Source organism: Limanda limanda, chromosome 5 (genome assembly GCF_963576545.1).
Source record: "Limanda limanda chromosome 5, fLimLim1.1, whole genome shotgun sequence".
In the NCBI taxonomy this organism is placed as follows: domain Eukaryota; kingdom Metazoa; phylum Chordata; class Actinopteri; order Pleuronectiformes; family Pleuronectidae; genus Limanda; species Limanda limanda.
This window is the reverse complement of record NC_083640.1, coordinates 25,436,199-25,498,281: the sequence shown is the minus strand read 5'-3', so window position 1 is coordinate 25,498,281 and position 62,083 is coordinate 25,436,199. Positions and strand designations below refer to the sequence as shown.

At 42.9% G+C, this 62,083-nt stretch overlaps 4 protein-coding genes across 4 annotated transcripts; 1 reads left to right on the top strand and 3 right to left on the bottom strand.

Moving 5' to 3' along the window:
* Positions 1 to 15,930: 15,930 nt before the first annotated feature.
* On the bottom strand, positions 15,931 to 16,998 carry LOC133002460 (probable G-protein coupled receptor 21). The gene has a single exon (XM_061072287.1). The coding sequence runs from the start codon at positions 16,996 to 16,998 to the stop codon at positions 15,931 to 15,933; it is 1,068 nt and encodes a 355-aa protein (XP_060928270.1).
* Positions 16,999 to 29,846: 12,848 nt separating this feature from the next.
* p2rx7 (purinergic receptor P2X, ligand-gated ion channel, 7) lies at positions 29,847 to 35,750 on the bottom strand. Its single transcript, XM_061071787.1, has 13 exons — positions 35,562 to 35,750; positions 34,956 to 35,103; positions 34,808 to 34,879; positions 34,603 to 34,675; positions 33,697 to 33,793; positions 33,509 to 33,589; positions 33,080 to 33,215; positions 32,491 to 32,627; positions 32,072 to 32,162; positions 31,539 to 31,604; positions 31,156 to 31,260; positions 30,978 to 31,085; positions 29,847 to 30,753 (listed from the first exon to the last, which is right to left on the bottom strand). Exons 1-13 carry the CDS (start codon positions 35,681 to 35,683, stop codon positions 30,217 to 30,219), a joined length of 1,773 nt encoding a protein of 590 aa, XP_060927770.1. The 5' UTR covers positions 35,684 to 35,750; the 3' UTR covers positions 29,847 to 30,216.
* A 2,131-nt stretch (positions 35,751 to 37,881) lies between these two features.
* LOC133001739 (glutathione S-transferase theta-3-like) lies at positions 37,882 to 41,095 on the bottom strand. The gene is made up of 5 exons (XM_061071413.1): positions 40,822 to 41,095; positions 40,151 to 40,238; positions 39,464 to 39,620; positions 38,739 to 38,915; positions 37,882 to 38,261 (listed from the first exon to the last, which is right to left on the bottom strand). The coding sequence occupies exons 1-5, from the start codon at positions 40,925 to 40,927 to the stop codon at positions 38,061 to 38,063; spliced, it is 729 nt and encodes a 242-aa protein (XP_060927396.1). The 5' UTR covers positions 40,928 to 41,095; the 3' UTR covers positions 37,882 to 38,060.
* Positions 41,096 to 44,477: 3,382 nt separating this feature from the next.
* On the top strand, positions 44,478 to 60,041 carry LOC133002190 (myosin-13-like). The gene is made up of 18 exons (XM_061071957.1): positions 44,478 to 44,981; positions 45,931 to 46,149; positions 46,669 to 46,908; positions 47,077 to 47,433; positions 51,304 to 51,522; positions 52,051 to 52,317; positions 52,936 to 53,298; positions 53,594 to 53,968; positions 55,562 to 55,945; positions 57,031 to 57,244; positions 57,475 to 57,587; positions 57,867 to 58,073; positions 58,225 to 58,415; positions 58,507 to 58,636; positions 58,737 to 58,841; positions 59,313 to 59,395; positions 59,477 to 59,540; positions 59,765 to 60,041. The coding sequence occupies exons 1-18, from the start codon at positions 44,478 to 44,480 to the stop codon at positions 59,822 to 59,824; spliced, it is 4,095 nt and encodes a 1,364-aa protein (XP_060927940.1). The 3' UTR covers positions 59,825 to 60,041.
* Positions 60,042 to 62,083: the final 2,042 nt, after the last annotated feature.

The following is a 62,083-nucleotide window of genomic DNA, read 5'->3' as shown; positions in this document are numbered from 1 at the left end:
TGTAAATACAATATTTATTACTCTGTACATATGGATGTTTGTGAGTTTTCAATATATACATAAACTTGTTAGTATGTTTGAATATGTAAAACCCACTGACTGGTAAAGAAACGTATTTATAACATATCTCTGAATGTAAATACAGTAGTGACTGAAGTAGCTTTGTATTGAAAGCACTGTCAGATATGATATATAATAAATACTCCTAGTTAATTACATTTTACAGATTGTCTATATCACTGTATTGGTATGTTTATGCTATTTAATCTCCTATTAAACATTATTGCATATATTACGCGAAGTACTACTTTGATTATCCAGGGCAACAACACATTAATTCATACAAGTTTACAAAAACTGTTTTAAATCATCTTCAAAAGGAAGTTTGTCATCATCTGTTTTTAAGATTTAATAAGTACCACACAAATAATGTCTAACTAACTATTATGCATTTATAGTCAATTTTATTTGAGACACAAGAACTTATGAGGAAATTTAATTCTAGCTTGTTAGTACAGATTTTTTTTAAACTACAGAATCTTAACTGATTTATTTTTAATTCACCAAATGCCTCATTTCTGTAATAACACTGCTCACAGACCAGTTATATTTTCTTCTCACTTCATAGTTTTGTTGTTTCTTCTCACCATAAAATATGTTCCAGTGATAGTTCAGATCATAAACTGTAAATAAAGAAATGAAGCCAAATATCACAGATTCAAACGTCGGTGCACTCTCAACCAATGAGGAGTCAGTCTCAGCTGTCAATCATTACATCTCAGCCTGTTTTATAACCTCATATAAAATATTTTATTTTCAGTCTGTGCTGCAGCTCCGCAGTTTGTTGATTTGGGACTTTTACTTTTGTTTCTCACCTTCTTCATCCGGCCTGGTGTTGGTCCGGTCACGCTCGGCTGCTGCGGAGTGAAATTAAATCTGAGATTGAAGGAAACTTCTGACTACAAACCGTGAGAATCAAATAACTGCAGCAGACGAACCTTTAAAACATCTGTTACTGAGCAGCTGTGAGGAGGAAGAGGAAGGACGACGGCTGGTGACTCTGCTGGAGCCGTCACATCAACGCCACACTATCACAGCAGCATCTCACAGCCGAGGAATATAAACAGTGTGAATGCTATTACCTGTTGGTTTATGACTGGAATATTTATTATTTGTCCAGTATATAAACCTTCACTTCCCCCGAGGCAGAGATTCGTACAGCTTGACAATCTTCTTTCACCTGTAATCACATCTCCAGCTCTGAGGGGTTTTGTTTTTAGAGATGAAATCATGACAAATTTTCCCCAAAAAATTTTTATAAAAAAAAAAAAAAAAGAAGCTTTTATTCCAGGTTAAATTTCTTTAGGTTTTCATCGTTCAACAGCAACATGACACGAGACTTGTCCACAGTTTCCATCTGTACCACAGAGGTCAGAGGTCAAAGGTCAAAGGTCTTACTGAGTGACACAACGCATGTTGGCATGAAATTAAGCACCAGCTCGACAAATGTTGTGTGTTTGTTGTGTTTGATATAATCAGTTGTGAAGATGTTGTGTGTGATATAAAATCAGTGTTGAGGATGTTTTGTGTTTCTTGTGTTTGATATAAAATCAGTGGTGAGAATGTTGTGTGTTTGTTGTGTGTGATATAAAATCAGTGGGGAGAATGTTGTGCATTTCTGTTTGTGCGTCAGGATTGTGCGGTTGCAGACTAGGGGACGTATCAGATGGAGGTCCAGATCCTGCTGGTATTTTTAGCGCTGAGACAGAAGCCAGAAGGTGTTGGATTACGCAACATGGGCACACGCTGCCTTCACTGTGTGTCATCTTATATCAGCACTCACGGACCATGATTCATTGCAGCGCAGACTTCGGCTGCAGGTTTAAGACCAATGAGCTCAGAGGACAACGATGAGGTCATGAGATAAAACGTTTATGACCATCAGTGGAGGTGGTCGACCATTATACTAACTTTCTTACTGTTTCTACCTGTTTGTGTGGTTACACAATATTCTAAGAAGCATAACGACAACACCTTCACCTCTAGTTTGATCACATCAACGAGTGGATGACGTGTGAAATCTCTTGTTGACCTGTCACAGATATTTAATCAGTGGATGATTAATGATGACTGACTTGGTCGTTATGTCGGTTCCTGTTTGTTTATGGAGCTGACATTTCATAAGGAAAATATCTATATAATTTTTTATTCTCATTTCCAGACACACAAGTCTCTAAATTGAAATACATATGAACGATTTTAGGACAACACACAACTAACTTTCCTGCAGCCTGAGAGTGGTGCTGTGATCAGGAGTTTCTGCAGTGAGGTCACAGCGCCCTCTGCTGGAGTGGAGTTTCCTCTGAGGAGCAGGCACAACCTTCATTTATCTTTCATGACTAGATTACAACTAAACGCCTAAACTGCCCCAGAACCAAACCTGAAACCTGTGGCGACCTCAAGCTTGTCCCACCACTGGTTCCTCTACATTGAGACGTTAAATTAAACCAGGAGATGGCAGCAGACCTCTGTGAGACACTGACCTCAGATCAGCTGCAGCAGCAACAACACTGGCTGCTTTGTCTCCTCTGACACTGAGGGTAAACGTCACTGAATCACAGACCGGCTGTTGTCTCTGCCAAATATTTGACTTCATACGGTTGTTCTCACAGGATATTTTTATTTTGATCACAGCCTCAGTGCTCAGACCTCAGTGTTTCCTAAAAGATGGTGAATGTTGGAAGCAGCAGCAGTAAACAGGCCGTGCGTGTTCATCACGAGGAAGCTCAGAAACCCTCGGCCTGATACAGACTTGTTCTATCACAGTCCCTTTGCCTTTCAGGAGTTTCAGCTGAAATACAGAAGATTTGAACAGAAGAAGAAATGTAAACTTGACTATAGAATTACTATTTTCTCTCCTGACGAATACTGTCTTCACTTCCTCCTGTTGTAGAAAAATCTAGCTCAAAACATCCTAGAACCCGGTGCCACCATCTTGTGCTTTTGTTGTCCAAAGTAATTTGAAAACACTCCCTAACTCCAGCAACTGAAAATAAATAATTAAACCTGGAAGCCTACTGCAGTCTCTTCCTGAAAATAAATAAATAATATATAATATACTGTATTTATATATAAATATGAGATATGACTCGAGCGGTCGAACCGGTGACTTACTTCAAACCAATCGGTCAGAGTAAAATCCTTATGACTTTACAGTGAACTCGTTAGTAAATAATAATTATTTCAGTTCTTTATCAAGCAAACCACCTGATGATCAGAACAGACCTTGTGCTTTGTCTTTATATAATAAACGGTTTTTAAACACGTCTGAATGTGTCCCACAATATCCAATCTTTTCTCAAATGTTCTTAAGTAATGAATAGTGACTGAAGACATGAAAGATAAAATCTGAGGCCCATGTGATGCTGTGAACGCAGCCTGATGGAGGTTGAGCTGCTGCACCTGCAGCTCATGAGACCGGCTGATAACAGAGCGTCTGTCTCTCCGCTCAACACTGGGCTGTATTGTGGAGACGCAGCCGGGGGCCAATCGATCCAGCCGGAGCCCGAGAATCATCCTGACTTCACCCCCGGCAATCCTGAGAGGAAACAAGACAGACACAGACCAAATGGGGGAAAAAAATCATCATTATATTGTTTGGGTCGACTTCATCCACAAACATCCACAAAACACAGTGGAACAAGACTTGTGAGTGATAACACAAGGAAGAAGAGAGCCGTCAAATATTAAGAGCAAATATGAATTGTTTTAATAAGAGTACGAAAGCAGCCGGGACGTCATGAGGACAGAAGACAGATCTCAGACTTGGCGCTCGTCCTCAGGCACGATGGAAAAAATGATCTGAGCTCAACACTGATCTTCTCTGAAACTTAGATGAGATATTTTTATATTAATATCGTATCAAATGACTTTGAATTTTGGAGAAAATAAGATTTTAAACTCTGTGAGCTCAACTCGATCAGTGATCTTTCTGCGGCTGAATCTTTGTGAGATAAAAACTACCTCAACTTACAGAACCCATAGTTCGGTCCGTGTCCCAGATGCTGACATGGAGACGAGTTTATAACCTGTACTGCAGCCAGCCACCAGGGGGCGATCGAGACATTTTGGCTTCGCCTTGGGAGGGACGTTTGTTTTGTTTTTTTAAAATTCTTCTAAATTTCAAAAATACACATCTGGAATAAGAACAGGATTATTGTGTAAACTTTTATTTGTGTGTGTGTGTGTGTGTGTGTCGGTGTGTGTGTGTTTATCGTCTATTTGACTCTAAGTGGGAACATCATTTACTTGATGAAGACCATGCTGTGTTGAAGAAGCCTTGAAACTAGAGATTTAAAAATAGATAGATTTAAAAAAATCTACAGACGGTGGAGAGAAGATGCTGATGTGACTAACTGCATCAGGAAGTGAACGCTTCCCACGCAAACATAATCACTGCCACCGCCGCCCCTCACACACACATACACACACACACACACACACACACACACACACACACACACACACACACACACACACACACACACACACACACACACACACACACACACACATATACACACACACACACACATATACACACACACATCCCTAAAACAAGCAGTTAATCCTGTATGAATCCTCACAACATCATTAACACACACACACACACACACACACACACACACACACACACACACACACACACACACACACACACACACTGCATATTCTCTGTAACCGTCCATAGATTACGCTCCTGCTGTATTAAATGATTAATTAGCTACTGGTTCCATTATTGATGCTCTGTTTATGTGCAGCAGAGCAGCTGAATAATAGATTGAACCCCGACTCTGCTGCTGCTGCTGGGGAGGTGAAGGGAAGGAAGGAAGCAACAGAGGAAGGAGAGTTCATGTGTCTCTAATGAATGGGATTAAACCCATCTTCACACTGGTCCTTCAGTTTAATCTCAACTGCAAGAGTTAAATTCCTCGACTTGCACAGTTGTGATGCTGTTACAAGTCTAAGTCCAAAGTACACAAACCTCCTCTGTGATGGATTAGGTTCATTTCTATTTCTGTCATTTTAAAGGCTGACTAGAAGGAGGACCTCAGTCCAGGTACGGACACAGACGCCATCATATCGGGACGATTTGTTATAACCCGCTAAATCCCTGAGAATCAAGGAGCGCTGATATTTAAGACAACGCAGGTTCTCTAGTGTTTACGCAGTAGATCAGTGGCCAAGGAAACCCACAGAACAATCGCATGGCTTGTCAATCATCTCACGTGATGTCACTCAGCCAATCAAATCCATCCCGATCCCAGTCGGTGAGTAAGATACGGTTCGAAGCGAGACAGAGAAAAGTTAAGACACCAGTTTAATCGTGTGAAACAACACTACAGCTCAGATTCAAAAATCCTAACAGCTCACTAATCTCACTCGCCAGGAAAAGTGATGCAGGGACACAAGAGGAGGAGAAAGGGGATGTTGTGTTGTTGTGTTGTTGAGACGTGTGTTATTAAAATCCATTCAGCTTTGTCGATGTGACAGCTGCTGTGCGATTCTGCCAGAGCAGCACAGAAGTCATTCGTCAAGCTCGGCTGAAGAAATTAGAGTTAAACAGGGATGAAAAGACTCATTATTAACTGTGAAGAAACTATTAAAGTGCAGCTGTCCCGACTATTTTCAGCCTTGTGTTTACCATGGTTGTTAATTTGCAGTGTCATCGCCACATAGATAAATATAGTTAAAGGATTGGATTTGGATGTTTTCTATCTGCTTCTAGTTGTTTTATTTGAGTTGTTTTCCAACTGTTTTCTAGCTTATTTCACATCTCAGTTTTGAAATATCATCATGCCAATAAAAAGTTATTTATAGTGAATTCCTAATGGTGTAGAATGTAGAAAATACATAGAAGTCTTTTGCTTCCTTGCATTTCATCTCTGACATCCCGAGGGGACTTCGCACAGCAACAATACTGTGAAGTATTTTCACTGCTTAGGGTTAGTTTAAATTCTCACATGTCAAAGTGTTTTTCTTTCAGTACCACACTCGTCCATTATTTGAGTTTGCACAACAAGACGGATAAGATGAAAAATGAAAATTGCTTTGCCCTCAAGCTATAGGAAAAAAATTGTTTGTTCCTGGAAGGCTGAAACGTGAGAGATCTGAGTTTTTTGTCTGACTATATTAAATATATTGACAAAACTTTACATGTGGAAACGTTTCTTGTATTTAAATGATATAAGTATATTATAGGTTTATTAAGTGGTTTAAGTATTTTCTTTGAATTTGGACCAGTTGTCCCTTGGAGTCAAAGATGAATTAATTAGATGTCAGTGGTCAAGGGTCAAAGGTCACAGTGACCTCAGAAGAATGTGAAAATAAAATGTATTTAGGCCCGAAACTTAGGAAAACAACCACAGTACAGATGATTGTAGTTTATCTGGATTTTAATTCATCCTGATCCTGTTGACGTCGATCATTATCTCATCTTCTGGGACGTTTTGTTTCTGCATTTTTCTTTTGCATCGTGTTTTGGTTCTATCGTTGTTGTTTTTAACAAAATAAACCTTAACCCTAAATCTGACTTGACTGGAGTTGACTAATATTAGGCGATTAATAGTGAACACAATAGACAAAATGTTACAAAATACAGAGATCTTATCTGTATTCTATCTTATCTTCACATAATTAAAGGAAACAAGCACAGAAACATTACTGGGAAAAACATTGTCAGCTGAAACCCTGATGATTCTACTTGTGGTATATTCATGTTTTTCTTTCATTTTAATAACTGATAAAATTCTTGGAACGCTCAAGTTTGCACAACAAGTCAGTACGATTAGAAAAAGCTTTTCCCTCGGGCTTTAACAAAGACTTGTTTGTTGGTTCCTGGAGAGCTGACATGTTGGAGATATGAAGTTGAACTGAAAAGCTGTTAAAGAAAAGAATGATGGAGAGAAAACACTTTGTCTCTTTGTTCCAAATATTTTCTGGTTTGAGCTTTGATTTGATTTGATTTGATTTCTGTTTTCTGTTGTCATGCGTGACAGTAAAAAATATTTAGTTGTTGGACTGATTGGTCACAGAAAACTGGAGATATCACTTCTGAGAAAATGTGAGTAACATTTTATAAATGATCAATGCTGTACCAATAAGACTTGTTTCTACTGCTGCAGATCCACATGATGATACAAGTACAGTACACAAGTGTGTGTGTGTGTGTGTGTGTGTGTGTGTGTGTGTGTGTGTGTGTGTGTGTGTGTGTGTGTGTGTGTGTGTGTGTGTGTGTGTGTGTGTGTGTGTAAACATGGATTCCTTTCATTCAGAGTAAATTGTTCAGTTATGTTATCTCCCTCAAAAAGTCCCGAAACTGAACAGGGATCAGCTCAGTCACCTTCCTCCTGACTTGCTGTCGGAGGAAGTTTACTTCGACTGGTTTTGTTTGTGACACTTGCATGAAACGCATCAAATGAAGGCGTGAAGAAAAATGTCAGACACGGATTCCAGCTCCTACAAACACCGCAAACCTCAAATTAGACCTGAAATAATTTGTCAACTAACCAATTGGTCAGCCAATAGAAAATAAGCAAGCAAATATAACAGCATCTTCTTGAAGGGGCAGTGTGTATGATTCATAAGGTTATTTTACGGGATATAATCCTCATGTCTAAGTTATACTAACTGTGTCATAAAAAGTATTTATATTGTTATAGAATTAGCCTTTTTAAATTCACAAGTATCTGTGTTGGATCGTGATTTTTGCTGCAGACGCCCTGAGAGGACAAACTGATCGGAGGGGGGGGGCGTCTCGCGTTTTGAAGAAGCAGCAAGAATTCAACAGAAGAAGAAGAACTGTGCCCTTATTTTCCGTAGTCTTCCACAAGCTAATGGAAGAACACTAACAGGATCATGAGAACATCCGGTGTCTTTAATGAAACGACCGATGGAAAGAGAGAAAGTGAGTGAATGAGTGGTGAAGAATGACAGGAAGTCAGGATAATGAACAGAGAGGGAAAGCCGAGTTCATTTTTGATAACAACATCATAGGAATCATTGACTGTCTTTTAGATATAACCCAGTTGATGTATTGGAGTGGAACTATTTTCACTCCCTTATATTGGATTTGACATCAGCCTCTAAACATTCACATCAGTCGGGATCTCGTGAACACAAGTCAAACAAGCCAGCGGTCACGTCCGTTCACTGGGAAGTCGCACAGGAGACGTAAATCATATCAGGACGGACTTTTATCACCTGAGAACGACTGCTTCAACGAGACATCCGGCATAAACTGTATTTAAATAAACTTCTCTAAGCAGCAAAGCATCATTAAAGCACCAGTCAAAGATCAGGGACGTGGCAGGGACATATTTCCAGAGAACAAAGTGTGCTTGCTCTCTGTTCCTCTGAGTTCACAGTGATCGTAACACTGCCTCAGACTCAGAGCGGTAATGATTTATGATTTATTGATGTGAAGGAGCAGCAGATATTTCTTTAGCAGTGCAGAGTTCTATGGCAACGATAGAGATCAGTGTTTACATCATCTAGTTATCAGGGTGTAACACACACACACACACACACACACACACACACACACACACACACACACACACACACAGGGACCCAGATTACATCACGCTGCTATAATGAATTCTGCGACTGTGCCACACAAAGCAGTGAAAGGTATGAAAGAAAGAAGTGGGTGTGGTCTCTGTTCTTCTGTCTTTGTGAGGACCAAGACCTGAAAGTGGGGACATTTCTTTCTGGTCCCCACTGTCTGTAAAGACCTTTGTTTAAATTTAGTCTTTAATGTGTGAGGTTCAGTCTCCACGGTTACAGAAATTAAGCCAAAATATGTCACCCACACACACTCCTGCATTAAGGACATAACTCGGAGACTTGTGCAGAAGAGTGATCGATGGATGGAGCGGCCCAAAATATATTATATTACTGTATATTATTCATATTTGTCCTTTTCTGAAAAGAGAACAGTGCACGAGGGATTTACAGGCAGAGTTTTTCGCTCGACACCGGACACATCTCAAGTGTTTGGTCTCATCAGCCTGAAGAAGTGTTTCACTGGAACCGTCTGAACTCAACTCAACTCGTCATTTCTGTTTCTCAGAACTGTTCACATAACTGCAGCATGTATGTCTGTGGAGAATGCTTATCTGTGTCTAAGCATCTGGCTGGAATATGTGTGTGGGTGAGTGTGTGTGTGTGTGTGTGTGTGTGTGTATGTGTGTGTGTGTGTGTGTGTGTGTGTGTGTGTGTGTGTGTGTGTGTGTGTGTGTGTGTGTGTGTGTGTGTGTGTGTGTGTGTGTGTGTGTGTGTGTGTGTGTGTGTGTGTGTGTGTGTGTGTGTGATAGCAGTCAGGTGAGACGTCCTGGCTCCAGCCTTGTTTCCTCAGCCATTAGAATAACCAGCAGCATGAACAGAGTTTTCACCTCTCTGATTACAGATAGGACCCCCACCTTCTTAACGCTGTAAGCACACAACACACAACCACCCCGTACACACAGACATACACACTACACACACACACATACACACACACACACACACACACACACACACACACACTACACAGCATCAACAATACAGCCACTCAGAGTACCACGCTGCAAAAAATGCCACTTGTCAGCAGAGGTGTAGACATTAAGTTTCAGAGGTGATGCAAACACATGAACATCAGACATGAATAATCAATAAGCTGTGAGCTATGTGCGTGGACGCACTTCTCAGAAGGATGCGGCCCCCTGAATCGGGTCAGAGCAACAGACCAACGCCCTGTGGCTCTGGCTCCGACCCTGATGAGGTGGTTACGTTTTTATCACTTCACATCCCCCCCCAGCCTGGACCCTGACCAGTCTGCATTCTACTCTGACATCAATTCTATCTCCCTCGTGAACTGATGAAAACTCTGACTCTGCCTACTACTCTTTGGAGAGGCCAAAGCAGATACCAATATGAGAGAGTAAAACATTTAGTTTACTGATCAATTGAAAACAATTTGGAGATAATTTTATATCATTAAGACAAAGAAATGTTACAGAGGTTTAAAATGTTATAATTCAATTCTCAGAGACATATATGGATATGTGTGAAGCTTCAAAAGTGAAGCCAAAGCATATTGATTGGCCCCTGGTGGTCATAAACCCCTCCTCCTCCATGTTGGTGGATGGGATGTGTTCTTGTTTTGACAGTGGACAGTGTCTTTCTGAGACAGAGTAGAGTGGAGTAGAGTGGACACAGATGCTTTGACACAGTGCACAAGACTCAAAAGAAAAAACGTTTGCCGATAACAAGGTTACAGAAATCACATTACCAGCCGAGAGCTGTCGGATCCATTGTACAGCCGCTAATAAAAAAACACATCGGACCATCTGCTGTGTTCAACGGCGTCGTCAGATCAGTGAAAACTACAACAGCTGCTGCTGGGACGTTTCAAGGATCAGATTTTGAGAAGCTGTCTTTTTGGAAACAGATGCTTAACTTAAAGTCACTTAAACTGAGAACGTTCAGGGATGTAAAGTCACATCACAAGCGTTTCCCCTCTTTAATAACACGCAGCCCTTTGACGACACCACTTCAAGTTTCAAGTTTCCATAGCAACTCACCGATTTATACATCCACACAAAAAAAACAGGGATGAAAGGTGCCGACCAATAGACAGAGAACAATGTTCAAATGTTCATGTAAACATTCAAATCCTCTGGCTTCACATAACGTTAATGACGCATGATGGCAGTGTTCATGTTGTAGCTTCACTTCTGGATAGTGGGAGGAAGTGGAGACACGTCATTCATCTTTGTTTTTACAGTCTATGATCTTGACATGTTCGTCGCTAAATCCTCTCACAGTGCAAAACGTTCATGAGGAACATTCAGGTTGTTTCGTGCCGAATCCCGTTGAAAATGAACATGTGTGGGCGGAGGAGAGCTACACCGTTCCAAGCTCAACTCGTAAAGTTATACCCACTTCTAGCCCCCCCCCCCCCCCCCCCCCCACTCGCGCTCTGCTCTCAGTCCTGCTCCAAATTTGGCACTCTGTGAAAAAAGGCATTTCCCCCGAGGGGCTTGGGGCTCTGTGTAACTCTTGACTTCGGTCCGACTCTGACAACATCGTGGATTTTCCCACAGGAAAATAACAACATAATCTTTGACATGACATGTTGTTGAAACAGGATCAAAGTTGTGAGAGACAAGGCTTCGTGGGATCCTGAATCTGCTTCTGTAGGAAATTCCGACAGAAATCAGAAACACGAAAACAGGCTCAAGTCAGAAAAATACGAGGCAGTTAATGATCCTATGAGACAAAGTGGAATCTTCACGCTGCTCAAAATGAGATGAACACCATCAATATATTGGTTTGAGTGATTAAGGGACAATTATAAGTTATATATATATTTAATATTTGGGAAAATACTCCTTTAAATCAGAGAGTATATAAAGGCATTGAGGTTTTTCTACATTCTTAAAACTCAGGGTCAGTGACCAGGTTGATCCCCTTCATGTTTGAGTTCTATCTTTGAAAACATAAACATGAATCAGTTTCTGAACTAAACTGAATGTCCTGGAGAGTTTTATTGTTGGTTTAAAGGCGTTTTTTGGGCTGAAATCACATTCGTTTTTTTCCAACGAGGCCTGCGCCCTCACAACATGTGTCTTCATCCACAGAGTGTCTCAGTGCTGTGGAAGACACGTGCCGGTCCACACCTCACTGGTTTGGACCTCACTGGGACAATCAGGCATTGTACATGGGACTTTTAACGTGCTCTCCCCCCTGATCAGTAACGTTCATGTGAGCCCAATCAATTTGCATCAAACACAAACAGTGGTGTCATGTGAGCGCGGTGGGAATGGCCAATTGGTCCAGAAGGGGAACGGTCATGTGAGCCAGATAAAGCAGGACCCTGCTGCAGGACACTCTGAGACAGAGGGGGGGATTCCCTACGCTAACAGGGAATCTGAAATGATTTTATCCAAGAAAATGGCCGGACATCTACTCATCGAACTGCTCAACAAGCTCAGTCTTCTTGAGTCGACAAGTTGGTGTCATCACTCGCTTTCAGAAGTCATTGAGTATTCATCGTTATTGTGGGTTAATTATGATTAATTTAACTCATCAAAGCAAACACAGATTTGGTATATTCCATTCATTACCATTTAGACCAACGTTTACCCAGTGTTTGGGATGTTTTATTGTGAAATGCTATGTTGCAAAGTTATGTGTTTATTTCTTTATGATGCATTTGTGTTCTCACGCACAGATCCTCCAGATAATTTCAGGAAAATGTCTGAAGTTCATTGCAGGTCTGGAAACAGCATCAGTTAACTGAGCTTTCCAGACACAGTGTGATCATTTGGTACCAAATCAATACAGAAGAAAGTTTTCACATCGCATTTTAATCAGACAATTACAGCCACTATTACACAGGAATCTGCAGCAGATCTAAGTAGCTCGATGAATTACTTATCCACAGTTAATTCAGCCCTTTCATTGGGATTTTACCTCTTTTACTGATTTGTTGTGGTTTGAGGGTTAGAAGCAGAGCGACCTCACACTGCTGTTGGGGAAAAACTACACAAAAGTGGAGACAACTATATATTTACTGAGACCTTTGGTGCTTTAGCGCTTGAAACCGTCACAGCGAACACCGGGAACATACAGAAACATATGGTCACATAGAAAAGTGTTAGAACTGAACATACTGAGGGCAGCAGGGAGGGAGGAGGTTCCATCCCAGCAGCTGGTGTGTCTCTGGAAATAACCTAGAGCTGAACCCTGACCTTACCCTTCATCAACATCATCAACATCATCATCATCATCATCATCATCATCATCATCATCATCATCATCATCATCATCATCATCATCATCATCATCATCATCATCATCATCATCATCATCATCACCATCGTCATCATCACCATCACTGCAACAGTTAGTCTTACTGTCACCATGAAATAAAACAAGGCTATTTTCAATGAATATTTAATTCAAATTCATCTCATGTGAGCATTTACAATTTCAGGACTGCTGAGGAAGATCATGTGATACAACTGAAAGTCACTAAATGGACCTTGTGGTGTTTCCAATGTCAAGAGGGAACTGTCAATCACAGCTTTTAGGAGATTTACATACACCTGTGACAATAAATGTGGATTTGTCATTTTCTTTCATATTTTTACATCAAAGTTTTACCTGGAATATATGTTTAAATTATATTAATACATATTCTATACACAATGTAAACATTATTCAATGAATTAATGCACAGTATGATCAAATGGACGCTCTAGAATAGCTGGACCTTTTGATATCTGGACGATAATCTTTGTAATACACCAAACTTCAAACGTTGCCTTTTAACAGTCTTCGGGGATTTTGAGGTAATGAAACAGCTGACGAACCAAAAGTCTTACACTTCTGTAGCTTTCTGTCATTTACTATTTGTTGCTAGTTACAAATTCAAATAACCACAACTACTATTCAATACTTAAAAATATGTGACTTCAAAGCACAGGTGCTGAACCACAACAAATCACTCGCCAACTTTTAACGAGATTGAGCTCGCAGGTTCAGCAGGTTTCAGTTTATCTCTGTCATGGTTGGATTAGCAACTTTCTTATTTATATATCATATTATTGTGAGGTTTCATACGACCATTGAAGATTTAGTGTTTTCTCTGTCGTCAGTTAGCTTGAAGCTGATATACTGTAGCTGTGTAATTCTCAGTTTCTCTGGGAAATGAGTATAAGAATTGCGACAGCAGGTTCTTCTTAGCACATTTACAGTAATAATGAATCTCATCATGTGAACTTTCCCTGTTAAATAAATGAATAAACACTCCAACTTGATCATCAAACACAAGTACACTGTGTTTGAGTGCTGCAAAGCTTTTGGGGGAAATTCTACTTTTTTGCAGCAAAATATTTGTAGATGTTTAAACTGATTTAAACAGTAAAAATTTGACCAAATATAAAGTTATATTTACAATTGAACCACATTTAATTCCAAAGCTTAAGTCTCAAAGTAGCTTTATTTTTTCAAACCCGAAAATATTCTGTTAAAAAAATGTGATAAATTTATGATTTATTGTCAAAACTGATTTTTTTTTCAATGTTTGCCATCTGAGTTCTATGTATTTGATAATATTTGTGTTTTCTTCCGATTGAGAGTTTTTGGTTTAAGTTTATGGTTAAACTGTTAAATATTGAGCCTTGGTTATACTTCTTTGTTTTATGTTATAAGGGCTTGATTAGGAATCACTACCAAATTGTTGTATATAAAAATATCCTGATCTAAATTTCTTTAGTCTCTACTTTCAGTATCAGCCCCTAAAGATCCATGTCAGTCAGACATATTTTTGGCTGTGCAACATCATGACTCTCTGAAAAATCCTCCCATTCAGTTTCAATCTCTTCCCATTTCTACAAATATGTAAAAATCAGGGAGCGAGGCGCCGTCAGAAATATTTCACCTGCACTTCAAAAGCAAACACAATCTTCCTGCAGTGCATAAAGAAACACTTCTCCTTGTGAACACTTAAATAAACAGCTTCAGTGTCAAACCTCTTAGCTGTGACAAATACATCATCTTAAAAAAACATTGCACTATCCACAAAATCATTTCTAATCCTGGAGGTCAAGAAATTCCCCCATTTCGCCGCTGTTTAAATATTTACTCTCTGAAGTGTATTTACATGAAGCCAAAAGCCACAAGCTCTCAGTAAAGTGCTCTGACCCTCTTACACCCTTGCGGTCGGGGTCGTGGAGCACGGCGCCAGCTCCTCCCCCCCCACACTCCTCACCGGTCTGAGCAGCAGCAACGTCAAAGATTACAATGGAGTCAGTCTTTAAATCGGAGCCCGGTGGGTCCCAGGCAGACAGCAGCTTGATTCTCAACCCTGACGACGACTGCGTAACATTCAGGTGGTGATTGTCTTGCGATGTGACTTGTGATTTAAGTCACATCGAGATCCAGCTGAGATAAAAGAGCAACATCCCCGAGGCCGAGCGGAGAACAGCTGATAAACCTGAGGAGGAGATGCAGAGAGATTAAAACTCTCCCAAATAATTACACTTTGTTGTCTCATTGACGCGGATGCACCACCGCGTGCCGACAGGAGGACTTCCCGGGGCAGCAGCCGTCGTAGAAAGTAGAGTTAATTCTTAAGTCAATATTTCCATGCAAAATCCGAGACTGTGTAAATATACTTGAAGCTTCACACCAACACCCAGCTTCAAAGGAGAGGAATCCTTTGAATAAAACACACAAGCTCCAGAATAAACCTCAATCTTCTCTCTGGGAAATGAGCTTACAGTCTATCAGATACACATTTTTATCTCACACACACATTGAATGGCTGATTAACACCTGATATCAGTCACTCGTTCACACGTCAGTATCTTGGGGAAACAGATCAGTAGTCAGTTTCAAGTGTTAAACATTTTCTACCCTGGAAGAACCAAAACAATTTACAGATTTTGTTTTCATTCAGGCGTGAAAGGATCAAGATTCAAACTTTTTTTTGCATTTCAGTAAATTGCACAACACAAGTCGCACTGTGAATTCCTTTCCTTTTTTTTGCTTCTGGGAGTTCTTAAGTCAGTGCAGGAGTGTTCATTAAATCAATTTAATTAAATTACACAAATCCAATTTGCTATCAACAGCAAACGTCTATACTCTGTGTCATCAGTTTGTCATTGCTGCAGCATCACGCTGATGAGAATCCAAGATGAAACTTTACTTTTCCACACAATCAGCTTCTGACACAACCAACAGGCGTCTGCACGGGCACCTCTCCGTGCTCCATGCAGGAGGTCCTCAACACATTTCAATGCCAGGACCACAAACACCTTTGTCATGCTCTGCAATGCCTCCAAAGTGACCAAACCAAAAATTTGTTGTCAGGGATCATACTTTGCATCGAGGGTCTGGTCGCGGGCAGACGGGAGCCGGAGCTTTTTTGGCGGCGCAGCCGAGGCAGGACGGGAACAGAGGGCTGAAGAGGCGGCCGAGACCTTTCCGGAAGACACTGTTCGAGAGGCTGTAGATGAGACAGTTACAGAAGCTGTTGCTAATCGCCAACCACGTGGTTAGAAAGGACGCCACGTTATGGTGATACAGTCCAGCACTCTCCAAAAGGAAGTAGAGGATGTACGGCATCCACAGCACGTAGAAGACGCTGGTGATGCGGAACAGCACCATGGCGTAGCGTTTGTCCGGGCAGCCCTCGACCCGATCCCCTCGCTCGCCCTTGTCCCCCTCCTTCTGCGAGCAGAAGCGTGCGTGGCGCTGGGTGATCTCCTTAGTGTGCTGCCGGCAGATCCTGAATATACTCCCGTAGGTGAAGCACACGACGAGCGCTGCTGGCGCGTAGAGCAGCGCCAGGATGAAGGTGCTGAATCCCGGGTCCGTCTTCCAGGAGTCTGCGCACCATTGAAATATGTCCCCATGGTAGCCAGGCTTCCCCCAGCCGAAGAAGGATGGGAGGAAGATCAGAGCGGAGTAAACCCAGACCAGCACGATGCACACCCTCAGTCGGCAGGGTGTCACCAGCCTGGCGTACGACAATGGGCGGGTGATAGCGATGTAGCGGTCTACGCTAATGCACGCCAGGGATGCCATGGAAACACTCTTCAGCACCGAAACCATGTAGCCGAACGCCTTGCAGGTGAACTCCTCATTGAGGCCTCGGAGGTAGTGGAGGAGGGACAGCGAGGGCACCAGGCAGCTCACGCCCACCAGCAGGTCGGCGTACGCCATGGTCTGGATGAAGTGGCTGGTGGTGTGGTGGTGCAGCAGAGGGGCGCAGTGGAAGACGAAGATCACCACCAGGTTGCCGGCGATGATCAGCACAGTGAGGAACAGGATAACAACCACCTCCAGTACGCATGTATCCAGGCCATGGGAGTAACCCACAGCGCCCAGCAGGCAGAACACGGGAGAGCTGCTTTGGTTTGCATTAGAGGAAGCGTTCATGTTTGAACTAGAGGAGGGAAGGAGGAAGAGGAGGGGGGAGCAATTTCAGCTCAACTCAACCCTCATCCTGTTTTCTTAAGTCTCTTTTAATTCTGAAGTTGCTTGTCCCGTCCTCTGCTCCAGAAACAAAGCGTGCCTCCTGTTCTTAGATCAGCAGCTTGTCCTCCTCAGCGGGGAGAGAGCCCGTCCCTGAAGAAGCAGGAAGTCCATCCATGTGTGCAGAACACAGTCAGGCTCTGCTGCTGCTGGGGGGGGAATCTGTGCATGTGTGCAACCTGGAGAGACCAAAGAAATCCCCAATGTAGAACAAGAGATGCCAGTGTGATGCTGCAGTGCCGGTCCTCCTCACTTTGTAGCTGTTTATCATAACCCCCCCTGCACTGTAAAGCCTGAGGTAAGCACTCTGCTCCGGCACCAGAAGGAAACACAAGCATCCACCTCCACGCGTTGACTTCTGGTTGCAGCAAGGAGAAAGGGAGGGAAACACAAAGCTGGAATTTTCTGGCAGCCGCGATGTTAAAACTCCTTCATGCCGTCAGTGACGGCTGTCCGAGCAAACAAATGAAGGCAGTCCAAACAAACAGCGTCACATCTGGAGGGAGCAGCCGCAGCCACAGTCCATTGACAAGAATGACCACACACACTTACACTTTCACACATATATATAAACACAGCGTCTCCAGCAGCAAAAGTCCAAGAAACAGACGAGGCAAACATCCAGAGGTGATGGGTAACGTTCCTGAGGTCTCTGCTCTGTGGAGCTCCTTCAAGGCAGAGAGGCAACCGGCAGACTTTCAGTGAGAGAGAGAGGGAGAGAGGGAGAAAGAGTCAGATAGTCGAGGAGTTAACTGCCTGTCCTCTCTGCTGTAGTGGCATAGTGATGATGCAGCACTGCTGCTTCCCTCTCCTCCCCCTGCTCGCTCTCACTCCCTCGCTCACACACACACACACACACACACACACACACACACACACACACACACACACACACACACACACACACACACACACACACACACACACATGTTTCTGCCTTTCCCTGTTCTCCTTTCCCCCTCTTCTCTCTTTCTCTCTCACACACCCACTAAGTCTGACCACCCACCTCTTCCTCCCTCTATCTGACACTTGCTGTACTACCACTGAACAGAATGGGCCGCTATCTGATGTTCGAAAAACAAGATGAGAAGATTTCAGATCTCAGATTCTGTGAAATTGTGTTGGAGATGTTTATCATTGTTTTTCTAATTTAATCAGGCAACATACGACTACTACAGCTCTGGTAAATTATACATGTTGGGTATTTTTAATGCCTTTTCTCCCTTTTTCTGAATTATTCCCTCTCTCCTGTTGCCTTAACGCAACAACAACAATGTCATCCCACTTCCCGATAAAACCCAATAACACCCACTGGCTTTTCTGCTCTTCCCGAGATATTTGACCTTCATTTCTGGATACTGGGAAGTTGTTGAGATTGGAGGATGAAGTCTTGTTTTTTTGAGAAAAAAATCTGTCAAAGAATCAGTTTGATGTAATTCTGCATTTTCTGGCTTCAGAGGTGAGTTTTTCATTGTCAGAGGAAACTAATATCTACAGGACAAGACTTTAAAAATGATAAATTAATGTTGAATGTAACTGAAAGTGTCATCCTACATTAACCAGTACGTTTGTGTACCAGAAACAGTGATGGAGGTAAATTCATTTATCAAAGTTCAATGAGACTAATTGCTGCTGTGACTTTCTTGGTCTGTCTTCGTAAGATTCATCTTGACTGTTACTGTAACTCCCCCCCCCCTCCCCCCATGTCCTTGCGTCCCTCTATTCTTCATCTCCACTGACCCTCGCTCCGCTCATCGCAGGGAAGCCCCTCCCCTTCCACGTCTCTTGGCCAGTGAGCACCGAGCAGGTTTCCCTCTCGACGGAGGCCGATCACACCCACTCACGTGCAAATATACACCCTCTCCTGCAGGCTTCCCTCATGTATGGACTCTACCCATACAAGTGCAGTGACATCGCAACACACACACACTAACATGTTCAGAGGCACATGTGAAGGGATTCTGTTGATTTCAAGGAGAATTCCCACAGTGACCGGCGTGTAATGGACGGAGTGACGGGTGAAAAGATGGAAGGAAGATAAAGGGCAGAAGAGAGAGATTGAGCCAGTGTAGGCGAGAAAGAAAAAGGGAAGACTGTCACCTTGTTCTGCAACACACACACACACACACACACACACACACACACACACACACACACACACACACACACACACACACACACACACACACACACACACACACACACACACACACACACACACACACACACACATGCATGCACACACGCACACAAGCCACCTGCAGAGAGACTCTCAAGTTGCAAAGATTCCTCCACAGCAAAGCAGTGGTAGATAAAAGATTTAAAGAGTCACTTCACACACATTGAAGAAAAACATATTCTTCCTCTCGGTCCTGGTGGCGTCTCAACGCGCAGATAACTTTGGTTCTTTGGCCTCCATCTTAAAAAGCGAGACGCTCTTGACTTTGCTAGTTTCAGGCTAAACCAGTTGTCATTTAACTGTAAAAATAAAATAGTATAATGCTCTTATGGGGTGATACACAACATGCACATGCTCCCCTTGTTCCCCACAGATATTATCTGCTTACTTTGCATTATGAGCAGATTCATTTACAATGGAATAGTCCTCCATTATAATAGAAATAAGGGAATCAAAAATCTTCAAAACTGGTCTGAAAGTCCTAAATATCCATTAAAGTGTTTTCAAAGGAAGGTGTGGAACTGCCCTAACACACTACAACATGGAAGATGACCTGAATATCGATTCCATCTATGATTAGCGTCTGCGGCGGTGCTTTCATGTCCTCCCTGGAAATGCCAAACCTAGGTCTAATTTTTTTCCTAATCCAATTCATATAAATGCAAAAACAAGTAAAGCACCTAGAGTCCCGTAGCCTAATGCGTCACTACCGATCTCTGTTGTCTGCTGCTTCACCACATTAAACCAAAGCACAGAGCATCTCATGATCTGTTTTTTGTCGAAAGGCGAGAACGTCTTACCCTTCCAGGCCAGTTGTTGGTGGCGAACAAATACTGCTTTTGTAACCATAAGGTGAGCACTGACATTGTTAGAAAAGCCCATTGGCGTCTGGTTTTGCTTTTATTTTCCAGGTAGAGGGTCAGAGGTGTCACTTCTGGCCGAGTTATGAGGTCAAAGGTTGAGGCGGCTGAACAAGCAGCCAGTTGTCTGACATCTTAAGTCTTTTGTAACACCATGTTGCCAAGTCAACACACTGTTGCTCAGCAGCAGCAGCAGCAGGCTGCAGGCTGCAGGCAGACCGGCAGGGAAACCACCTTGTGACTAAGTGTCTGGAAAGAAGAGCTTGTAGCAGAGCTGTCTGAAGACTAGTGGGACAGAGCGTCTTCAGCAACAAAACTCCAGTGGCTTTCTTTGTGTAAATTCACATTAATGATGTTGTCGTTGCACAATAAAGATCAAACCTGGACCTGTATTAAATAGTCTACAGGAAAGAGGTTGAAAGATTGAGAGCATAGGCTGCATATGTAGAAAAACAACATGGCAGTGGACCGCTGAGGGAGCTGAGCCGCAGCGCAAGATTTAGATTTACCGGTCAATCTGCGTTCCAACCAGATCACCTATGGTTACGAGCTCTGGGCAGTGTCCGAAGCCACAAGGTCACAGATACAAGAGTAGAACCGCTGCTCCTTTTACGTCGAAAGTGGAGAGTTGAGGTGGTTAGGGCATCGAATCAGGATCCCTTCCAGACGTCGTCCATTGGATACTTCCCAGAAGCATCCAGCTGGGAAGACCGGGAACTCGCAGGAGGGTCTTCACATGTGGTCTGTTCTGGGAACTCCTCTGGTTTCTCCAGGAAGAGCAGGAAATCACGACAGGAATGTCATGAAAGAAGGATGTCTGGAATATCCCAAGCTGAGAGAAACAGAAGACAGTGAATCAATGGACGGATGGTTTCTGTCATTTCAAGTAGTTCTTCTCACACTGATGCACGTTCCCCTTTCTGATAAGTTTGACCTCATCTGCACAAGATTGCAGAGTTTGTGTCCAAGATATTTTGGCTTAATTTCTAGAAAGTGGGAGGAAGTGGAGATCTTCCCATCCATCCTTATCTTCTGTTAATGTGGGAAATTCAAGGGGTTTTATGTAATAAAGGAAGTTCCTGCTCTCATGAAGGCCACTTTGTTTGTTGGACATTTTTACCCCACGTTCAGCCTTCAAGGGGTTTTTACGAATATCATTTTTATATAATCTCGGATGGTCCGGTGGCACAGTTGCTGTCATGTTACCAAACAGAAGTTCTATCAGGTCACTTCGATCATAACACCGTGTCCTCAAGAGGAATCCAAAGGTCACAGCTCATTTGCAAATAAACGACAAGGTTGTGGTTTCTGGTCTGTAAAATTAAATAAATAAATAAGGAATAAGGAATGCAAGCCAACTCACTAATCTGATTGTTCCTCCTCGCTTTTTGCTTCACACAGAAAACACAGTGGTCCACCATGATGAGAGTTGTTTTGATCCCATTTCAGCTCTAGGGTTCAATTAATGAGAATAAACAATAACAGAAGAAGTCACCTACCAAACTGATAATCCTCTCCTTTTATGGTAAATCCCTCGGTGACTGGAAGAGTTTTTCAAAATTGCTCTGTACATATTACTGTGAATGACAAAAAACTGAATTTACAATTCTTCAATACTATGTCTTAAAACATCTGGACCTATTTCATATATTCGGGAATCTAATCAAAACCAGTTGTTTCTCCTTTCTTTATCAGATCACATTTTGGTCCCTTCATTAAATGTCAGTTGTGTTTTATAGTGTAAAACCAGGAGGGGCTGCGGAGAGCAGTTCTGGCAAAACATATTGAAAAATGCTGTTCTACACAACAGCTTCATATATAATTCATGTACATCAATGTTTCATAAATTAACTTGCAGGTATCAAAGCCCCATTTTCAGGCAGCTCCTCTTCTCCTCCACAGAAACGATGTGACCCATGAGGGCCCTCGCCCCAAATCAAATTAACCTCAGGCACATGGTTCATTAGGGGAAGGCCTGCCTGTCGACACGGGCAATTAACGTTTACAGCACGAGTCTGCACTGCCAATCCTGTGTCCTCGCTGTCAACAGACCCACAAACACAGGCCACGGACGCACAACACACGCTATTAAAGGAGGATGCAGCCGATTACTGCCGGAGCAGTGTCATGTTGACTGATGACGCTGCGGCAGGGGCCCGAGAGGGGGGGGGAGGTGTCACAAAGTCGACTTAATCGCATTTGTCTTTTTTTAAATCTTGTTCTGTTTCGCTCTGTTTCTTCAAGCCCTCACACTCTGCTTGTCAGGTATGAATTTCAGTGGTACCCTGTTGACCTTTACATTTATCCCATCAACTCATATAACATAGAATCTTACATTATAGATGTTATAACACACCGTTAACTCAAAAACAAGCATTCAAAAGCGACACTTTGGGTTTAGATATTTATAAAATATTGTCAATGTATTGACCTTTTAGTCTAGAAGCACATCAGAGCATCTGTGGTAGAAAATAATAAAGAGCCTGACTGATGTGGATCTGTGGAGGCTTTTTGTATCCGTGTTGTGTGGAAGAAAGCAAAGTCCAAATGACAGTAAAATCGCTGTAATGAGTTTGAATTGTGGTACAAGAGAATAAACCATAAATGTTTTTTATATCGTGACACTCAAGTTTTGTATCAGCTTGAATTCATGTTGATTTCAAAGCAGAACATTTTCTCATCATTCATGTGGAATAATCCAATGTTTGCTCGACACAGTTGTAATTTCCTACTTTCATCTCACCTCAGTTACTCGACCCTGTCAGCAGGTCAGTGGGTGAATGAATTCGTTTTGGGGTTTTGAGCTTTTTTAACAAGGGTGAAATTGGGGATTTTCCATTTTAACAGCGAGAAAAAGGTATTATGAAAGGAGACAGAAGACAGAACCCCCGCAAAGCAGGCAGGGCCAGACTCTGTCTCTCCATCTATCCTGAAGCACTGTGCTGATCAGCTGTCTCCGGTGTTCACAGACATTTTTAACACCTCACTGGAGACCTGCCACGTACCAGCCTGCTTCAAGACCTCCACCATCATCCCTGTCCCCAAAAAAACTAAGATCACTGGACTCAATGATTACAGACCCGTCGCCCTGACCTCTGTGGTGATGAAGGCATTCGAGCGCCTCGTGCTGCTCCACCTCAAAGCCATCACTGACCCTCTCCTGGACCCCCTGCAGTTTGCCTACAGAGCCAACAGGTCTGTAGATGATGCAGTCAACGTAGCCCTCCACTTCATCCTCCAGCAACTGGACTCCTCAGGAACCTACGCCAGGATCCTGTTTGTGGACTTCAGCTCTACCTTCAACACAATCATCCCGGACCTGCTACAGGACAAGCTCTCCCTGCTGAGTGTGCATGACTCTACCTGCAGGTGGATCACAGACTTCCTGTCTGACAGGAGGCAACATGTGAGGCTGGGGAAGCATGTCTCCGACGCCAGGACCATAAGCACCGGTTCCCCTCAAGGCTGTGTTCTTTCCCCTTTACTATTCTCCCTGTACACCAACAGCTGCACCTACAGTCACCAGTCCGTCAAACTCCTTAAGTTTGCGGACGACACATGAGTCAGCCTACAGGTGGGAGATTGATCATCTGGTGACCTGGTGCGATCAGAAAAACCTGGAGCTCAATGGTCTGAAAACAGTGGAGATCGTTGTTGATTTTAGAAAGAACGCAGCCCCACCCACCCCCATCACCCTGAGAGACGCCCCAGTCGCCACTGCGGAGTCCTTCCGCTTCCTGGGCACCATCATCTCCCAGGACCTCAAGTGGGAGCTGAACATCAACTCCCTCACCAAAAAGGCTCAACAGAGGATGAACTTCCTGCGGCAGCTGAAGAAGTTCAACCTGCCAAAGTCAATGATGGTGCACTTCTACACCTGCATCATCGAGTCCATCCTCACCTCCTCCATCTCCATCTGGTTTGCTGCTGCCACCACTAACGACAAAAGGAGGCTGCAGCGTATCATCCGCTCTGCTGAGAAGGTGATTGGCCGCAATCTGCCATCTCTACAGGACCTGTTTGCCTCGAGGACTCTGAGGCGTGCAGGTAAGATTGTGGCCGATCCTTCTCACCCGGGTCACAAACTCATTGAGGTTCTTCCCTCCGGCAGGAGGCTGCGGCCATCAGGTCTAAAACCGCCCGCCACAAGACCAGCTTCTTCCCGCCTGCAGTTGGCCTTATCAACAAGACCCGGGACCCCCACCTGACTTGAACTTTTATTCCGCCCCCACACCTCAAGGATGTGTTACATTAACACATATTTTTATATTTTATTTTATTATATTACATTATATTATACTGTATTACATTGCATATTGCAATTTGACACATCGTTTTGCTTTTTGCATTTTGTATTTCACTTTTTACTTCACTTTTTATATCTTTTGTCTTTTATATATTTGTTGTTTTGTATTGTTGGATTGTGTCGACTGGATTTGAAATTACATCCATGAGAATTGTGAGATCTCTGAAATCATACAGCTCTTGTGGAGTGTGTGATACTTTGAGGCTGGCGTGGGGGTGGGATCACAGAGGTCATTTGCTCCTAGTCGGATGTGGACCAGAAGACTGTCACAGGCTGCTAAATAAAAAATGAGTCATACATAACTTTAAAGAGTCCTTTCATTAGAAATCAGTTACACAAGATGTTACCACAAAGCTTAAAAAAAACCTGCACCATGTGTTCATGGCGAGGAGCTGACTGCCGGCCAGAGAACTGCAGTGAAAAGAAAAACTGCTTCACCAGTTACAGCAACTGAATCAAAACATCGCAAATGTCTTCATCCCAAAGTGTGGCCCGTCGGTTTGAGAGCAGGACTTCCTGATTTCCCGTTTGGATTTTTTGATGCTCTCGCTCAAATGCATGCACTTGCACTGGAATGGCCTCTGCTTGTGCTCTAAGTGTGACTGATTTCCTGCGCTCCAGATTCAGCTCTTCTCCTCACAGCGAGAGCATGAAACATCTCATCAAAATCCCCCAACCAATAGAAGGCCAGGAGTAGTGCTGAGAAATGATTCAGATGGGAATCTGGTGTAATAACAACGCTAATGACTGCACGAACCTCATTAAAGCAACTGCCCGTAGAGGACTTTTAAACGAGAGATCAGCAGATATCAATTCAGACAGTAATCATCTTCAAAATGTACGATAAGATCTGCTCAAGAGATTAAGAATTAAACTATAACGTTTATTGCAGGTTTTATCACTTGATCAGATTGGACCAGAATACTGACACATTCAGAAGGAAGTAAAAAAATGTCAAAGGTGATTTTTATATGGAAATATTTCAATATTCACAATGCAAACAGTGCAGCTTGTATTTTGAATAATTACAAGAGATGACAAGAACTTGCAAGTTTTATTTTAAAACCTAATTTACATATTAATCATTGATGTCAATAGTAGTAAAGTATTCATAATTCCTGACTACCTGGTTATTACTACTTAATTCATCCCGGTCAGAACGCGACCTTCAGGGACCTTCAGCACCATCGTTCACCTCGTCATTATCATAAGCTGCATTGAAGTCGCTGAGGCAGGAAAGTAGAGCCACTGCTTTGTTACAGTAATGACTCTCTGTGATTATCGTTTCTTCTTGGAGCTGAGCAGAGGAGTTGAATTCTCAGCTTGAACGCTTGACCTTTTGTGTCATATTAATAATTATAAATGCTGAAATTCAACTTCGAAAAATGTTTAGGCTGATTTCCCCACAAAAAAAAAAAATATTTTTGCACATTATTTGATTTAAAACGAAATCCCCCAATAATAATCATTGCTTCCAGCAGCCTGCTCACACATCGATTTCCCATGAGTCACCCGAAAGAATCCGCAGTTGAATTGGAGTTTCTGCTCCAACACAGGAGGCCCAGTGTGCTGCTGGAAGCGTCATAATAACTTAATAATTATAATTACATTCCATTGTTTACACGGAGGGCTCTAGATTCGACGGCTCCCTGTAGGTTAAACATAGTTTTCTAAATAGGCGTTTCAGTTAATGGCTCCCTGGATAGATTCCCTCGTTAAAATCAGACGAACGTACATCACACAACTCACACGGGCGCTAGGCATGTGCTAGTTTTAGTTTTTGATTACATTTACTAGAAACCATCTCAGGGTTGTGATTAAGGACGATGCTGCGTCGTTCTAATGGGAGCGAAAAAAATGAATCCAGGATATTATACGACTTCGCTTCACAGCAGAAACACCTCGACTCCCAACCCCCTCCAACCCTCCCTCCCCCATAATGATCTTCTCAATCAGTGTGGATGAAGTGCAGCGGGGGGGGGGGGGGGGGGGGGGGAGGTGTGTGCGATTGACAGATCACACTGTATGCATAAGTTAGTGTTCGAGCCTCCACTGTATATGTGCATCCAAATCTCTGCAAGGCGCCAAAATAACAAGTCTTGAAGCTGGTTATTTCCTTTGATTTCAAAGCTTTTCATGTCAGTTTCCAACAGGATTAACAGTTTCACAGTTTTTTTTACAGCCTCCAATTAATAGAGAGTCTATTTACTGAGGCTCAGGTTTATAAATATACTCAGCGTGATGCCAACGTGACTGGAAATACTGAGACGTGAGTATTGTTTTTGACCTGCGCCAGACAGTTTGTAAAGAAAGACGGATTCGACCTCTTTCCATGGTGTTGACGAGCAAGTAGCATCTATTCATCACGGCTAAAGGCCGATTTACGCTTCTCCTTTTTTTCTAAAACGGACAGATAAGACCGCCCTATCCGCCGTGGAACGCCCTCTCCGAGCGCCTCGGAGAGCTTTTCGTGCACCTCTGATTTTTCTAACTGTCCGTGTTTATTTCGGAGACCCCACGGACAGCCCTTGGCTGTGATTGGTCCGTGAACGACATCATTTCCGTACAACGTCATTTCCGTACGACGTCATTTTCGTATTTCATATTTCCGGACCTCAAACTTCCTGCTTCATTCCCTGTCACAACAAACCCAAACACAACTATGATTCTACGATTAATGTGACGTGTGTGTTAAGCCAGTGGAGTTGTCCGGCTGACGGTGGCTCGTTAGAGCACTGACGGCATGTGTGCACGGTCACATACAGTTATAACGAGCTTTCAAAACGGCACTAGCGGGCTAGGCTAGCGGGCTAGCAACCATGCTTACTGCGGTGGTAACAGTGCAAAAACCCGCTGTCACGACTTTAATTCCACTTTTATCATGACACTGTTTCTACAATACCGCCAGGTTAGAAGCAAACACTGGGTAGTAGTTAGTGTCGGGAGTCCCTGCTGACTGTGTGTGGATGCTGGGGGGGAGCTAGCTGGGGGGAAGCTAGCTAGCTCCGTGTAGCTGCATTAGCTGTTGCTAATCCCACAGCTTCAAACTGTGGGATTAGCAACACAGTTCGGAAACAAGACCGGGGAACCACTGCGCTAAGAAACGATTACATCAGCATTTTGACCTGCTGGGTGTCACTTTATTTTATTTAGTTGCCATCGTAGCCTACACTGTGTGTGAGGAAAGTGGGGAGTAAGTAAATAAACAGCGTGGACTTCTTCTGATTACTCGTGAGGTAGGCTTCTCCAAGCTTGTCTTCCGTTGCGTCACCTACTGTTCTGGCGGTGAATTTGTTTTCAACACGAAGAGGTATAAATGAAAAAGTGTCCGTCCGATTTGTCCGTTCGTCCGTCCATAACGGATTCGTAGAAGCATAATGGAGCCTTAAGGAAGTCAAGTTTTATTCCATGATACATTTAGTCCTTAGTAAAGTGTGGACGCTGTTAAACCCACATAAAAACAGGTGAAGGATAATTACCAAAAGTTATGGAATGATATTAAATAATCGAACAGTCAAGGTTCAGTTTATCAATGAAACTGTTGTGATATATGTGGAGAAATTGGAAAGATATTAACGGAGGCAATTTACTCCAGCTAACATTATTTAGCTTCCAACCTTCCTCTTTACATATGTTTTTCTCCTCACTTGTTTCACAGATGATCATGATTGCGTCGGTCGTCATGACGTCACCTCTGCTCCTGAATGCCCTTTGACCTTTATAACGTATTTAAAAAGTCTCAGATATTGTAGAGCCGATAAATTAACCTCGAAACTAGAAGGTAAAACTCACTCAGGGTCACTGGGGGATGTGTGAGCTCCTTTTATGAAACTTTTAACCACCAAGTTTTTTGTAATAGGAAAATAAAAGTTTTATTCTATTCTCTATATGGTTGGGAGTATCTGGATCACCGGATCTTTTTTGGCGAATCACCTGAGAAAACTGTGATACCCGACCTTCCTTGTTGTGATGTAGAATCAGCTCTGTGGGCACATTGTGGATGAAGGAGCTGAGATCTGTGGCTCCTCTGACGCTCAAACTCAGCATATGAGATTTTCAGCCTCAGGAATACGTTCCTGTGACTAGAAACCTCCGTCAGTGCAGAACAACCACACAACTGCACCATGTGAGCAGTGTTCAACTCTGGAGGCGCCAGGCTTTTCTTTTTATAAACAAGTTCAATCCAACGAGGACGCTGGTACTCTGGGATTGTGCTGTAGGTGCACTGACTTATCTATCCACCCATCCGCTTAATATCCGTGTCCGTCCTCCATTCATCTGAAAATCCATCCATGCAACCATTAACCCATCTGCCAGCGTGCATCACATCATCCATCCATCTCCACCTCCATCGAATAATCGTCCACTCACACCTCACATGCACTCGGGCACGGTCTGCAGGTAGAGTTAGAAAACACAGCGGGGATGGAAACATCAACACTCACCATTCTTTCTATATATTTCTGCATGGAGAACACAGGCTGATCTAATTTAAACTAACCGGCAAACCATCAATTAGCCACCGGTGGGTCCTGTTCGAACCACAGAAACCAGTGAGGGCTCAGCCGGTGAGTAATGGAGGGAAACTGGGTCGTCAGCAGCTATTTCAGACCCGTGGTTGTTTAACAAAGAGCCGTTATTTTTGTCATATGGTCCATTTGTAAAAGAAAACAATGGTGGGGGTCTGGAGCCAGAGTTTGGGAAAGCGAAAGGTTGAAAGCGCTCGTAAATGTCAAATCGTCCACCTGAAGAATGGCCTGGGGCGCTGGAGGCTAATATTACACCAGCTGTTATTGTGCTGGATCTGACAGAGGAAGTGTTGGACTTTGTCTGCTGTTGCACTGGATATATATATATATTTATGTTTTATGTGTAATACGTTCATCTTTCTGGACTAAATCAAAATGTGGAGCTGCAGCAAAGGTCGTCCGACAACAACCAGCCGCAGTTTCCAAACTCTAAGGTCAAACTTGGAATAAATAATACTTGAATCATAAATCACATCATGTTTTGTTCGAATTTCACTATATATGGAAGTTTTCACAGCATTTTGAGACAGTTACCGACTGCTTGACGGCACATGAGCTGAGCTGGACATAATGTTGTTATGTGTAATAATCAGACACATGCAAACAGAATCATGAGTGGAATATGCTATTGGCTCATGTAAACATCACAATTTAAAAAATCTCATTCAGGAGATGTTTTATAAGTTAATAGATTGGTTTGGATTTATGATCTCTGCCCTTTGCTTCTGATCCCAAAATATATGAATTCCTTTACACTATGTTCTTCATTGATATTATGAGTTTAATTTTTGATTAAGTGTATTTTTTTTTATTATAAGTAGCTCTGTTAGTTTTGATGCAGTTCAGGATAGCATAAAGACTGTAAACCTCTAGCCTGCGGCTGTGAGTAAGAAACCAACCTGTCAGTGGCTTTAAAGTTAATATGTCAGTTGTTTAATTTGTACAAAAGCAAAATTGTAAAACAGTAATTTTGCCTTTTTCTGTGTCACACTGAAGCAAAAACCATTCCTGTCGGGAGACGTCTTCTGAGCAGGTCTGTGATTATAAAGAAGAGGTTTCTGTCCCTTAAAGGCAAACGCTGCTTAAACAGTGAAAGGGGGAAAAAGAATATCCTTCATACATGTTTTTACCGAGCAGCCAAATGACAGATGATTTTAGAAAATGCAGAGATTTATTGACTCTGAGGCTTTTCCTCTTCCAGTCAGGTTAGTGAAGTTAATGCATTTCCCTTGGCATTGACAAGCAGGTCTAACATGTCAGCCCTGTAAGATGGGAAGACTCCAAGTGTCCGTCAGCACAGCCCTGCAGGGACACCGTCCTGGCAGGTGTGAAGCCCCTGTACCGTCCGTCCGGGCTCGGGTACGACTCCCGGACCCTCCGCACGCAGCAGGAGGGGATGGCAGGGTGGGCGTCGGGAGGTGGGAGCCCAAATCTCCAGCTGATGTACTGTTCGTACGCGCAGTGACGCAGGGGCGAGGTGAGGCCTCCGTCCGCAGGTGGAGACAAGGGGTCCCTGTATAGTAGGACAGCCTCCAACAGGGGGCGATGGAGCACCAGCTGCTTGAACAGAGGGGAAGAGGTGATGCAGGCGCCGTCGCTCCGCCTGCAGCACAGCTCCTCCTGGGGGAGAGAGGAGGGAGCGCAGCAGTTACACCGACACCAGGCCGGACGGGGGGCTTTGGGCTTGGGGTCGGCTTCCGGGTCGGGGGGAGGACGAGCGTCGTGATTCATGTGGACATCCGGCTGTAACAGACAGAGGACGGCTCTCAGGTGTCCTGTATCCTCCTGCTGGGACAAGAGGAAATCATTCAAGCTGTGAAGATGCACTTGAAATGAAATTTCTATTTGGTTTCATACCAAGTGACAAAGCCTCCAAAATAGAAAGTTTAGATCAATTTGAAGCTAAAGCCTTTCATTGCAATTAATTTCTCCTTATGTCTGTGGATCTAACTCTGTACATCCTCTTTGGATCTAAATCTGTGGATCTTTCCTCTCTGCAGCAGTTTTACCTGACGTGGCAGAACAGACACTGGTTTGACGTCCTGTAAACTTTTCTTCAGGGATTTCTTCACCAGTCGAATGTTGTTCTCGTCCACGTGTGACACACTGAGGACGCACTGCAACAGACGACACACACAGTTCACAACTAATCAATCACATCCTTGCTTACATCGAACCCTCCATCACCTTCTGTTGGTCTTGGACCGACTCCACTTTCCTCTGGGAGTAGTTGTGTCCGACCTCTGCAGAGTAACAGCTGGTTCCAATCAGCCAGTCGAGAAACACGGTGGTCTAGAGAGGAAGACGCACGGAACGTCATAAAAGTGTCATCCATGTTTTTCCTCTTTTGGGATTCTTCACATAGTATACACAGACAATATTCACTGTGAGTGTATTTTATCCAATAGCACCATCATCAATCACCAACAGCTTTGCTGTCTCTGACTGAGGTTATGATGCTGAAATTCCTTCATTTTCTACAGATAAAACCCTGACAGCTGCTGTTCAGTACAAACGGAGGACCAGAGCCATATATGGTCACTTCCTCCCGGCGCTGGGAGGTCACTTACCAGAGCGTAGTACGACAGCGTTGATCCGATGTAGATGATGAGCTGAATGTAGCTGAATCTTCCCGCCTGGAAAAGTTCACATCAAACTGTCGCTCAATTATGTAGGAAACAGGTGAAAGTTTGAGGAATGCAGGTCAAAGGGTCAGTCAGTCATTTTGTTTAACCCACAACAACACAAAATACACAAAATACACAAACCACACGATTTCTAAAAGCCCTGTGTGGTCAAAATGAAAAACAGGAAGTCTCAAAATTGTATCATTTAAATCTTTCAAGCATTTAATCAAAACATGACTTTTTATTAATTTCTCATATTTTGCTTAAATTGTTTCCAGTAAAATTGGTCAAATTAAAATATTTGATAAATTGTATGAATATCTATCGGTCATTCAAATTTCAATATCCATCAACATTTTCATTTAATTTTATAAAATCGTTTCACACATTTCATTCATAATAACTTTTAAACATGTTTTAAGCACATTTTCCAAACGTGAATATTTTCCTGAAATAAAGAAGACCCCAGTTCCCACCTGTCCGAACACCATGACGTCAAACCTGATGCCGAAAGCCTTGTAGAGCGTCCTCTCCTCCACTCCACTCACTGTGATGTACTTAGCGAATCTGATCAGGAGACAGATATGAGAAATAAACCCAGAAGCTCGATTGGACTTTTAACATGACGCAGGTTCATTGAGCCCAAATTTAAAGAGATTAAATGTAAAACAGACGGACACAAGGCAAGTAAGCAAAGAAACAATTCACCACAAAAAGTCAGAAAAACAGGGGCAAGTGCTACTTGTGTTTGAAATCATTCAAATTAATAATGTAAAGTTAATTCACTATGTTTGGTGTCTTGGGTTCAACAATTCACCGAATAACAAAAGTGTGAGAAAAAAAGAACGTGATCATTCGGAACATTTGACCCTTGACCTCCGTGGACCCTGCTGACCTGAAGTTGAGGCCGGGGTACAGCGTCTTGTTGCTCTCCTTCTCATCCAGGCGTCTGAAGGAGTATCTGGGCAGGCAGCGCCGTGTCAGCCAGTCCAGGTTACACTCCCACTTGATCTGCATGCCGATGACGCCACCCTGTGGTCAACAGAGGAGGTGCATCAACATGACTGGAGCGAGGTTGTAAAAACACTCAGTTCCACATTAAATGTTTTGCTCCTGAGTGTCGTCTTTATTCTTCATCTTATCTCTGATCTTATCTTTGATCTGGTATTGTTGAACCGACGATGCTGCGTCTTCACTTTCCTCCACACAAACTGAAGAAAGTTTGTTGGGGAGAAACTTCCTACTTTTGGTTTTCACGCGTGTTTCACTTCCACTTTACTCAATCTGTTGCTCGGGACGACAACTCAAAACAAGAGTCATCAGGAGAAATCAAACCCCCGGAGTCGACGAAACTTAAAGGAGCAGATAATTTGGTGCCGTCACAGTTTCTTGAAGCCGTTTAATTTCCGAATACAGCAAACTACAATTTCAGCGAGGCCATTTGATAGAGCTATAAACCACGTGAACTCTCGAGTGGTCCTCACCTCTACGGCCATGTCAGAGAACTTCTCCCCCGCCTCTCGAACCATGTCTCCCAACCTGAAGATGGGACACAGCGAGTCGTTCTTCCTCTGGCAGCTCCTCAGGTAGGCGTCGTTCATCTGAGGGAGGATGTTCCTCCTGAAGAATTGAATCAGTCAGAGGTGCTCTCACACTCAATTACTGTTATAGAAGTAAATTATGCCAGGTAGTGAGACTGTACATGACAAATACAAACAGTTAAATACCACAGAAAGAAAACCCATAGGACTGCTGTCATTTATCTTTTGTTTATCGCAGCTTATTCTATTGAATCAATATTTAAAAAATTAAGTGATCTCAAAAAGAGAAAAGACAATATAAGGATAAGATGATAAGACGTGAAAGAGTCAATGAATCTGTAAATTATTGTCTTGATTGTTGGACAGTCTTACCGGATGAAGTTGAACGCAGGGAATCTGATGTTGTTCTTAACGAGGACGGTGAAGTTCTCAGCTGCTGCCAGAAGAGCAGGTCTGCAGCCCAGATGCATAATAATACAGAAATCAGAATTAAGATGGACAGCCCAGGCCCAACGGTCAGGACAACATCCAGATCTGAAAACACCTTTACTGTAATTTACCTCGGAGGAGTGGTCTTGGTTTCTATCGGGCACCAGGCGGACACCTCACAGGTTTTCTTCAACACGTCAAACTTCACACACGATCCTGTTTGAATCCCTACAGACGAGGAGACACATGAAGCTCAGGGTAAAGTCTGAGGTTCATCAGGACAGAGCTGACGTTACCCCTGATACTAAAACTGAAGCTAAAGCTGCAGCAGCTCAGTGACAAATTCCTCTGCTTCTTGTGGAAACAGTCAACTGGTCACAAGCAGTCAGAAAAATAATCAGTTTCTTCACTTTGTCTGTGTCATAACTGCTCTTATGGTAGAGTTTTTAATAACTAACTTAGTGGAGAAGGGTCAGATGCTGAAACGCCGCCAGACACTAAAAACTAATTAGGATTGACAGGATTTCTGGGTAATGAAGTTCTTAAAAAGTCCCTGAGAACTTGGTTTCAAATCTTATATTTCTCTGTAACATTAAATATTCATGACAACAGGTTTTAATAGGATAATAAATTTCTGACTCCTGTGGTTATTAGATAAATTACACCTTCTCTACTCGGTCTCTGGCTTCCAGCTTCAAGCCCAGAGCTTCTGACTGAAAACAAACAAAAGTAATTTCCTCAATTCATAAGGAACTGCAACAAACAGGAGGAACTAGTGCGTCTGTTGGGGACAAATCTATCAAGTTTGACATCAGATCTAAGTAGTTTGCTCATTGTAGGTTTTGGTCTTTTCATGGGCTTTGAGTAAACATATCTATAATGTCATCGAACATACTCCGAGAGATCAGCCCTCTAAACACGATTGAATCAAGATCCACGAGGCAGGCAAACAGACGAACAGACCGACAGACAGACAGACAGACCAACAGAGAGAGGTGAAGACGTGGTTGTGGAGGTTAGAAGACAAGTGGCTGTACCGTGGCTCTGTTGGTCCGAGGCTCCTCTCTCACAGTCTCTATCAGTCTTACACATCCGGCCATTTCTGGGAACCTGGAACATAATCACTGCTGCAAGATAACAAACGTTTGGCAACTTCTCATCTGAGAAGGCTGTTTAGATTATTTAAGATAAAATGTATAGTAAATGATGAGAATATTATTATGAATAATAAAAACAAAGCACCTCTGGGCATTTCCCCTGCTTCTGGTTCTTTGTCACGATAACATTTGTCACCACGAAGAAAGAGTTTTTGTTCTAAAAGGAGCAAAAGAGATATTGAAGTTGTTTCCTTTAAGATGAACCTTCACAGCCGTGAGGACGCAGCTCTGACCTGAGAGGCTCCGCTGTAGTCCACTACGTCCCAGACCACGTCCCCGACCCCGGGCAGGAGCGCCCGGGCCACACCCTTCACCTTGGTTGTGACCGAGCTCACGACCGGGTCAAACTCCTGGTACTTCCTGTTCCACAGCATCATGACGCTGCAACATAAAAACATTAATGCAAACATGACAAAAACAGACATGCACAGTTCTAGTCTCTCGAGGTTTGTCTCATCTCTTTAGTCTTTTATTCTGTTTTAATGCTTTAATTCAAATGTTTTCCAACTATTAAACTATGTGTTTGCACACACTCTAAAGTTCATTGTCAGGACCTTGAAATAATATGAAGTATCTTAGATGTGTTCACAGACTACAGTGCAAATGGATTTCAGTGCAGATTCAGTTAGATGTGGAGAAACTGTCAAATGTTAACAGGACATGATACAGAGGAACAACTGAGGAGGAGGAAGAGGAAGATGGAGATAAGACAAGATAAGACTTTATTTAAACTGTATTCCCCACACACCGGGGAAATTCAGTGAATGAAGATGAAGATGAAGATGAAGATGAAGAGCGCAGCAGCAGCACAAACAATCGCTCTTTGTAAATCCACTCACCAGATCACCAGCAGAATGGCTCCGTTAAGGCTCCACTTCAGAGACCCGAGCCGGACGCTCTGGATCCGGACCAGCTTGCTGGTTTCATACTGACACAGACCGAGAACACGGCAGCACGGCATGGTGCCGAGGAGGAGGAGGAAGAGGAAGAGGAGGAAGAGGAGGCGGTGAAGCTGTCGGGATCAGGGTATTTCCTGCAGCAGGTGGTGAAGCCCCTGAAGCTGCAGCTGAGTGGATCAGTCTATTTCCTGGAGGAGGAATCTGTGACTCATTCCTTGCCTCCTCTTCTTATGGAAACGGTCACGTGTCCAGACTCGGACTCCTGCAGCTGCTGCAGCCTGAGGCCGGCCACACACCGGACGCGTAAGCGTCGCGTTAGCGTCGCGTAGGCGCACCGTCATGCCTTAAATAACAGCTGGCTCCCATCCACTCCCACGTTAATCCCTTGTGCCGGCCACACCGGACGCTGAAGTGCAGCGCTGCACCAAAAGTGCCTCGCGTCGTGCAGCGATCGTTTCGGCGTCGAGTCTATTTTTTGCGCTTGACGCGAGCGTAGCGCTCCGGGAAACACAGTGAAAAATGATTTTAAACGATATTGGGGACATATTTTATATTATATAAATGATAAAATATGCATCCCATAGTTTGTATTCCCCTTCTGTTGTCCTGGAGTTTTAATTTTACCAATTTTACCAATCACATTATTAAATGTCCCCCTCTGCCCCTCCATACAGACACACAAGCAGTCATAAAGATAGAAAGAGAGAGGGTGTGTGTGTGTGTGTGTGTGTGTGTGTGTGTGTGTGTGTGTGTGTGTGTGTGTGTGTGTGTGTGTGTCTACGTACTCTCCACATAGGCTTGAGTGGAGAATACGTAATTTACCCTCGACACCCGACATTGAACGGAGCAAACAGCGGAGAAGTTCTTGAAGATGGATGACATTAAATTAATAATTGAAGTGGAGAAGTAGTACAGTGAGCTGTACGATCCTCGGCCGTGTTGTTTAAAGACAACATTAAAAAGGACAAATGCTGGGACACCGTTTCAGTTAATGACAAATATCAGCTGTATGTGTGATCACGGGAAGGAATCGCAGGATGACCGCCGCGGAGTTCAGCGTGTCCGGTGTGCAGCCTGGCCCCGGCGTGCTAGGGATCTACGCGACGCTTACGCGACGCTTACGCGTCCGGTGTGACAGCCTAGCGTTTACGCGACGCTCACGCGACGCTTACGCGACGCCAACGCGACGCTAACGCGTCCGGTGTGTGGCCGGCACAAGGGATTAACGTGGGAGTGGATGGGAGCCAGCTGTTATTTAAGGCATGACGGTGCGCTTACGCGACGCTAACGCGACGCTTACGCGTCCGGTGTGTGGCCGGCCTCAGGATCCACGAAGCAGTGTGACCAGAACAGCTGCAGTGCAAGTACCCAGAATTATAATGGAATATAAATATACTACGACTATCAACCATATGCACTGAAAGTATTAAAAGTCAACGTCTCAGTTCTGCAGAAACATGTCCCTTGTGATTTTATTTTATTATAAATGTGGTTAATACTGAGCATTTTACAGTTGGAGCTGGATTTTAACTTGAGTTATTATGACTGAATTTATCATACAAAACTATTAATTATAAATAAGTAGTAAAGTAATAAACGAGTGTGAACTTACAGAACCAAATTCAAACTGTGACAGAGGCCTCACTAACTCAAATCATATCTACATCCGAGGGGCCGGACCCTCCAGACAGTGACTGATGTATGGCGGGGGGGAGGGAGACACAGAAACTGGAGAAAAAGCGACAGTCTGAGAGTCACTGACAACGTTCACTCAAAACACATCGACCCTTTCTGTGATTTAAATCTTGGTTCCCTAGGAAAGTATCAGATGCAAGAAGCGTTTTAAATACACCAGAGGTTCCCAAACTAAGGGTCACGACCCCTGGATGGATTACCGGACGATTTTTATAACTAATGGAAATTTTGGAAAATTGGAAATTACCACTTTTACCATCAACTGTTACAAGTATGTCATCATATATCTGTTTGTCCTCATTGGACCCCTGAGGTGATTATGGCGAGGGACATGTGATCAGTGACATCATCACTTGCAGCAGGTCAGTTTACGTCTTCACAGGAAACTTGAGATGAACCTTCATTATTAAACATATATACATTTTAATCTAAAACTTAAATTCCAGGAAGCAGCTTATAAATTGACACAACATTTTACCCTGGGCGCGTTTTTTTTTGTTGTATATAATATTTGTGGGACGGGATCATAGAAGTGAACAGTTCAGCAGGAAAAATGACACATTGATTTGTTCCAGTTGCAAAGTTCCACAGTTTCCATTTTATAAAAACTGTAGATTTTATTGCATGAAAATCTTTAAATATCAGAAAGTTGGCAAAATGATTTCCAAGTACTTTTTTCTGCTGATGGAAAAAAATCAACATAAACGTGGAAATTAGAAAATCTGATGCTGTTGAGACTCGTCTTCATTTGAAAAGCTTCTGAAACTTGGGTATGAGCATCGCCAGCTGTGTGTTGCTCTGCATCGTCTGCGGCAGACTGCTAACGACCATGATCGACTCGTGGGCTTCGTCAAACAGCTTCTCACCGAGCTCCTGCTTCACCCGCTCTCTCCAGGCGATCAGCTTTGCTCGGCCCTCGAACGCGTCCAGCCCGGATCCCACAGGCTGCAAAATGCACGACACACACGTGTTCTCAAAAACACAACTCTTACATGAATTCACTTTACAAACACAAGCACATGAAACGAGTTCTGAGACTAATTGATTGATATTTTTCATATAAATATCGACCAGTGCTGCTTCAGCTTTGCTTTGTCTCAGTTTTCAACGTTTTATTTGAATTATTTTGGTTCTCAAGCTGAAAACAACAGGAGTGAACCACAGATTTGATGTGATTGTGAAAGCTGAGGTTTTTCTCATTTCCCTTCATACAGTGCAACTCACACTTTTAAAAACTTCCCCACAGAACCGCATGAAGAAGTTGTGCAACAGTTCCCATGCAGAGAAAATGAAATCAGTCACAGTTGTAGAAACTATTTCAACAGTCACAGTAGAAAATCCTGTAGCTGCAGCCGTGGAAGCAGCAGCAGCAGTAGCACCAGGTGACCAAGCAAATTAAATAAGGGTTTAAAGTTTTTTTACCTGCATGATCTCAACCACAGCCACCAGATCTGCCAGAGAGGGTTTGTCTCCGATGATGAACGGTTTATTCTGCAGGAATTTCTCCTCTAGAAGGTCGAGCGACTGCGTCAGATCCTCCACCGCAGCGTCCATCTTGTCTTTTGGCACCTCAGAGCCCATGATGAGAGGAAACATGGTCTGTTCACAGAGGACATGTTATCAGCTGCTGACCTGATTTATCATGGTTGTTTCACTTAAATTTGAGAGTGATGAATGCTTAAGTGGACCTGTGTCCTGTGTGTGAAACTCTAAACTAAATGTCTCTGAAAGTGACTGGAAATACATTCATGGTTTCACTTTGTGGGAAATTACAGAAAGTTTTTGCTCACATGACGTGTCTGAGGATATTGTTTACGTAATCGGCTTTACATGCTATATAACAATGTCAGGATAATAAATAACTGATGACCCTTAACAGATTAGTGCTTGTCAGTTAATCTTTCAATATGACAAATAGAAATCAAAATTAATTCAATTAAAAATGTTCATATAGAACATTTTGCTGATAAACGTTACATGGTCCCACAACCCTTCAAATTTGTTTTCTCGTGATATTAAAAGTATTGATTATCGCTTCTCTGTGTGTTTGTTGTTGTGTTTAGTTGAGGTCTTGTATTATTGCACAAACTATTACACGTGTGCTCAAGTAGGTCATGGGAAGTTACTGCACTGGGGCAAACTCGTACCTTGAGCAGGAAGACCTTTGACCCGTGAGCTCTCAGGTTCATGTGCTGCCAGGACAGGTATTCATTAACACGCGCTCGCTGCTGCAGGTCAGCCGGGTACCAGTGATCTGCCACTGACGAGGAATATTTCTGCACCAAGTACTGTAGAATGGCGACGCTGCAACACAGACAGTGTGAGGAAGGACAAGTTCATGTTCTAACAACAGCAAACGAAACAGTAATTCACCACACAAGTGTTTTTCTTGCTGGATATAAACGGACTGATCGAGGTTAAGAGGTCACAGAATTATAACTCACTCTTTCGGTACCTGTTGTCTGCTCCACTAATGCTCTCTGTTCCTCAAAATCAATCATGTATTCCCATCGTGGTTTTGAAATGGACGTAACTCTACACTTTTGCGTCATTAAGTTTGATAAATCCTGATCACCAGCTCTGACTTTTCTCACTCGCTTACTTAACAAGATTCTGTTAAATTTGCTGACCCTCCTCTTAATGCTCCAACCAAACGGGGGTCTCACACGTTTGCTATGGAGAAACGAGGTGATGGGATTGCTTCCTTGAGTCTGTGACAGATGAAACTCAGTTTGAATCTGTTGTTTTCTGGACTCAGACACTGCATTTCCATTGAAGGGGTCTTTTAAATTATTTGTACATGTGAGGAAATCAAACCCAATTCCTCGTTGTACCTTTCTGTCAGAACAAAGCTTCCATCCTTCATGACAGGAACCTTCCTCATCACGCTGACTTTGCCGAAGTCCTCGCTGTACTGCTGACCTGAGGCCGACATACAAATCAGGAAGAAGATCAGAAGAAGTTTGAAAACACACAGCACATAACTGAGTGGAAAGGATTGTTCCATCATTTGGAAAAAAAGAGATGAATAAATATCTCTCTTTCTCTCTTGTCCCTGTTATTTGCAATGAATCTCTGTTCTGTATTTTCTTTTCCCAGCACGTCTCTTTTATACTCAATCATCTCAGGGATGCTGTAATGTTTTGTCTGGAGGCTCTGACCTCTGACCCCCAACATCCCACCCACTGGTTGCTTGTATAGTCTGTTATCTAGGACTTTGCGTAACTCTGTTTCTCAATCTCACTGACTGAGACTAAATGAAAAACAGATAGCTAGCTGCTCAGAACAAGTTCAAAGCCTGCAGGACATTCAACTCCCAGCTTCTGCAAACTGCTCTCACACATGTTGACACAGCAGGAAATGTATCTGGAGCTGGAGCTTATGCAACAAGATTTTAAAGCCGAATGTGACCTAAAGGCCTAAATCCCTTGAATAAACATGTAAAAATCAACTATGCATGAATTCCTGAACTTTCCTCTCTGTCCCTGTGTCGTTGTGGAATTACCTGCAGCGAGCTCCACGCGCTTAAACTGGAAGGGAATCCCAACCGCTTTGGCGAACAGGAAGACGGAGCGGCAGGGCTGTGAGACGAGGTCGAGGTAGAGCTCCATCACGGCTGCAGATGTTTTGTGTCCTCTGCGTTTCCCTTTGTGCTTTCAGTCCTCTCCTGCCGCGCCTGTTATCCTCTGTCTGCCCAGAACTCCGCCTCTCCTCGCTTTAAGACTCATTGATTTTTAAACAGCGACGACAGTTCAAAGCAAGCAGGCTGTCATGGCTGAGCAGGCTGACCTTTGGCCTCAGGTTGGCCAAACATTTTGTAAACACTGCAGAGATTATCACACTTGTGGATAGCGCCGCTACTCTCTGATTCAGAGTCCTGGTTTTAATGAGTTTGATCATTATGAAGCTGCATTCTTTATAACTTAACTTATAAAATAAATAACAAAATGAAAAGATTCTCAGATGTGCTGCTTTCATTTGCAATTTTAAAATCTTTGGGTTTTGAAAGTTGGTCAGAAAAAAACATCTGAGGACGTCAGTTTGGACCTTTAAACTATTGATTCATACCAATTTAGCAACAGAATCATTACAATAGTTAGAAAAAGGCTTCAAATCCTCAAAAACGTATCAGGGAAACTTTTATTTGACAGCACCTTATAAAGCTGATATGGTGAACGTGACCAGCTGCTAAATTTCACTGAATTACAGAGAAATGGAGTCACTTCACCAGTTTCACATATAGCTCTGTATTTGGGTTAGGTTTAGCTGAGAGAAGTGTGATACTCGCAGCCTGTCTTGTGTATGAAATGAATCCCCTCGAGAAGCTGATCAGGAAAAGGAGGAATGTAGTTTTTGATTCGTCTTTAACGCAGAGAGATCTCAGGTCCAGAACATCTGCTGCAGGGCAATCTCACTTCTTGTCCTGGAACACGGGTTGTCGAAATGAAATGCATCAAACTTCAAAGAGGGTGGAACTCTGGACACCTACTTCCAACTGATTTTACACTACATAAAAACATACATCAAAAGGTATATTCCTGGGGATAATTAATTTCCAATACTCATAATTACATCACGGCAACCTACAATTTTTTTATTTACACTATGCTTTGTACATCGTAACAAAGGCGCAAGGTGATTTCACTGAGGTATGTATAAAGAAGTATTTGAAATGATATTGTCAGAAGTGGATACAAGGCTTTACAGGATATGTGTTTGTCATTCTGTTACATTACTTAATGACCAAATCTTTTTTCTTTTTTGATAAAGCAGAAAAAAGACATACGTTGGGACTGGGAGCTCTGTGTGTAATATAATGTTTGCGATGCTGAAGGCTTGATGCATAGCAAGATATAATTGGTGTGATGACTTGCTGAGTAGTTATAGATATCCCTTAAGTGTTTATAAGCTTTGAGTGGTATTGTGAAAGTGTGGTGAAAATTGTCTTAATCATCAAATTAACCACTATTCTCAATGTTTATTTACCCTCAAGGACGCAGTTGATCTTTTAAAAGACACTCTAAGGCAGCAGAGTTTAGTCTCTTAACCCATGTGTGGAAGTGGTGGACACACAGAATTTGCGGAACAGTTGTGAAATCAGGCAACCATGTTTATCTAATGTTGGGACATGGTTTTTATGAAACCACAGGCCTACTCTTCGGCCTAAATGTGTAGTCCAAAAGCCTGAAAGCACATGGTCACTTTTTGCCGAAGGACTACTAGAAAGCAAAGGAACTCAGTCTCCCAGAAAGCTGCATGTCCCTTTGTTCCGGTCAACTTCACACAGAGGTGTGCAAAACCACAAGGGTCAACTCCTATTGGTCCGTCTGGCCACTTTACCTGTGAGGTCACCTGGCCAATATAAGGCCAGGTCTCCCTATCTTCACTCTCTTTCTAAAATCCCTCCAAGGACAGCAGGCTGTCCAGGCTCTCCTCTCCTGCATCGCCGAAAGGGAAGCCTGGCATCTTCTCTTCCCATCCAACTAGAGGAGATCAAAGTTGCAGCTTCCAGCTTCATCTCACTAAGGAAACCTCCTCTCAAATCAAGCTCTTCCAAACTCCTAGCAGCGACTCGATGTCCAGTTGCTGGTTGAAGATTCAACCAGCAACTGAGCCTCACAGCTCAACAGAACCGCGAATGCAGAAACCTTAGGACCAACCAGAAGACTTCACAGAACTGCGAACTGAACTACAACTTCCTTTTCCCTTTTCCTTGGATCTGTAACAAAACTGGACTTAATAATTATACTAGACTAAGCAAGACTGTTTATTTGATTCTGTGTGACGTTTATAAGTTTGATATGTGTTGTGATATTGTGGTTACAAGTTATTTGAAAGTTAATGTTAGTTACGCTCTTCACAGGCTCTCTGACCCTTTCATTCTCTGACTTAAGATTTAAACAGACACACGCATATCTCTTCACCTAGTTATCTCCTCCCCCACTTCAGAAGAAAAGGGAGGGCTGTTAAATTTAGGGGGGTCAGCGACCATTTTGAAAGCATGCTGAGGAAAGTGTGAACTTTTGGTCAACCGCCATTTTGAGAGCACCCTGATTTACATAGACAAACACACTCACATACATACATTTGTTTAGTAAGTTCTTTGTTAGTAATTTGTGTTTTTATACTTTATTATGTTCATAATAAATGTTTTTCTTTCACAAATGTTCTTTCATTAATGTTGCATAAGTGAATTTTGCCAACCTCTACACTGCCAAGAACTCCATAACCTTCACTGTTCGTTATATAATCTTTAATATTAAATATTGAGATTTCTAATTGAAATAGATCTAAATGAGACTGATCTTAATCAATAAATTGGCTATCTTTTCCCTTCCTTTGAAGGGTGGTGCCCGGAGGTAACTTTAACCAACTAAAGTTATGATCTAATATTAATATTTTAAATATTATTGTTTTATTTTATTTTGATAACCACATTTATTGATTGCCGCAAGGCACATCATTTTATGGTATCACTTTTAATTATTGCACAACACTAATTATAAACAGATGTTAAGTAAAGTTCATGTTGAAGTCTTGATACATTTCAGTCCAACCCCAGAGAGATAACAAACTATCCAATAAACTTTCATAAATCGGTATAAATCTCCTTGAATAAATCACTAAACAGCTTTAGTTGCTTTCAGACAGTGGTGGCAGTGACAACTGCCTCAAAACAGTGGCAACTTTTAAACACTGTAACATCACAGGCAGCCTCCTTTGAACAGTGTGGCAACAAAGGCAGCCGCTTTTAAACACTGTGGCATCAGAGGCCACCATCTTTAAACAGTGTGGCAACAAAGGCAGCCGTCTTTAAACAGCGTTGCAACACTGATGAGCACCATACTGTTGCCTTTTCGAGCACGACAAGGTTCTCACAAGAAGTTTTTACAAGCTTTCTGTCATGATGCCTTCAGAAAGTTTACGACCTGAAACTCTGGAGGCTTTAAGAAACTCAAAGAAGGGAAAGATATCGGAGAGAATCGAGGTGAGTTAGCTCAGCTAATTCAGATATTAGCTCATACTGATGGTCACGTTAGCCAGGCTGAGCTAACAGGCTATCCCTGTTTATTTAGCGAGCAGGTTATCTGCTGTGCTCTCACACAGTGAGCACTTATCGCCGTCATCTCCATACATCCCAACATTAATACAGAGGATGTCATGTCGCCCTGGCACAGAAATACTGAGCTGAGTACGCTTAGCGTAACGAGTTACCTGTGGTGCTTTGACACAGCGAGACTCGTCTCCATACTATCCCGACGTAAATACGAGGGCCACCGCAAGAAGGGGCGACCAGCCGAAGCACCCATCTCCTCTCCGCCCGCAGCCCCTCTCCCCCGACCTCCTCTCCGCCCGCAGCCCCTCTCCCCCGACCTCCTCTCCTCCGCAGCTCCTTTCCCCCGACCTCCTCTCGGCCCGAGTCCCTTTCCCCCGCAGCTCCTCTCCGCCCACAGCTCCTCTCCGCCCGCAGCCCCTCTCCCCCGCAGCCCCTCTCCGCCCGCAGCTCCTCTCCGCCCGCAGCCCCCCTCCCCCGCAGCCCCTCTCGCCCGCAGCCCCTCTCCCCCCGCAGCCCCTCTCCGCCCGCAGCTCCTCTCCGCCCGCAGCCCCTCTCCCCCGCAGCCCCTCTCCCCCAAACTTCAGACAGGAGTGAAGCTGCTGAGCCCGGTGACATTTTCAGAGATGCAGATACACTTTAATGTTAAACTGAGGGGCTCAGGCTCCATGAAGAAAGACACCGGGAACGGTTTTAACGGGAGTGTTTAAGCTAGGGGGTCGGAGAACTTGGCAAACGGCTAGCCCCGCTAGCAGCTTGATGTTAACCCACAATAAAACACACGTCTTCCAAACTCACCGACTCTGTGTGAAATAAATCCTTGGTTCAAAGAGTTAGCTTGATATTTAACAACATATTCAGGGGACAATTTAATACCCTACATGAGATATCATTTGACAAGAAAAAAAGCGTGCACTTGACTTACTTGACTCCACTTGCTGGAGGAAAAGAAAGATGGCGGAGATCGGGCGAAGAAATGCCGCCGGAGAAAACAGAAGCTGACGTCCTGACGTCAGACGCAATATGGTTAACTTAAATGAGGCGCCTTACAAGCTTTTTTATTAAGTTGATAAAGTACACAAATGTGGACTGCCACCACTAAAGCAGAAAACTAAGTGAGATTCACTCAAAACTTTACATTACTTCAACTATTACTCAAATCCCCTTTTTAGAGTGCAGTCAGAACAGAACAGAACAATTAGCTAAATGTACCGACACTGAAGCAGCTTGGTGGAAAATGATGGGAGGGTAGACACTGTTGTCTTTTTTCTTTCTTTTTTGTCCTGTCCTTTTTGTTTCATCTGTTTTGTTGATGCAGGGCATTGCTTGTTTACTTGCTATTCTTTTTTGTCATTAGTCTTTTTTGTCAAGGATTAGTTTTTCACCTTCTGTAAAAAACAAAGGAAACATAACTGTCGACTGTTAATTTCTCTGTTATGTGATTGGTTTCCCAATAAACATATTTGAAACAGAAATAAAAGTCATTTGATACATTAGTACTGTTAAAAAACCTTCATGGATGAACCTCACTTGTGTTATAACGTGTTTTTGTTCCTCCAGGATTTTCTGGGCGGCGATACAGAGACCTTCAGCTTGTCTTCACAAGCCGGCCTCATATTGGACGGTCAGGGTTCCTCACCCCTGCAGACGTCCAGCTTCCTGGACTCCAGCTCTTGGCACTCCAGCCTCGGCCTGTCTGAGCAGACAACAGACTCCATCGTGTCAAGAGAATTAGTCTCTGACATCAACACTCAGGCGCTACAGGACGAGCGTGAGGAGGCAAGTCTGTCCGTCACATCTGAACACATTATAAATAAATGCCACGACTTTAGTATATGTCTGAAAGCAGCTTAGACTTCACGGCAGCAGCAAATAATTGTAAACAAAAGTAGAACTTACCTTTTTGTTTTGAAGATGTATTTTCTGCATTTGTTTATTCTCAGATGATTAGAGATGTAAATATCGTATCACAAAAATTGTTTTTAAACGTATGTCCTGTTAATCTAGTCGTATGTGACACTTTTTTAAAAATGACAGTTGTGAAGTTATTCAAGTCTGTTATTAATAGTAAAGTTTTGTATTCAAATATAAACGAAACAGGTTTTAAATTACAATTGTTTACTCTTTGTCATGCAAATTCATCTGGCTTTTAATTCAGTAACTCACATTTGACAACGTTCAACTTTGTCTCGAAACCTGCAGGAGAGCTGCAATTAGTTTTATTCCATATGTTTCCGCTGAACTCTTCTTCATCGGTCAGTCTATAATATCTAACTCTGTCATTTCTTTGTGCTGCAGACTCTCAGCGATGAAGCAAAGTATGAAGATGTGCGTGTTTGCAAGGCCAACATCGAGCAGGAGTGGCATCTGCAGGCGGAGGGCAGGGGGAGGTTACGAAACCTCAACATCATCCAGGAGGAGATCCTGCAGCTCAACCAGACTAATAGTGACCTCCCTCTGTCCAGCCTCAGCTTCTCCAGCACCAGCAGGAACCAGCTGTGCTCATATGTGGCGGAGTTGGTGAGAAAGACGGCAGAGGTCAGTTAAATTAAGTCAAGGAACTTGTGTGCAGTCAGACAAACTCTTACGATTGTAATAAAACAGCATTGTACAAGAAGATGAAGCTGCTTTTTTAATAAACTGCTGGAAAGGCTTAATTATATAATCTTTTAATCAGTGTTTCCATATCTAACCGCATCTCTCCAGGGGGCGTTTCCCAGCATGGAGGACGTGGCTGAGGCTGAACGAGCCCTCAAGAGGATGAAGTGGCTGATTGAAATTCTGCAGGAGGAGGTTGCCAAGGTCCAGGCACGTAAAAAAGAGGAGAAGGAAGCACTCAGGGAGCAGGCGGAGCTACAGGTGCAGCAGGAGTGGCTTCGGCATCAGTATCAGCAGGCGGAGGGCAGGGGGGGGTTACGAAACCTCGACACCTTCCAGGAGGAGATCCTGCAGCTCAACCAGCTGCTGGAGCCGTCCTACCAGACTAATAGTGACCTCCATCCATCCAGCCTCAGCTTCTACAGCACCAGCGGGAACAAGCTGTGCTCGGAGGTGGCGGAGTTGGTGAGAAACACGGCAGAGTTTAAGTTCAGGTTCAGATCATTGTTCCTTCTTACACTGACAAGGAACAAGTCGAGAGAAATGGGAGATGATTGTAAACGTGTTGAAGGTTATTGCAACTTGGTTTCTATTCTTTTTTTCAAATAATCTAAACAAGCGAGTTAAATTAAGTCAAAAAACTTGTGCAGTCAGACAAACACATTACGACTTGTCAAAAACGATCAATTCAGTTTCAACTGAACTTTTCAACATCTGTAATTACATAGTATGATTCAAACTACTTTGTTATTCATTATAGAAATCTACAATGCAGTAGAAATATTGAATTATCTTTTATTCCAGTACAAGATATCTCTAATTTGGCTCAATTTAAGTTTCCTTTTATCTTACCTTTAAGATGCATTAAGTTTGAACTTCGAGAATGTTGTAGATATCATGAACTTGAATTGTGAATATCAAGAATTAAATGTAGATATCTGAATCTGGAATTATCATCATAATTAAGTTGCGTTAGTCTGTAATACTTATACGTCCTAGAGAGATGTATGAATGTTCATCATGTCAGAATAGATAGAAGTTTATAAAATGCAGCTATTTGAGTTAAGTTTGATGTAATTTATAAAATATATAAAGTTCAAGCAAATTAATAAGGGCCCGAGCACCGACGGTGGGAGGCCCTATTGAATTTTGTTGTGCAATAATAGTTAGGAGTGATACCATAAGATTGTGTGCCTTTAGGCATTCAATAAATTTGGTTATCAAAATAAAATATAAAACATTAATATTTAAAATAATAATATTAAATCATAATTTTAGTTTGTTTAAAGTTCTCTCGGGGCACCACCCTTCACAGAAGGGAAAAGATAGCCAATTTATTGATTAAGATCAGTCTCATTTAGATCTAGTTCAATTAGAAATCTCAATATTTACTATTAAAGATTATATAATGAACAGTAAAGGTTTATAGAGTTCTTGACAGTGTAGAGGTTGGCAAAATTCACTTATGCAACATTAATGAAGAAACATTTTTAAAAGAAAACATTTATTATCAACATAATAAAGTATAAAAACACAAATAACTAAACCAAAAAAACTAGATAAACCAAGATGTGAGTGTGTGTGTGTGAACTAGAGTGTTCTCAAAATGGTGGCTTGGCCAATAGCTCACACCTTCTTCAGCGTGCTTTCAAAATGGTGGTTGACCCCCTAAGATAGCAGCTCCCCCCCTCCTTCTGGAGTGGCGACGTAGTTAAGTAGGTGTAGAGATGCGTGTCTGTGTGGATGCTAATCAGATAATGGAGGAGTCTGTGTAGAGTGTTACTCACATTAACTTTCATTAAGCTTGTAACTACAATAACACAACACGTATCAAACTTATAAACCCCACACAGAATCAAATAAACAGTCTTGCTAAGTCTAGTATCATTATTAAGCCCAGTATGTTACCAGTCCTCAGAAAGGGAGAAAGTTGCCGTAGTTCAGGTAGCAGTTTGTCCTGCCGGTTGTGTGAAGTCTTCTGGCTCGTGTGGTCTCTGCTTCTGCGGTTCTGTTGAGCTGTGCAGTTCAGTTGCTTATTGAATCTTAGTTCTTACCTACAGGACACAGAGTCGCTGCTAGGAGTTTGTAGAAGCTTGAGTTGCGAGGAGGTTTCCTTGAGAAAGTGAGCTGGAAGCTAGACCTCTGACCTCCGGTTGTTGGATGGGAAGAGAAGATTTGCTGGAGCAGCCCGGCCCTCTCCTTGGCGCTGCAGGAGAGAGGGGTGGCCGTATGCCTCATCGGTGTGTCGGTTGAGAAGAGAAAGCTGGAGCAGCCTTCCGCCCTCAGAGGCATTGGAGAAAGAGAAGGAATTGGGGAAGACCTTGGTCTTATATAGGCCCGGCTAATCACACTTATGCCTGATTTTGCTGAAACAAAAGGAACCTGTTGCCTCCTGGGAGACTGAGTTCTTTTACCTTCTCAGAACAAAGAGAACAAGAGATCCTTACCAAAGTTTGCAGGAAGTACAAAGCCCAAAAAAGTTATTGTATTCTGGAGTAATTTGAAATGGGCATGGCAAAATGGCTCAACAGCGCCACCTACGGAAAAAACCCTCATTTAGCTTTAGCCGATCCTCACGTAAATGAGGACAGTTGTGTATCATGACCAGATGCACAAAAGTCTTTCAGTGCATTATGAAAACGGCAACAGGAAGGCGGTCATATTGGATTTAGTGGTCAATTTGGCCATTTTCCACATTTTTACTTTTAATAACTTGTCCCAGGGCTTTCATCAAATTCAAATTGAGGTGAATGTTATCTCAACAAGGTGAAGATATAAACTACCTTGAATTTTGCGTTTTCATCACAGGGTGTGACTGTGGCGTCAAAGTTTGATAACACACCTTTCTTTTCTTTGCTTCGGCTGAAGGTAGCATGCCAACCAGCGACCCCCAGACCAGCTCTGTACTTTCTGATAGTTAGTCATTCAATCCTTTTCCTGTATGTCAGCTCTGGTCTTTTAACTATTCTTAATCTTTATTTACTCTCAAGGTCGAGTTGATCTTTTAAAAGACACTCTAAAGGCAGCAGAGTTGTCTCTCTTAACCCATGTGTGGAAGTGGTGGACACACAGAATTTGAGGAGCAGTTTTGGAATCATGCAACCTTGTTTATGTAATTATAAACAGATGTTTAGTAAAGTTCATGTTGAAGTCTTGATACATTTCAGTCCAACCCCCCCAGAGATGACAAATTATCCAATAAACTTTCATAAACCGGTATAAATCTCATTGAATAAATCACAAACAGCTTTAGTTGCTTTCAGGCAGTGGTGGCAGTGACAACTGCCTTTGAACACTGTGACATCAGAGGCAGCTGCCTTTAAACAGTGGCAACAAAGACGCTTGCCTTTAAACACTGTGACATCAGAGGCAGCTGCCTTTAAACAGTGGCAACAAAGACACTTGCCATTAAACACTGTGACATCAGAGGCAGCTGCCTTTGAAAAGTGGGAGAATTTAGGCAGCTGCCCCTAAACAGTGTCAGTTTCTGTTGACACCGGAAGCTCCTTACGAGCTCGACAAGGTTCTCACAAGAAGTGTTTACCAGTTTTCTGTCATGATGCCTTTAGAAAGTTTACGACGTGAAACTCTGGAGGCTTTAAGGATCTCAAAGAAGGGAAAGATATCGGAGAGAATCAAGGTGAGTTAGCTCGGCTAATTCAGATATTAGCTCATACTGATGGTCACGTTATCCAGGCTGAGCTAACAGGCTATCCCTGTTAATTTAGCTGTATTTAACTAACTTTTTTATCATCTAAAATAAACTGTTTAACATTTCAACTCAATCAGGAGCTTTTCCAGTCACAACAAAACAGAACAATTAGCTAAATGTACCGACACTGAAGCAGCTTGGTGGAAAACATTCAAGTATATTTGCCACTGAATACAGTGTGAATTTAAAATGGATAATAGCAATTAATAGATACAAATGTACAGTTAATAAAAGAGATAAATGTCAGTAGAATTAGATGTTAAACAGCCTACTAATATTAACAGATTAAACTGAATACAATTTGAAACACAGATACACTAAAATAATGTCTATAAGCCCAAACCCAGTTTAAAGAGATCTGATTTTCGTTCAAAGATTTCAACATTTACAGCTGGAGAAACTTATTTAGGATCATTCCCATGTGAATATTTAAAAGCATCACTCGTGCCTGCAGATATTCCATCAGGCCAGTGTGAAATGTCTGATCTAATGAAACCATGTGAGATGAGTGGATGTGGTCATGCTCTCCCAATAGAAATAAAAGTCATTTGAGACATTAAGACTGTTCAAAAACCTTCATGGATCAACCTCACTTGTGTTATAACGTGTCTTTGTTCTTGCAGGATTTTCTTGGCGGGGATACAGAGACCATCAGCTTGTCTTCACAAGCCGGCCTCATATTGGATGGTCAAGGTTCCTCACCCCTGCAGACGTCCTGGTCCCCTGACTCCAGCTCTGGACACTCCAGCCCTGGCCTGTATGAGCAGACAACAGACTCCATCGTGTCCGGAGAATCAGTCTCTGACATCAACGCTCAGGAGCTACAGGTCGAGCGTGAGGAGGCAAGTCTGTCAGTCACATCTGAACACATTTTAAGTAAATACCCCGACTTTAGCATATGTCTGAAAGCAGCTTAGACTTCACAGCAGCAGCAAATACTCGTAAACAATAGTAGAACTTACCGTTTTTTTTTGAAGATGTATTTTCTACATGTGTTTATTCTCAGAAGAATATTAGAGATGTATATATCATATCACAAAAATGATTTTTGAACTTATGTCCTGTCAATTTAGTCGTATGTGACTTTTTTTTTAAATGACAGTTGTGAAGTTAATCAAATGTCTGTTATTAAGAGTAAAGTTTTGCATTCAAATATAAACTAAACAGGTTTTAAATTACTATGTTCACTCTCTGTCATGCAAATTCCTCTGGCTTTTAATTCAGTAACTCACATTTGACAACTTTCAACTTTGTCTCTAAACCTGCTGGAGAGCTGCACTTTGTACTATTCCATGTGTCGCCGCTGAACTCTTCTTCATCTGTCAGTCTATAATATCTAACTCTGTCATTTATTTGTGAATGTGCTGCAGACTCTCAGCGATGAGGCAAAGGATATAGATGTGCTTGTGCGCAAGGCCGACACGCAGTGGATGCAGGAGTGGCGTCTGCAGGCGGAGGGCAGGGGGAGGTTACGAAACCTCAACATCATCCAGGAGGAGATCCTGCAGCTCAACCAGATGCTGGAGCCGTCCTACAAGACTAATAGTGACCTCCCTCCGTCCAGCCTCAGCTTCACCAGCACCAGCAAGAACCAGATGTGCTCGCGGGTGGCGGAGTTAGTGAGAAAGACGGCAGAGGTCAGTTTAAGTTCAGGTTCAGATCATTGTTCCTTCTTACACTGACAAGGAGCAAGTCTAGAGAAATTGGCAGATGATTGTGAACATGTTGAAGGTTATTGCAACTTGGTTTGTATTCTCTTTCTCAAATAATCTAAAGTGAGTTAAATTAAGTCAAGAAACTTGTGCAGTCAGACAAACTCATTACGTCAAAAACAATCATTAATTCAGTTTCAACTGCTCAAAACACCTGTAATTTCATAGTAAGATTCAAAGTACCTTTATTACTCATTACAGAAATCTACATTTCAGTAGAAATATTGAAATATCTTTTCTACCAGTTCAAGATATCTTTAATTTGGCTCAATTTAAGATTCCTTTCATTTTATCTTTAAGATGCATAAAGTTTGAACTTCTGAGAATGTTGTAGATATCATGACCTTGAACTGCGAGTATCCAGAATAAGTATAGATATCTGAATCCGGAATTATCATCATAATTAAGTTGTAGATGTCTGTAATACTTATAAAAACAGAATTGTTCAAGAAGATGAATTTGCTTTTTGAATAAACTGCTTGAAAGGCTAAATTAAATTATCTCTAAATCAGTGTTTCCTTATCTAACCTCATCTCTCTCCAGGGAGCGTTTCCCAGCATGGAGGACGTGGCTGAGGCTGAACGAGCCCTCCACAGGATGAAGTGGCTGATCGAAATTCTGCAGCAGGAGGTTGCCAAGGTGGAAGAACGTAAAAAAGGGGAGGAGGAAGCGTTCAGAGAGCAGGTGGAGCTACAGGTGAAGCAGGAGTGGCATCTGCAGGCGGAGGGCAGGGGGAGGTTAAGAAACCTCAATACCATCCAGGAGGAGATCCTGCAGCTCAACCAGCTGCTTGAGCCATCCTACCAGACTAATAGTGTCCTCCCTCCGTCCAGCCTCAGCTTCTCCAGCACCCGCGGGAACAAGCTGTGCTTGCATGTGGCGGAGTTGGTGAGAAAGACAGCAGAGGTCAGTATAAGTTCAGGTTAAGATCATTGTTCCTTCTTACACTAACAAGGAACAAGTCTAGAGAAATGCGAGATGATTGTGAACATGTTGAAGGTTATTGTTACTTTGTTTGTATTTTTTTTCTTAAATAATCTAAACAAGCTATTTAAATCAAGTCAAGGAACTTGTGCAGTCAGACAAACTCAAAACAAAATTGTACAAGAAGATGAAGTTGCTTTTTGAATAAACTGCCGGAAAGGCTAAATTAAATAATCTCTTAATCAATGTTTCCTTATCTTACCGGATCTCTCTCCAGGGGGCGTTTCCCAGCGTGGAGGACGTGGCTGAGGCTGAACGAGCCCTCCACAGGATGAAGTGGCTGATCGAAATTCTGCAGGAGGAGGTTGCTAAGGTCCAGGAACGTAAAAAAGGGGAGGAGGAAGCACTCAGGAAGCAGGAGGAGCTGCAGGTGCAACAGGAGTGGCTTCAGCATCAGCATCTGCAGGCTGAGGGCAGGGGGAGGTTACGAAACCTCAACACCTTCCAGGAGGAGATCCTGCAGCTCAACCAGCTGCTGGATCCGTCCTACCTGACTAATAGTGACCTCCCTCCGTTCAGCCTCAGCTTCTACAGCATCAGCGGGAATAAGCTGTGCTCGCAGGTGTTGGAGGTGGTGGCAAAGACGGCAGAGGTCAGTTTAGTTCAGGTTCAGATCATTGTTCCTTCTCACACTGACAAGGAACAAGTCGAGAGAAATGGGAGATGATTGTAAACGTGTTGAAGGTTATTGCAACTTGGTTTCTATTCTTTTTTTCAAATAATCTAAACAAGCGAGTTAAATTAAGTCAAGGAACTTGTGCAGTCAGAAAAACTCATTACGACTTCTCAAAAACAATCATTAATTCAGTTTCAACTACTCAAAACTTTTCAACATCTGTAATTACATGGTAAGATTCAAACTACTTTGTTACCCATTATAGAAATCTACAATTCAGTAGAAATATTGATTTATCTTTTATTCCAGTTCAAGATATCTTTAATTTGGCTCAATTTAAGATTCCTTTTATTTTACCTTTAAGATGCATTAAGTTTGAGCTTCTGATAATGTGGTAGATATCATGGACTTGAATTGTGAATATCCAGAATTAAATGTAGATATTTGAATCTGGAATTATCATCATAATTAAATGGAGACGTCTGTAATACTTAAGGCTCTTATATACTACTACGTGTCCGTTTCTCGGAGAGGTCTCAGCGGGGGCGAAGAGTCTTTTTGATTTTTACTTCTCCGACACAGTCCGTCGGAAAAAATTCATCGCCAAACCCATAGGTGGCGCAACGGAAGACGAGCTCAGAGAAGCCTACCCCATTTGGGAAGAAGAAGTCCACGTGTCTCTGTTTACATGTTAGCCTGCCTCCCACACACTGAACCATGGCAACTAACAGAACTAAATAAAGTGACACCCAGCGTGTCAAAATGCTGATGTAATCGTTTCTTAGCGCAGCGGTTCCCCGGTCTTGTTTCCGAACTGTGTTGCTGATTCCACAGCTTGAATCTGCTTGAGGCTGCATGTAGCTAGAAGCTACCCGGAGCTAGCTCCCCCCCAGCTTCCACACACAGTCAGCAGGGACTCCCGGCACTGACAACTACTATCCAGTGTTTGCTTCTAACCTGACGGTATTATAGAAACAGTGTCATGATAGAAGTGGAATTAAAGTCGTGACGGCGGGTTCTTGCACTGTTACCACCGCAGTTAGCATGGTGGCTAGCCTAGCATGCTAGCGCCGTTTTGAAAGCTCGTTATAACCGTATGTGACCGTGCACACATGCCCTCAGTGCTCGAACGAGCCACCGTCAGCCGGACAACTCCGCTGGCTTAACACACACGTCACATTAATCATAGAATCATAGTTGTGTTCGTGTTTGTTGCTACAAGTAAACAGGAAGTTTGAGGTCCGGAAATACGGAAATGACGTCATACGGAAATTATGTCGTTCGCGGACCAATCACAGCCAAGAGCTGTCCGTGGGGTCTCCGAAATAAACACGTACAGTCAGAAAAATCAGACGTGTACGAAAAGCTGTCCGAGGCGCTCGGAGAGGGCGTTCCACGACGGATAGGGCGGTCTTATCTGTCCGTAATAGAAAAAACGGAGAGGCATAAATTGGCCTTTAAAAAGCATTGTACAAGAGCATGAAGTTGCTTTTTGAATAAACGGCTGGAAAGGCTAAATTAAATAATCTTTTAATCAGTGTTTCCGTTTCCTACGGAATCTCTCTCCAGGGGACGTTTCCCAGCGTGGAGGAAATGATTGTGGCTGAACGAGCCCTCCACGAGATGTGGGAGCTGATTCGACTGCTGCAAGAGGAGGATGCCAAGGTCCAGGAATGTATCAAAGAGAAGAAGGAAGCGCTCAGGAAGCAGGAGGAGCTGCAGGTGCAGCAGAAGGCGGAGCAGTTGGCCAAAGAAAAGGCTCAGCGGGCAGAGGGCAGGTGGAGGTTACAAAACCTCAACATCATCCAGGAGGAGATCCTGCAGCTCAACCAGCTGCTGGAGTCGTCCTACCAGACTAATAGTGACATTCCTCCATCCAGCCTCAGCTTCTCCAGCATCAGCGGGAACAAGCTGTGCTCGCGGGTGGCGGAGTTGGTGAGAAAGACGGCAGAGGTCAGTTTAAGTTCAGGTTCAGATCATTGTTCCTTCATACACTGAGAAGGAACAAGTCTAGAGAAATGGGAGATGATTGTGAATGTGTTGAAGGTTATTGCAACTTGGTTTGTATCATTTTTTTCAAATAATCGAAACAAGCGAGTTAAATTAAGTCAAGGAACTTGTGCAGTAACACTCAGCGGGAAACACAGAGTTTCTCTGGTCACATCTGCTCAGAGAACATCTGCTTCATGGGCAGAGCAGAAGCTGCAGTTGGTTCGTACCGAGCTGGAGTTTCTGCTTCCTCCTCCTCTCTGCTCTCTCCTTGTGCTCAGTAGAACACGAGACGTGACGCTCACAGTCGGGATTACTGACACCTTAATCATCCCAATAAAAAATAACCTGAACTAACCCTCTGAACTTGAACTAGTTAATTTTAAGTGTGAACTGGCTCAAAACTGCAAACAGTTACTGGACACCAGTCAGCATTGAAAGGCAGAAGTAGAAGGGCTGGATCATTACACTCCTGTGACCAAACCTGCATGAGACTGCGGTTAGGCCCGCCTTTCTCATTAGCATAAGGACACAGAAATGTGGGAATAAATAAATGTACTTATTTATTTCTGTATTCATTAATTAATTTCCTTTTTTATTTACTTATTTCTGTATTTATTTATACATTTATTTATTTATTTATACTTAAGTCATGTATAGTCCTCCATATAATTACATAGTAAGATTCAAACTACTTTTGTTACTCATTATAGAAATTTACTTCAATATAAATAATTAGTTATTCGTAATTCCAGTTCAAGATATCTTTAATTCGACTCAATTTTAGATTCCTTTTATTTTACCTTTAAGATGCATTAAGCTTGAACTTCTAAGAATGTTGTAGATATCATGAACTTGAATTGTGAGTATCCGGAATTAAATGTAAAAATCTGAATCTAGAATTATCATCATAAATAAGTTGCAGATGTCTGTAATACTTATAAAAACAGCATTGTACAAGAAGATGAAGTTGCTTTTAGAATAAACTGCTGGCTAAATTAAATGATCTTTTAATCAGTGTTTCCTTATCTAACCTCATCTCTCTCTAGGGGGCGTTTCCCAGCGTGGAGGACGTGGCTGAGGCTGAACGAGCCCTCCACAGGATGAAGTGGCTGAATGAAATTCTGCAGGAGGAGGTTGCCAAGGTCCAGGAACGTAAAAAGATGGAGGAGGAAGCGCTCAGGAAGCAGGCGGAGCTACAGTTGCAGCAGGAGGCGCAGAAGAAGGAAGCGCAGTTGGCCAAAGAAAAGGCTCGGAGGAAAGGTGAGAGGGAGCAGGAAGATTTACAAAAGTGTTCTGTTCATAATATTTATTCAAAAAATGACAGCTGCAGCATGAGGTGGTGTTAGTCCCTCACCCGCAGGGATCAACCCTGAATTGCCCCCTTTATGTGAACTAAAAAGAAAAGACATTTCGACAAATACAGTAAGAACATCCTGTTGATTTATTATTATTGATGTGACGATATAACAGTTCTAAACCTGTTCCTACAGGGCTGCAGGACAGCGCTGAAGACCGTACGTTGAGATGGTTTAAGGATCTTCAGGATTCAGCTGCTCAGTGCGCTCAGTCCTTCGACCAGCTCAACTCCTCTAAAGACGTCCAGGTGGGTTCATCTTCTCTGATCAGTGTTTGGAATGTAAATTTCCCAGCAGCCTTTAGGACACTTGCCAGGAGAAACTGATTTTAGATGAATAATAACAACAACAGTCTTATACGAGACAAGAGCAGACGACAAACAGCAGGAGGATACAGACTGTAACAGTGAGCTGAGACTGACTCGCACTTGATCGAGCAATTAACAAACTGTGGCTCCGCACCACGATCACCACTGACTCCAATGACATCATGTTCATACCTGGTTTTCTTCCTTCTGACAACACAGACGGTGAAGCTGGAGCTCCAGAAAGCCACCAACATCCTCATCGATCAAATTTCCAGCAACTCTGGTTCTCAGCTCAGAGGAAATTACGACGAGATCGTCAAGCTTCTGTCCGGGCGGTGGGTGATGTCGGGGGGGAAGTCTGTCTCCACCTCCCAGCATCCACAGGGCCTGGACTTTGTCAGCTATAAACTGGCCGAGAAGTTTGTGGTGAGTCCGTCCAGTCGTCACGGAATCTCTAAAGTTCAAGACATGAGTTTGTGTTGGGGGTGATGCAACAACAAATGAAAAACTAGTTTGTCACTTTTACGACCTGTTTTCACTCCACAAACCAAAGAATAACTTTAAATCCTCTGGACAGAAACAAGGAGAGGAGGAGGTGGCGTCTCACCACGAAGCAGCCTTCCCCATCGCCGTGGTGGCCTCTGGCATCTGGGAGCTGCACCCGCGGGTGGGCGACCTCATCCTCGCTCACCTGCACAAGAAGTGTCCGTACGCAGTCCCACATTACCCTCCAATGAAGGACGGTACATCTGTGGAGGAATATCAGAAGTGAGTGACTCAGAATCCTCCCTCCACTCCATTGTGTAAAGTTTTCGTGCACAGATTTTAATGACCTGTGTTTTGCTCTTCACTTCCTCAGGATTCTTGGTTACCGTGTGGACGACTCCGGGATTGAAGGTCAGGACAGTTTCCTGAAGAGGATGTCTGGGATGATCCGTCTGTACGCTGCCGTGATTCAGCTGCGGTGGCCCTACGGCTCCAAGCAGGGGGTAAAGACATTCTTGACCTTTGTTGAGGTTCTAACCCTCTGAAGATGTTATCTCTTTGCACTTTTGAATGGATTTTAACTGGTTATTTGTTGTGTTTCAGTCCGCTCCTCATGGTCTGAACCACGGCTGGCATTGGTTGGTTCAGATGCTCGACATGGAGCCTCGGGCCGACATCACAGCAACGCTGCTGTTTGACTTCCTGGAGGTGAGTCTCCTTCACATCACTGCTGGTTCATGTGTGAAGGATTCTTTTTTAAATCTTTTATCTAAACATCTCTTGGTTGTGTTTGATTTTTTGCTATAATTTAAATTGAAAATGTGGGTGATGTCTCCCTATCGTCTGCTGTTGCAACACAATTTGAGCTTTGTTTTTTACCTTGTATTTATATGGTCTTAAATGTTTTAAACTGCGGAAAATGTCCAAGATTGTAGGTCTGGACATTTTCCGTTAATGTCTGAAAATAGCTTCAGTTAGTTTTCTCTCTTCAGGTTGTCTTAGTACACTGTGATCCATGCAGGTTACCATGACCAGGGCCCTGTCTTTTATTTTTTATTTATTAAGTCAAACCCTGAGAATCGCTCCTGTCTGTTTGAAAAGCTGTAGATGGAAGTGTAACTGTAACTGAAGCAGCTCAGCTCTGGTGCTGATGTTTGTCTTTGTGTTTGTCTCTCTCAGGTTTGTGGAAATGCTTTAATGAAGCAATACCAGAGCCAGTTCTGGAAACTCATCCTGCTGCTCAAAGAGGAATACTTCCCCAGGTACACAACACACTCCCTCTGGATTTAAAACACAGATTAACAGCAGCTGTCAACAAAGCTTTCTCTGAAATGTGTCTCCAGGATCGAGGCAGTGACCAGCAGTGGACAGATGGGCTCAGTCGTCAGACTCAAAGTGTTTCTGGAGGTAAGATACTCACTGCTCATGTTAGACGAAAGAACAACGATGAGTCTGAACGCTTCTTCTGAAAAGAGACGTTCATTTAGAAGCTGTTTTCAGACGTTCACCTCTTCACACTTTTCATAAACGTCATCAGAACTTCATTCACATTGAGATGAGGGCTGCAGCTACTGGTTATTTTCATTATCGATGAATCTGCTGAGGATTTTCTTTCTGAATCCCTCACACAGACATCTCTGCAGAGAGGAGACATCAAACCTCCCAAAGGTCAACTGAGCTCCACGTTCTAGAGGTCGTGAGGACGAGGACATTTGAGCTCTGAATTATGCTGAGAAGTCGTCGTCACATCTACCAAAGCTTCAATGTTACGAGTTATCCCATCAGAAGCTTTGTGTTTGTTTAGGAAGATAGTGTTTTTGTTTACCTGTCTCCTCTCTCTCTCCCCTGTCTTTCCTCTCTCCTACTTACATATATTTGAACCTTTATTTAAGAATACAATAAAGTATTTTTTTTCAATCCTTTTACGATCAAATTGATATCTTTATTTTCATATTTGCTTCATTACGAATAAAATAGAGTGACACGTATATCTTTAAATGTTTTTATTCATTTTATTTATTTATATACAAACCGGTACAAACACAAACTGTGGTGCTTTCAGGGCCTCTGTGTCGTGCTACGTGTGGTTCATTCAGGAGCGTCGTTTTACAACTCTACCACCGCAGCAGCGGCGTCAGAGGCGTCAGCAGAGACAGCGGAGCCTCCTCTCAGCATCATCCTCTTCATCCAAGCTCCAGTGTGACGGTGGTACAACCGACTGCCAACATAAAAAATTCAAAGAGGTTCAGTTTACGTTATAAAACGTCAAAAGATTCTCTCGATAATTTACCTCAAATGTGAGGATTTTGCTTAAAGGGACTCTTACCTTTGTTGCATTTTTACACTTTTTGTGTATAAGGTTAAATTGGTATTAATAAGGTAATGACACTCTAAAATGCAAGACAGACCCACCAGGAGTTAAAGCAAACAATTATTTCACTCTCGTAATATTTAGTGAATACTTCAACCAATAAAATTCTTCGGACCGAAGGACCTTATTGGCCGACAGACCTGTCTGTTTGCTGCATGGAAACAGACAGGAAGCCCGTCTGCTTCTTGTGGCGCATTCGGGCCCGCGTCATCAAGGCGCGTCCTCAACTATAGGGTTTGTTTTGATTCCACGGCAGACAGTAGCGAGTAGCGACCGTATCGACCGTAGCGACTGACGATGGCAGACCAAAGTGGTCCACGGCGTACTGAAACAGCCGCTCCCAGGGGGAAAAACAAAAGAAAAAACACCGCGGATGGGAACGAGGGGGTGGGGCATTGGAGGAAGGCGGGATGATTCGAATGTGCTGTAATTCTCAAATGCAACAAAGGTAAGAGTCCCTTTAATGTTGAAAATGCAACATCTTTGGTTTTCTTAAAGAACACTGAGAATGTATCTCACATTAGGTTTTAAAACTTAAAAGTTTTGAACATTGGAACTTTGAGGGGGGTTTCTCCACCGAATGCTGCGTTCCAATGGAACAAAAGCAACGAGCTGTGCCGACGAAAACACAAGATTAAATCTGAGGTTTGACAAACACAGAATTGCACGGATTATTTCAAACGCTTGAGGCATGTTTATTTTCAGGGAAAGAACACACCAGACCTGGAAGAAAATCCCACCTTCAAGACCATTTTCTTATGTAACTTACATCCATGTATACGCACACACGTTGTACTGATGACACAGTAAGGAAAACCTTCAATGCAGCAGATCAGGAAGATGTCACAGGTGGCTTGGGAAACGGTTGTCTCTGTCAAGGCTACAGTTGGTGCAACCGAGCCTGTCAGAACAAACACCAAGGTGTCAAATTAATCCGCAGCCTCAAAACACCCCCCTCACAACAAAGCAAAGGGCGGTGACAACAGGCAACATGGGGTCACAGAGTGTATCGGCCATGTCCACCAAGTTCCCAGAGATGGGCATTCCCACAGTAGAAGCTGCAGGAAGACGTACTCTGACATTCTGGCCCAGACAAATTACCACTACTCAGAAGATGACGACAGCATCTCTGAGCACAGTTAAAAATATGGTTATGACCGAGCACACAGTGACAGCGCCTATGAAGTCCACTTAGAGTCTGGCTCCGCAGAGCGTAACAGACCTGAGCCACGACACAGGCGATCCAGAGCTCGACCCTCACGGCCATAACCAACACAGTTAACCCCTGTACTGACAGTCAGTATTCATTTTCATGCAGTAATAGGAAAACTGTTTTGCTAGCAACAGCAGCAAACTAAAAACCTAAATTCTGATTAAACTTACATACCCCTGCCAACTTTGTAAATATGTTTGGATCGACTACTTTCATTCCTCAATAATGTAGTCCATACCACACATGTTATGACATTAGCATATTATTACAGAAACAATGATACAGTCATTTGAATTTTGAGATGTTTGAAAATTATGACATCCTTGTGCAGAAAAACCTGAAAAGTTTAAACTTGTTAAGTCTAAC

What these genes read in the sequence shown, in the direction of transcription:
- LOC133002460 (XM_061072287.1), bottom strand. Translation starts at nt 16,998, where the DNA reads ATGAACGCTTCCTCTAATGCAAACCAAAGCAGCTCTCCCGTGTTCTGC.
- p2rx7 (XM_061071787.1), bottom strand. Translation starts at nt 35,683, where the DNA reads ATGCCGTGCTGCCGTGTTCTCGGTCTGTGTCAGTATGAAACCAGCAAG. An exon ending in ACTACAGCGGAGCCTCTCAG is followed by an intron (nt 34,880 to 34,955) that starts GTCAGAGCTGCG and finishes TGCTCCTTTTAG; the next exon opens with AACAAAAACTCTTTCTTCGT. An exon ending in AGCAGGGGAAATGCCCAGAG is followed by an intron (nt 34,676 to 34,807) that starts GTGCTTTGTTTT and finishes ATTATGTTCCAG; the next exon opens with GTTCCCAGAAATGGCCGGAT.
- LOC133001739 (XM_061071413.1), bottom strand. Translation starts at nt 40,927, where the DNA reads ATGGAGCTCTACCTCGACCTCGTCTCACAGCCCTGCCGCTCCGTCTTC. An exon ending in AGCTTTGTTCTGACAGAAAG is followed by an intron (nt 39,621 to 40,150) that starts GTACAACGAGGA and finishes TCTGTGTTGCAG; the next exon opens with CGTCGCCATTCTACAGTACT. An exon ending in CAAAGGTCTTCCTGCTCAAG is followed by an intron (nt 38,916 to 39,463) that starts GTACGAGTTTGC and finishes CTCTGTGAACAG; the next exon opens with ACCATGTTTCCTCTCATCAT.
- LOC133002190 (XM_061071957.1), top strand. Translation starts at nt 44,478, where the DNA reads ATGTCGCCCTGGCACAGAAATACTGAGCTGAGTACGCTTAGCGTAACG. An exon ending in GAGTGAAGCTGCTGAGCCCG is followed by an intron (nt 44,982 to 45,930) that starts GTGACATTTTCA and finishes TTGTTCCTCCAG; the next exon opens with GATTTTCTGGGCGGCGATAC. An exon ending in GCTCGGAGGTGGCGGAGTTG is followed by an intron (nt 47,434 to 51,303) that starts GTGAGAAACACG and finishes TTGTTCTTGCAG; the next exon opens with GATTTTCTTGGCGGGGATAC.